General features: G+C 37.8%; 1 protein-coding gene across 1 annotated transcript; it reads left to right on the top strand.

Moving 5' to 3' along the window:
- The first annotated feature begins 32,898 nt into the window (after positions 1-32,898).
- On the top strand, positions 32,899-39,561 carry LOC114652765 (transmembrane protease serine 11D-like). Its single transcript, XM_051928540.1, has 6 exons — positions 32,899-32,998; positions 33,147-33,218; positions 34,006-34,177; positions 35,328-35,590; positions 37,024-37,160; positions 39,285-39,561. Exons 1-6 carry the CDS (start codon positions 32,899-32,901, stop codon positions 39,447-39,449), a joined length of 909 nt encoding a protein of 302 aa, XP_051784500.1. The 3' UTR covers positions 39,450-39,561.
- Positions 39,562-72,089: the final 32,528 nt, after the last annotated feature.

Here is a 72,089-nt window from a genome sequence, read left to right as displayed (position 1 = left end):
TTAGCATCCTTCTCCCAATATACCCAGCATCTCTCCTCTGCACATGTCCAAACCAACACAATCTTGCCTCTCTGACTTTGTCTCCCAACCGTCCAACTTGACCTGACTCTCTAATTTCCTCATTTCTAATCCTATCCATCTTTGTCACACCCAGTGCAAAGCACCTGTTCTTTAATGTTTAAAAAACAGAAACAGAATCTTTAAAACTTATAAAATAAATCCATTTCTGAGCCAGCAATGTTGTCTAATATTGATTGGTGTCTTTAAAATATTGTAAAAACAACTTATCCATATTGTTTTCAGAAAAAAAACAACCATAAATGAGGTTCTGTCATTCTAAACAAAGTCTGGCTGTGCTCTTTGTTTTGCTGAATGTTTCCCTCTGTGAGAATTGTTCACCTTCAGGAGTTAAGTGTTCCATATCTCATTTTCTGAGTGCCCAGTTGCTGTTGTTGCTTCAAGAACAATATGAGCACTTAGGGAAAGGTTCTTCATAGGATTTAGACATGTAAGCTCTTATTTTATACCAATGCTACATCCAAGTATACTGTAAAAGCAGACTGTGGTTATTGTGCTGTTCTAATTGTTCATTCGCATGTGAGTAGTGTGTGTCAGAGGGCAATGCTAAAGAAACTGGAAATCATCTCAACTGATGACAGACATCCATTACATGTAGAACTAAACTTCAGTAAATCAGGAAGGATAGTTGCTTTGAAAACCCACACAAATCGCTCCAGAAACTCCTTTCTTCCTAGTGCCATACGACTTTTCAATAAAAATATCGGAGATAATGTTTAAGGTTTTGATATATATCCTGTTACCTTTTTTTTTTTTTGGTATAAATATGTTTTATCTAACTGCCTTACCTTAACCTTTCTTATTTCTATTTGTCTGTTTTATTTCATTCTGTCTGTTACCTGTTATTAGATGCAACTGAGAAGGCAAATTTCATGTTTTCCTGTGTAAACATGACTAAATAAAGAAACCTAACCTAACACTGGTCAACAAGAATTTTGCTACTGGGATTATTTTACCTGTACTTTAACAAATTTCACTTGCTGACTCCAAATATGAAAACAATTTTCGTCCTGCACGTCCCATTTTTTAATTATGATGTTCCTGGTCTTGGACAACTAGGATGACTGGACAGTAAAGGCGATGCATTTCAGCATTTAAGAAATAAGATTGGTCTCGAGAAAAGTGAAGCCAAAATTAAGGAAGGTGTTTTTGTTGGCCCTGAAATCCGTGAACTGATGCTTGACGATGAGTTCAAAAAGAAACTGAAGCCAACTGAATCGGCACCCTCATTCATGCAGGTTGTCCTTGACAGATACAGAGCAGAGAATTATGCTGAGCTTGTGGAGAATATGCTGAAAGTATATTAGCTTACGGGAGCCAGAATATCACTGAAGACGCCTTTTTTACATTTTCATCTCGACTTTTTTCCACCAAATCTAAGCGATGTCAGAGATGAGCATGGGGAAAGATTTCATCAAGATATAAAGGTGATGGAAAACTGATATCGGGGAAAATTCACTCCGAGCATGATGGGTGACTACTGTTGGTTCTTGCAAAGAGAGACGGATGTGCAGTACAAGAGCAAAAGCGAGTGCCTCAGACAATTTTGAGCCCACTGACCTCGCTTTTATACTGAGGTAAGTTGACATAAACATGTTTTAAAGTGTCTCTGGTATCGTCTTCTGGTTTGTTTTCAGAGTAAACATCAAAACAATTTTGGTGGGACAGAGTTCAAATTGCAGATATTGTGTTGATATATTATATTGATATTCAAAAGTGTCAAAATATCAGTGATGTGTATCTCAAAAATCTGATGTGCTAGCTTAATTCTGATTTCATATATGAAAGACCTGTCATTTATATTTCATATATGAAATCAGTTTGTAAAAAACTTAATAGAGACTTGCTCTGAAGTAAAAAATATTTTTTTGTAGACCAGTGTAATCATTATAATGATTGTGAACAGATGAGTGAACAGGAATATATCCTGACCTCAGGAAAAGTTGTGCCAGGAATGTGTAATAAAATGTATTGTTTCTAGTTTCATTTGGTAGTCAAAATCATATTGCAGAAAAGCGGAAAGCATGTTTTCTGAACCCAAAACCATTGCCCCTACAAACTGAGATTTCAAAGTTTTCAAAGTTTTAAGGCTTTTATTTATATATTTGATCCTGTGCCCCGCACACCCTAATTTAAACTGTAACAACAGGTAAAGATTTTCTTTTTTTTTTTTTTTTGGTAGACGAAAAAATGGTCTTGAATATAATGTTACAAAAACACCTGCTTAAGTGCAAAAATTGGAGATGCAATGAAGAAGAACAATTCCATCTCTGAAGAAGAAATGGTGGACCTAGAAACAAACTGGCCTTTTGAGATGGTAATCTTGTAAACTTGTTATTGTAAATGAAGAATAAAAGAAATATACTGCTGTATAAAATGTGCTATATAAAAAGTGTTATCTTTAAACATATTTTTATTTTTGAGTAACGTGAGTAATTTGGAATACCTTTGAGGATTATGTGTGGATGACAGACTTTCGTGACTTTCCCCTTCTTATTGTTACACTGTACAGTACGTCACATTGTACAATCTGTAACAAGTTTACAGGAGTCTGGGGGTATTATTTGACACACTTTTAAATATTAGCAAATAAAGATGAGATTGATTAGCACACTGAGTCAAGAACATAATTTTCATAAATCAGTATAATACTTCTAACGCACAAACATATATTTACTTGTATTAATATGTGTGATACTTTTTTGTTTAAAGAGAAATTTACATTATTTTTGTAATGCATTCAGTAATTGTACTCTATTTTTTTTTCTCAATTTTATGCCTCTGGTATGAAGCTCCTTGATATAAGTAACCATTTTGAACCTATAGGCAATATTCTTTAGGACTGGTGTATTTCTTCTTCGGTTTTCCTCATTGGTGGTTGGCCACTGGTGTAGGAATGGAGAGATTTACTTGATTAATTATCATTTTTGCCTTTGCCAGTGCCGGTAATTAATTTAATAGTCCGGTAAGGCTCCTACATTATTTTTCTTACCTTTCTCTGTAGGATGGGGTTTCTGGCCTTTAAATTTGTATCAAGTTAACTGAAGCACACTTGTTTTAAGAAATAGAATAATACAATTTATTGAGAAACACAAGAATTATAGATAATATAACTGCATATATATATTGATTTATAAGGTAGGACACAGACAGGCTAGACAGGTAAACATACAATGTGGAGAGCCTGGCCATTTACTGGTAATTTAGAGGTCTAATTATCTTGGTATAGATACATAGTTTTAGATACCAAGTCTTTAAAAATGATGTCCGATGTGGTGTGGGTTTGTTGCTTTGTTGTTGCTCAGGGTTCAAGTGGAGGATTCTCTTTATGGCACACTGCATTCTTTCTCTTTGCTGCAGGTCCCTTTGTCTGTGGTGTTCGGTGCTTTTCTCAGTTTGCTGTGATGTCTACAACTTCATAAGGGAAGGCATTACTCTTTCTGGCACAGGAGTTTAGATACTGAAATTGTCTTCTTGAAGTAATCCCTACTTCTCAGACTGTGTCTTGCTTGGGCTTGGCAGGCTGGCATTCCGGTCCACGAAAAGAATTTAACTTTCACCTCCCAAAAGTGAGAGTGGTTCGTCAGCTTTTTTGGTTTCAGTGGCTGGTCATTTTGGAGAATATGAGAGCAGAATAGTCCCTGGAGAGTTTCCTCAGAGTGCCCTCACAATTCCCTTGAGGGTTTAGTGAGTGTTTCAGAGTGAGTGCTCCAGAGATATGGGGTGCAGTTAGTTTTTGAATGAATGTGTAACTTCACATGATTGGATTAAAGTCAATTCAAGTTTACAAAATCAGGAAGTAGGTTTGTATTTTTGTCCATCACAGCTCTCATTGTGTTGACTTATGGCTCTTTGTTCTTGGGTGTCTATTTCACACCTTCTAGCCTGAAAGAGTCTCTGCAAAGATGGCAGCTCAACTTTGATCTACACCTTTGTTATCAGATGAAGTACAGGCTGGTCCTGGTAGGAAGAGATCAGTCCCTTACTTTGGAATATAAATGGTGGAAAACATAGTTGGGTGTCTGCACATTTGTTAAATCTGCTTCTGTAGCACTAAAGCCTAGCAGAATGGGCAATGCCCACTTAGTCCTACACTGGTTTCCAATGCTTTTGTAACATGTGAATTTTCTGGAGCCTGTGCAACTTTAAGTAAATAATAGAATGTTAAGTTCAGTCGTGCCTCACATGCAGTGTGCAAGTTTGATTTCTGTACCTTCTGCAGGTAAAGGCCTCCTAAACACTTCTGTACATCACCATCATTATCTCTATCATCTCTAGTTTAACTGCCATTACACAGGTTTATGCAGGTTAGCTAGTTGACCCCAAATCTTTTCCTCAACTCTCGGTGGTCTTGGGCATTTTTGTTTTTCTAAGACCAGTTCTTTTTATATAAAATTACAGCACCTATAACCATATTTTCTTCAGTCTCCCTCTTAACCAACTCCCCTAAACCTCCATCTATGTGCACCTCTTTACCCACTCATCCTCTGCCTTTTTCCCTACTGGCCCAACCCACCTTAATCTGTTTCTCTAAAGTACAACACTTATCGCCTGCATATCAAACTTTCTTTTTAACTTGACATTAATCTTACTCTCACTCCATGACACTCCACACATCATCTGATTATTCTCATCTCCATTCTTTCCAGCTGTGTCTCATGCTTCACATTCATTGGCCATACCTCTTTGCCAACAACAACTTTCATTTCTATATAACATAGCATGTAGCTCAAAGTTCTACAAAGATGGTAGAAAATCATTACAAAAAAAGAAAAACAAATTAAATTAGGTAAGATTATAATGAATAGGCAGTCAGTCATTGTCCAACCCGCTATATCCTAACTACAGGGTCACGGGGGTCTGCTGGAGCCAATCCCAGCCAATACAGGGCGCGAGGCAGGAACAAATCCAGAGGCAGGGTGCCAGCCCACTGCAGGGCACACACACCCACACAGTAGGGACAATTTAGGATCGCCAATGCACCTAACCTTCATGTCTTTGTACTGTGGGAGGAAACCCAAGCAGACATGGGGAGAACATGTAAACTCCATGCAGGGAGGACCCAGGAAGTGAACCCAGGTCTCCTTACTGCGAGGCAACAACGCTTCCACTGCGCCACCATGCTGCCCTTATAATGGATAAATAACAAAAAATAAATCAACACGGACTTACATAAAACAGATATATAATGTCACGGATGCACGTTGGAGGACCACATCGCAGGCTCAGTTGAGGTATGTAATAACCCACCAAGGTGAGAGGGGGCGCTGCCACTAATGCTGTCATCTTCTTTCCCCACAGTGCCAAGAAGCCACCTAGTCAAGGCATTTAAACCTGCCCCTTGCAGTCTAGCTTCCATAAAATCCTGAGAGTCCCAGAAGGAGGCATCATTACTGGCCAGAGCATTCCACTTCTACTCTTGTTCTGAATCCCTGCTTACGGGACGCACACTTACGAACTTTATTTTTGTTTGTTCCATTTTGATTTTGCTGTCTATGGACAGTCAAAGGGATGACCCGGTTGGCACCACAAAATTTTCTCAGTGCATCCATACCTTTCATTCTCGCACCTGGCTACAATAATTAGTATAAAGGAAGAGTTCTTATATATAGTAATTTTTTAAGTGTCTAAAGATGACTGCGAATACTGTATAAAGTCAGATGGCCAAAAAGGACACAAAAAAATCTGCAGCGGTTCCAAGGACAAAAGGTTGTCCACCCCTTGCTGGTTAGCCTCCATAAAATAAATGTTGTCAAGTCATTCCTTATGGGTTTTTTAGGCTTTATCTCACTGGATTTGATGCAGTGGGTCTCGTGGGCAACTAGGGCATCTGCCCTCTCTTGAGCATCACTTCACATCAGCACAGCAAAAATGGAAAAGAAAACAGAGAAAAACATCTAACTGCCATATGCAGTAAAATCCTAAACCCATCTTCATTCCTATATTCACCCCAGGATGGTAAAACTATTCTAGTACATTTGAAAGTCTATTGATATTACATTTCCCCCTTACAAAATATAATGTCACCTCTCCTCATAGACCGTTCCCATTGTTAGAAAATCCTTTAGTATGCAAGTTGGCAGAGGCACTATGACTTATCAGAACAGTGCCTAAATGACAAAAAAAACCTAATCATATCCTTTTGAGTTAATTTGCCAGAAGCTATATTGGAAAAAGGATAGGTTAAGAAAATCGGTAACTGAATGAAAGTGAACCATCTTTTCACGTGTGTATCCCATACCTAATGTTCAATTCAAAATCTTCATGCATTTTACTATGAGTCACAATGGAATACTTATATTTCTTAGTTATTCTACTAGGTATTATCTTAAGAAATTGATAGCGTTTGAAACAAAAGTAAATTGTCACTTGCCTGAAGATATTCCTTTAAACTCCACAAAGTTGTAATGGATGCCAAGCTTATGCAACAAGTGGCTCACATGACTGCAGAACAGGAAATTGATTGAGATCATTTTATTTGCGGAAACAGAATTAGGTGATTTAATTTCTGGGAAATTATACGGACATTCCTTAAAGTGATTTCATATGGTGAAACTACAGTGCATTCGGAAAGTATTCACAGCGCATCACTTTTTCCACATTGTGTTATGTTACAGCTTTATTCCAAAATAGATTAAATTAATTTTTTTCCTCAGAATTCCACACACAACACCCCATAATGACAACGTGAAAAAAGTTTACTTGAGGTTTTTGCAAATTTATTAAAAATAAAAAAAACTGAGAAATCACATGTACATAAGTATTCACAGCCTTTGCTCAATACTTTGTTGATGCACCTTTGGCAGCAATTACAGCCTTAAGTCTTTTTGAATATGATGCCACAAGCTTGGCACACGTATCCTTGGCCAGTTTCGCCCATTCCTCTTTACAGCACCTCTCAAGCTCCATCAGGTTGGATGGGAAGCGTCGGTGCACAGCCATTTTAAGATCTCTCCAGAGATATTCGATCGGATTCAAGTCTGGGCTCTGGCTGGGCCACTCAAGGACATTCACAGAGTTGTCCTGAAGCCACTCCTTTGATATCTTGGCTGTGTGCTTAGGGTTGTTGTCCTGCTGAAATATGACCTGTCACCCCAGTCTGAGGTCAAGAGCGCTCTGGAGCAGGTTTTCATCCAGGATGTCTCTGTACATTGCTGCAGTCATCTTTCCCTTTATCCTGACTAGTCTCCCAGTCCCTGCTGCTGAAAAACATCCCCACAGCATGATGCTGCCACCACCATGCTTCACTGTAGGGATGGTATTGGCCTGGTGATGAGCAGTGCCTGGTTTCCTCCAAACATGACGCCTGGCATTCACACCAAAGAGTTCAATCTTTGTCTCATCAGACCAGAAAATTTTTTTTCTCATGGTCTGAAAGTCCTTCAGGTGCCTTTTGGCAAACTCCAGGCGGGCTGCCATGTGCCTTTTACTAAGGAGTGGCTTCCGTCTGGCCACTCTACCATACAGGCCTGATTGGTGGATTGCGGCAGAGATGGTTGTCCTTCTGGAAGGTTCTCCTCTCTCCACAGAGGACCTCTGGAGCTCTGACAGAGTGACCATCGGGTTCTTGGTCACCTCCCTGACTAAGACCCTTCTCCCCCGATCGCTCAGTTTAGATGGCCGGCCAGCTCTAGGAAGAGTCCTGGTGGTTTCGAACTTCTTGCACTTACGGATGATGGAGGCCACTGTGCTCATTGGGACCGTCAAAGCAGCAGAAAATTTTCTGTAACCTTCCCCAGATCTGTGCCTCGAGACAATCCTGTCTCAGAGGTCTACAGACAATTCCTTTGACTTCATGCTTGGTTTGTGCTCTGACATGAACTGTCAACTGTAGGACCTTATATAGACAGGTGTGTGCCTTTCCAAATCATGTCCAATCAACTGAATTCACCACAGGTGGACTCCAATTAAGCTGCAGAAACATCTCAAGGATGATCAGGGGAAACAGGATGCACCTGATCTCAATTTTGAGCTTCATGGCAAAGGTTGTGAATACTTATGTACATGTGCTTTCTCAATTTTTTTTTATTTTTAATAAATTTGCAAAAATCTCAAGTAAACTTTTTTCACGTTGTCATTATGGGGTGATGTGTATAGAATTCTGAGGGAAAAAAATGAATTTAATCCATTTTGGAATAAGAGCTGTAACATAACAAAATGTGGAAAAAGTGATGCACTGTGAATACTTTCCAGATGCACTGTATCTAATAACACAGTCAGAATCCCTAATGCTAAATTTAGAGCTGGCAGCTTTCTAACAAGACCAGTTAAAGCAACATAGTAGTCAGAATGTGATTTCCTGTTATCCTACCTGGCATGCAAATAACAGGGAGGAGACCTTGACCTCAATTAATACCTATAAAGACATTGCAGGTATTTTTTGTTGCTTGTATATTGGGTTACAATTATATTCCTCAATTTCATTGTGTCAAAATGGTTGTGTAGGCTTTATCAAGCATTCAGTCATCCTTGTGTAGAAAGAGAGTGGGAGGAGGAGAAGTCCATACTGGTCGAGTCTTTCTGAATAAGAGTGAGGGAAGACAAGGGGTGGTTGGCAATGTTAGTACTGTGGATGCTTAAATAGTAAATTCTATAAGGCCACTTAGTGAAGACAGACAGACAGACAGAGAGAGAGAGAGAGAAACAAGGAGAGAGACACTTTGACCTTGGTGGTCTGGCAGGTCATTCACTACTTCAGGTTACAATTGCATCTTTATCACCAAAACATTGACAAGGTACCACAGAGGTTTTCTTACAGACCTGGCACTTCATTATATACTCGGTGTTGTAGAAGTACAAGTGATCTAACCTGGTGACCCTTCAGAGTCATAGACATACCCGGGACCCTGGACAATGCCCAGGTCTTGGATCAGAACTGCTTTTGGAAACACACAAAAAAATTTTAGACTTGAGAGATCAGTTAATTAAAAACTCATTGCGAGGTGGAAAAAAATCCAGAATATAAAATGAGAGAGATGGAAGGTGAGATAGGAGAGTGCTTCTTTGTTACCTGGAAGGTGGGGAAGTCACCTCATCAACAATGACTTGCGTAGAAGGGTCCACTTGAGCTGAAAGCGTCCTCACATAGTGTTCTGTCTTAATTCATCTCCATTTTGTGGTTTTTGGCGAATAAACACAATACTTTGTGATGTCTTATTGGCATATTTTCTATATTTGATGAGAGTTGGTCTATATGTTCAAAGTTTATTGTCATGTGCACAGTATGGAAACATGTTTCCCTGTACAATGAAATTCTTTCTTTGCTGTCCAGACCAAATGACAAAACGAACGTATAAAGATAAACAAATAATAAGTAGCAGATAGATAATAAGTAACAGAGGCAGCATAAAGTATAAAAACAGAATTATAAAGTGTAATGTGCAGGTAGGTGTGTGATGGACAAGTCAAATACAGTTGTGTGAGGTAGATAGAATGAGATGAACCGTGGTTATAAACGCCAGTCAGTTATTTAGGAGTATATGTATAGTATAGTGTAATCTTAAAAAAAATCAGCAAAACATAACAATGAAAATATTTAATCACTAATGGAGAGATTCTTTGGGAAATCACGAATAATGAATCGCGCTTTTAAGGTACAGTTTGTTCCACTACATTTATACCATTATTGCCAGCAAAGGTTTATATGAGGCATACCTACCTCATTTATTTTCATATATTTACATTTATTACTGCTGTTTAACTCTTCAAAATACTAATTTGAAATCTGAGAAAAAGTCAGTTTTGTTTAGAGTTATTGTTTAAGGCTATTTTATTTATTGGGTAGTTCCGCCCATCTTAACCCCCTTAATCAACTTCAGGGTGGCAGCAAGCCAGAGTTAGATAGGATATCAGTCCGTTACAGTCAAATGTAATGTATTAAATTCATATCTTAAAGTTCTTAACGCTTTTACAAAATGCATTCTATAGCTACCATGTCTTCCACTCTTGTAAGTTGAGACATAAGCAGCTACAGTATCTATTCAGTAAACTGTGAATTATCACTCAAGCACAATACCATCCAGTTTTGCCATCCTGCTGTTTTCTCCTCCGTATCTAATGCTGTCTGTAAATACACATGAACAATTTGCTTCTCATATTTGGTGGATAAGTCCAGTTATGTGATTTTCATGTTTGACTAATACTTGATTATAAGTGGGGGAAGAAATGGCATTTTGAAAACAACGTTTAATTGAAAAAAACCTTCTAAGTAGCTTACAGGTAAATAAATGCAAAGTTGTTTGTACCTACTATAGAAGGGAGCTTAGTTATCACCAAAATGTTTAACTACATGCTTAACTTTCTAATAATTCCATGGAGGGTGCAAGACCTGGAAGACTTCATCAGTATGGAATATCTGTCAAGTATCCTGTCATTTTCTAAGCCTCTTAATCCAGACCAGGGTCGTGGGGAGGGCTGGAGTCTATCCCAGCTAGTATAGATGCAAGGCAGGAACAAACGCTGGACAGGGTGCCAGTCCATTGCAGGGCGAACACCCACACACCAAACACACATCACAGGCAATTCCCCTAACTTGCTGGTCTTTGGACAATGGGAGGAAACCAGAGCACCCAAAGAAAACCCACGCAGATGCGGAAGGACATACAAATTCCATGTAAGTACCTGGGACGTGAACTGTGGTCTCCTTACTGTAAGGCAGCCGCACTGCCATATCTGTCAAATGCTTTTTAAAATTCCTAATTGTTTACTTAACTTTAATTCTGTTTTATTTCCACAAGAAGACTTACAGCTGGAGTACAAAATAATGACCCCATCTGTTTGCTCCACTGAAGGATTAACTTCATGTTCTCAAAAGAAAGAACACTCACTGTATATTACCAACTGTGACATATTTTATTTTAAATGTTGTTGATTTATATTTGATATTTGTTATGTCTCATGTTTCCTCATTAATTTCTCTTTTACTTTTTATTATTACTTAAGTGATGTCATCTTATCACCATTTTCTTCTAATTGCTGCCTAAAAGGCAAACCTAAATGCAGACACAACCAGACAACATAAACCAGAAATAGTACTTTTTAAATGGTGGCTGGGGTGAAAAACAGGAAACCCATGTGGTATAGCGGGTCCACAGCTCATGTCAAAGGCCACTTTTTAAATAAATAATCACCACACTCGCAGCTTAGAAAGGGGGCGTGGTAGTGTGACGGAATCAGTTCCCGGGGGAGTGCGTGATGCGGGCAGTCCTTGCTTAAGTGCACAGGTGAGGAGTCGTCCGCATCCGCAATTGTTCCCAGGAGCTGCTGATGTGCCATAGCTGATCCACTTCCCCTTAATATTAAATAGAAGTGCGAGGCGGCTAGCAGGGGGAAGAAAAAGAAGAGAGAGATCAGGAAATAACGGGAGGTTCCAGGAGAAAGCCGGTGCAGTAGAGCGAGCGCGCGCGCGCGCATGCATCTGAGCAGGGAGCCTGGGTGTTTGGGCAGCACCCGAGGAGCAGTTAATTGTGGTCGCTCCCGCTGAACATTTAGTGAAGAGTGGGAGTGACCAGAAGAAGGATGGCTGGCTGCGTAAGGCTGAGAAGGCAGCGGGAGTTGGGACTTGGGACGTGGATTCCCCAGCATGCGCGCCCTAGTCGCTGGGGATCCCAAGACGCTGTGAGGCAAACCGACCAGCAGAAACAGGCAGAGCAGGTCAGCTGCAGCTAGGGTGACTCCTCTGGTGTATTACCTGGATAGAAGAAACAGGGGAGTCGCCAGTCATCAGTAGGAATACACCTGGCTTTATTTTTAAAGGACAGCTTCCAGCCATTGTTTTAACCTTGTTGTTTTTAAAGGATTTTTCATGGTGTTTTTAACCTCCACCTTTTCCTCGTTTTTATGGAATATTTATTTAATGATTGAAGTGATTTTGATGCGCTGCACTTTATTTAATTTGGACTTTGTTTTGTTGGTTTTGTTTTTAAATAAAAGTACTTTGCACTTTTTGCACCATCCTCTTGTTTTATTGTTATGCCTCACTGCCAAGCTTATCGGTGACATTACCAACAGTGTCGGGTTCAGGGCTCCCGGAAGGACGATGAGAGCGTGGAGAAAACCCGCATTCTCACAACCCAATAATCACACAAGCACAACCAAAAGACATGAAAAGTAGAAATGCTGAAGGAGCCATTTCATCAGCTGTTTCTCTTTAAATAGCAATGGCAGGGGGGTCCTCAGCTACTGTATTAGATAGTTCCACCCTCCCTTGGTTCAACATACAAGGCACCATAAAGCTAACGGTATTCATAAACACAGAATTATTAATAAACAAAATAATATTAATAGATAGAATGAACAGGGATGAAACCCTAGCTGAACCATGACAAAAAGAAGAGTTCTTAGTTTTAATTCTTATTTTGTCAACTAGCTCCCAGTTGACAATGAAATGCAAATGACATAGCAGCTAAACTGTGCCCATTTAAACCCATGTGTGTCTATCTTTAAATATTTCTTTTATAAAATATTTGGAAAGAAATAGAAGAGAAAAAAAGTGAGTTTTCTGAAAGTATCACAGTGCTAAGAACATTGCAATGTCTCTCTTAAGACCAATCATTTTTTTTGCAAGAGTTTCCCATAATCCATTGTAACTGAATTAGCATGTTAAGTCCTTCATAATCAATGTGCTTCCCAACCTACTCATCAATCGGTTAAGTCTACTCTTTCACCATTCTTAATAACAGGGCGTATTTACAGTGTTACATTCATTTTAAGACAATTCTCCATAAATTTACAATAACAGGATTTATAGTACAGTAATCCCTCGCTATATCGCACTTCGACTTTCGTGGCTTCACTCTATTGCAGATTGCTTTTCTCTCTCTCTCTCTCTCTTGCTCTGACATTCTCAGCTCCTGACACACACTCCTTTGAAGTGGAAGATATGTTTGCATTCTTTTAATTGTGAGACGGAACTGTCATCTCTGTCTTGTCATGGAGCACAGTTTAAAGTTTTGAAAAAGAAACAAATGTTTGTTTGCAGTGTTTGAATAACGTTCCTGTCTCTCTACAACCTCCTGTGTTTCTGCGCAAATCTGTGACCCAAGCATGACAATCTAAAAATAACCATATAAACATATGGTTTCTACTTCTGGGATTTTCACCTTTCGTGGGGGGTTCTGGAACGCAACCCCCGCGATCGAGGAGGGATCACTGTATACTGACTAGATGAGACCTACTGACCTCTATGTACTGACACCAGTTATCCAGTTTTCCACAAACATCAGCCAGATAAAACACAATGCAGTACATTGGAAAGCCTGCAGCATGATGAAATAAAATATAGGTATATCTTCAAAAAAGGCTGCTCTTCACACTGCCAAGACACGATCTAGGCACTTGTCCCAGGTGTGCCTCTGAAAGGCCATCAAACCAATGCTGCCGTACATACTAAAAATATACACCATCAGCCAATGGTAGTTCTCTCTGTCTGTTGCCCATCATAGTAGGACTTTGATACAGGAAAAAGGCTTAGGTATATGGATTGAAGGGAAGGGAGAGCCTGTGCAAAGGAGTTGTTGATATTGGTGGTAGGGAGTGTGCGCAATCCTCAATCACACTGTTTCACTTCCTATCAGAACTCCAGCTGGCAAGCCGTGTGCAGGGCGATGAGAGACGGCAGGGAGTTTCGCCACTTTGGATGGACTCTGGCGGGACAGGGGGGAGAGGTTGAGTCAGTTTTATTCAGGACCTCACTTCTGAGATTGCCGCCAGTGGTGGTCCTATCAGGAATACATGACTCCCTGACTCAAGGGAATATTAACTACATTACAGACCAGTCAGTCAGTCAGTCATTGTCCAACCCGCTATATCCTAACATAAGGTCATGGGGGTCTGCTAGAGCCAATCCCAGCCAGCACATGGCGCAAGGCAGAAACAAACCCCGAGCAGGGCACCAGCATACCACAGACATTACAAACCATTCTGCCAGAATATACATATACAGAAAATATAAATTTCCACAGTCTTCATAAGTAATCAGATGGAATAAAATTTTCATTTATCAGGGGTACTGCTACTCAATGAAGACAAAGAAGAGATGGAAGTAGGCAAATGTCAAAATATCTGAACACAGAGTATAGGCTGTATGCCGGGCTGGTGTGGAAGCTCAGCAAGCCTTATTTAATACTTCTTTTCTATAATTCAAAGACTTTTGATTGCATTTCATTGCAATGGAGCTATTCCCCGTATTCCTCTTTGGGGGGTGATTTTGTCTGTGTCACTCCAGTGCTGCTCCTTTCTCTTTATCTTTCTCTTTAATTCCTTGTCTCTTCTTTTCTTGAAAGGTTTGCCCATATTTTGGCACATCAGTATCTGATGTAGGTTGTATGGTGCAGGCATTTATTCTCCTCTCTCTCATCCTAATTTTGTTTTTTGTTGCTGTTGGAAAAGCTGCCATGTGCCTAAATAAATAACAACACTGTTGCTTTCAATCTCACCTAAATGAAGAACAAGCTCTTCTTTAGAACATTGTGTTTTTCTTATATTACTTTTCTACAGAGTTTCTTTGTCTTTGTGCTTATTTATAAACTTTTCACTTAACTGGTTATTACCTTACTAGACAAAGAGCCTGTTTTGACAACATAAGATGAAACGGGCACGAGTTTGTGTCAGCTGTGTATGAAGAACAAATGATAAGTAACGAAGAAGTTGTTTTGTAATGATTTACTCATTACTGTACAGGCTTGTACTGTTAGTTGATGAATTTTCCAGGCCTATAATATAATATTGAATGATGAATGTTCCAGTACAATATGGAATAGTAATAAGTATAAGCACCACAAACCTGATATAGGTGTATTGAATGAATGCGTAATTGATTCAGAATGCGTAATTAGGCCTCAAGCTGTAGTCGAAATCGCCTTTCAGGCCTCTAGAGCTTTAATCGAAGTCGCCTTTCTCTTTGAATTTTTGCGGCCGTAAATCCTCCGCCTGCCGCGATGTTGGAGTTGGATGTCGGTCTCATAAGGTTTTTCGGGCAGCTGCGCAGAAGGCGACTGCACATTCAGCTTCGGACGTGCGCAGAAGGTGACTGCGCATTCAGCTTCAGACGGACGTGAGTGAGTGAGTGAGGAGGCAGGCGAATTATGTATTAAGATGATGTCGTGCTTTTTGTGTTACATTTTGCAACTTTGAGTCATTCCATGAAGGACCAAAAACCATATACAGTGGAACCTCGGTTTGTGAGCATAATTAGTTCTGGAAACGTGCTCGTAGTCCAAAGCACTCGTGTATCAAAGTGAATTTCCCCATAAGAAATAATGGAAACTCAGATGATTTGTTCCACAACCCAAAACTATTCATATAAAAATGATTAATACAAAATGTAAAGTAAAAATACATAAAACAAATTAACCTACACTTTACCTTTGAAAAGAATCATGGCTGGTGTGAGTGAGTTTCTAAACTCTTGTGGGATTGCACCCAACGGGACGACACACGGAAGAGCGTCCCAAAGCAATCGCAGTCTCCCAGCATTGTAGCAGTTCGCCATAAAACCAAATCCGAAAAGATCGCAGACATGCTATAAGCGCCTGCCGTCGATGGGTGGTGATACAAGGAACAAGAAACATTATAAATGCACAGGGCCCTGCCTGACTGCTGTGTCTGTGTATAGGAGAGCGGCAGATCCCGCTACAATAAATAACCGTGCTGTTGCTGTTTCAAGCTGAATAAAGCTGGTGTTGCTAAAGTACTGAGACTCAGTTTCGTGTTTTAGGGTGCAAGACGGGGGACTCGCACGTCACAGCACACATGCGCGCATGAGCACACACACACACGCGCGTGCGCACACGGTCACAATGCTAATGCTGCAGTAAACAGTATACGCTCGTACGGATGTTGACTATATAACTGAGGCACGCCGACTCAGACGGAGAATAGGAGACGATTGCCCACAACCCCGCAGCGAGAGAGAGAGAGAAGAACCATCAGCTCAGTTGTGATCACATGACGCTCAGCAGACACTACTCGTACTGCAAGACCTCGCTTAACAACGGAGTTCTTTGGCCAAAATTATGAGTGGGTTTTGGGAAACACTCAAAGTATTAATTAAAGAATTAATTATTTACATTTATATAGCGCTTTTCTAACCTATTCATACCACTTTACATCAACAGAGTGGAAACACTTCAAACACCACCAATGTGTACCATCCACTTGTGACACCCTGTGTAGTGGGAAATAAAAACACCAGCCTACACTCTGAATGTCTAGTAAATGGGACCGAGCGTGACCAGGATGATAATGGCAGACAGGGAGACACGGACACAAAAAGGGTTGGGTTTTTAAAAATAAAGTGAAGTTTTATTTACAGGTGCACTCAACAAAAATAATGTCCTGCGGAATTTATATATTAAAACACAGTTCAATACCGCAAAACACACACAAAAACAGTAAATAAATGATGTTCAAAAATAGTGACTATATACAAAAATAAACAGTGCACCATAACCCAAATAAATACCTCCACCAAAAAGTATTCCAGAGATATTTTCAAGAACAAATATTTACAAAAAAACAAAGCACAAGCCGTAATGTTTGGTAAATCCAAGCTGTACTACCGAGTACCTTTCTCCAGAAAGATCTAATCAGAAAGGGACCAACCTCCAGGGGCCACGAGTCCTTTTTATATTCGGCGCCCCTGTGCCGACCAATTAAGCTGTCCTAAGTCATCTCTATAACCGCGCGATGACGAGAACTCGTCGGCGCGAAGTGGCGTCTCTTGCCCCGCAAAAACACTATAATAGTTCAAGCAGCCGGCGCGCGGGCGCATAGCTGTGCCGGCTTTTGAGACGCAACTGCGCTTCTGCTTTAAGTTACTGTAAGCACTTTTAAATTTTCACGTCCTTCCCCTGAGCTACTGCCCAGACAACTACAGTACACACATGGGACCCCTTTTCTAAACCGCGGTAAACTAATATTACGATGCTTCACACTATCTTTTACTCCTTTAGTGTTATAGTGTCGTGGGAGGCACACACAGTAGTGGACGACCGACAATGCCATCCCGGCCGGTTAATGGCAAGGCTGTCTCTCCATACTATATTAGACCTACCGCGACACTCTCCAAAAGGCGCTAATGAGGTCAGTGAAGATGTCCATCTGCATTATATACAAAAGGAAAAAAGGCAAGTTTCCTTTCTTTATACTTTGATTTTTTTCCCCAAACAAATGCCTCTCAACACTGCAGAGGACACTTGACAAATTTTAATTCTAGGTAATGCCATTAAGGCACATTACCACACCACTTGGATGATGCAATGGCAGCCATCCATGCACAAGTATCCCCACCAGCCATTACCTATTAGGTAGTGAAGTGGTGACACACATTTAGCCAATAAAGGACAGGGAATGATTAGGAAGCAGAATGACAAGGCTGTGGTGGAAAATTTAGCCAGAACATTGGGAAACACCGTACTCTTTGTGAAAAATGCTTAGGGATATTTAATGACTACAGAGAGTCAGGACCATGGTTTTACATCACATCCATTTTGTAAGCACACTGTCCTGGCACTGGCACTGCAGTGGGGCATTGGGATCCACACACAAACTTCAGGGCGAGCGCCCATTGATGGTCTCACCAACACCTCCTGCAGCAGCAAGAAAAGCTTTTCTTAGAACAGGGCTATTCAATTATAAATTCAGTTGGACCAGATTTTCAAACCAAGAAATGTAGCTGGGCCAGACATTTTCAGCATCCGGTAAACAGGCAGGTAATAAGAAATCTGAAACCAACACAAATGAATGTATTGAAAAACAAGTAATGTTTATTCATTGTTACCCTTTTAAATTTGGTCGCATCTGACACTGTCACATTAAAAAGTGCATAAAAATACAATAAAAAAAAGCGATAATTGTGCAGAATCTGTGGTAGCAGCAATATTTTTTTCCACTTTTGAAATAAAAAAATAAGCATTTTGGTCATATGTGATCTAGGCACATCTCAAAGTGCATAAAAAACAAAACAGTCCACAGTATTGGCAATAACATTTGTTTCCCTTTTGAAATAAAATAAATATTTTGGTCATATATGACCCAGGCTTATCACAGAGTGCGTTTAGCAGAATTAAAAAGAAACCATCAATGCTATCAAAGCTCTCAGTGCACAAACCCATAACAAGTGATAACGATAGCTAACACACATGAATATATCGACTACTGCACACTGAGGGCCCACAGTTTCATTTTAAATGACCACATGTATGATTTGCACTGCTGTCTTCGTAAAGATAAAGGTGGCAGTGTGCATACATTGCGTTTGGATCAAGTTTGAGGTACTGTAAAGGTATACTGTATACTGTATAGATGCAGAAAGTCCCAGGGCTACATGTTGTGTTTATTTGGTGAAAAAACATAACACTTAAACATTTTTAATGGACAAATCATCATGTATAATAATTTTTCACTTTGCAATGCACTTTAGTGCTATATAAAACTCCACAAAGTGAGGACCCGGGAAGCAAACACAGTCGCTTTATCGCAAGGCAGCAACATTTCCATTACGACACCTGCAGATTACTACATAATATTGTGTTTGATCGTTTAAAATTACAAGCACAGAATTTCCAAAGATTAAGAAAATTAACAGCAGGTTAAGAACGAGCTCTGCATTCTACAAAAAAGTTGTTATGTAGTCTCGCAAAGCAATCAGTGCTTAATTTGATTGAGTTTTAACGTAATTTCCAAACTTTTTTGCATGTATCTTTCTAATTCTTTCTCTGTTTGTCAATGGCTGATCATCGTCCTCGTAACAGCCATGAATCCTCAGGACTGAAGTGTGTGAGTGGAGGTTCCGACCAATCGTATGAAGAGAAGGGCGGAGACAGTGCTTGTCAGTAACGAGGCTTTCATTGGAGTAACAATCTGCAAAAACCTACATTCGCACACGCTTGATGACATTGAAATGCACCTAAGACTCAGTGTTGAAGCAGATTAGCAGCAGGGACGTCCTCAGCCTTAATGAAGACACTTGGAGACTTCAGAACAGACAGTAGAGTTAAGCTTTAATGTATGGCACGCACACAGGCTCATCTCGGATGGAACAATGAGCTAACAACTAAAAGCAACTCTTAAATTTAATACAATTCTTATCACACAAGTCATTATTCATCCTCATATGACACCACAATATTTCACTGCTCAAGTTCTGCCCCTAATTAATCTACCATTATCTCTCAGCTGGCTGGGTGTCAAACTCTTAGCTGTCCATCATACAGTATCAGTCTGACAAACCTACCTGCACCTTCTTTCCCAGTGCTCACCAATTATTTAAATCCCAAGAGTTTACATTCCCCTTCTTATCAAAGGGCCCATCTCTTCTCAACTCTCCTGCAAGTCCAGACTTTAACTTGAGAGATAATGGTGGTCTGTGGCTTATACAAGGTAATAAAAATATATAAGCATGAGCTTTTTAACTCCTAACTCTTACATCTTAATACTTAATAAAATATAGTGTCTACTTTTCTCATGTGCTTTTAATACTTTTTCTAATACGTAGAGATTACCAATTATGAGAATACAATTTTCTATATCAGCAGTACACAATTGATCATTTAGTGTGTAGTTGATGCAACGACCAGCTGGCTGGACCATCACATCATAGACTACTTCTGCCACTTCCAGATTCACGACGAGCTGCATTGTGAGTTGAATGTTGACAGGCTACACAGAGTGATGCATTCATGGCTTGTAGTACTATAAGAAATTATGTAGGAATTTCTGAAGGCTTGCAAAATGTTTTTTTCTGAGTTTCAGGCTGGACAACTCAGAGGTTGATTCTGGGCCGCATGTGACCTATGGGCCAACATTTGAATATGTCAGTCCTAGATGGTTCCCCCATGCAAGTAGTTGCTGGGCACAAAGATACTTAGCTTCAGGTGGTTTATCTGTTCTGAAATAAAGAAGTTATGGCTGCTGGGTAAAGTAGCACATATGTGCACTGTAAAGTTGCTCATTAATTTCTGAGATTCATCACTGTCAGGGAACTCGCCTCTGCTCAGGACAGAAATTATAGTCTTGGAAAAAAAATACAATATAAGAATAACCTGATGTGATAGAATAAAATACATAAAACTAATCAGCTTATTCTGTTACTAGCAAGGATTGACTTCCAGGTAAACATTTGGCTTGGAATAAAAATATGTAGCCAGTGTGTCCCTCCTAGGCCAAACTTTAGAGCATCGCTAACATCCCTGACTGTTCTTTTGAAAATCCCTATAAAAACATCATGTTGAACACATTGTCCTTTATGATAGATAGATAGATAGATAGATAGATAGATAGATAGATAGATAGATAGATAGATAGATAGATAGATAGATAGATAGATAGATAGATAGATAGATAGATAGATAGATAGATAGATAGATGTACTGTTTTTTTTTCATTTGAAGGTGTTAACATTTGAATAAAGCAGGTCCAGCTTCTTATGTCCAAAATAGGAACACGGCGATAGACGCTGGTTCAGAATTACTTACCATTCTGTTACAGAGATTAAAAATAAACATCAGCATCATCCACAATTCTTGAATAGTTGCAATGCATTCTGAACTTTAGTTTAAAACTATTTTTGTTTTGTTTTTTTTAAGACAATTCCAGCTGTTAACGAAAAGTGCATTTCTTCCATGTTTCATCTAGCCACATCGCAAATTTCAAGCTGTATGCTGCGCAAGTGCCAAGGTGGATCCTTGCTTGGCCAGGAAGTCATAACAGAAGGACAAAATGAGATGAGGTACATAACCCAGCTAGGATGGGGCTTGATTATTAACACAGTTGAGATGAAAGATTAATGGATGGACTGGGAAAGGTTGTTTGTCAAAAGATACTGTGAATTTAAGACTTGTGTTGACAGTGAAAGAGCTATATAAATGTAATGAATTATTATTATTATTATTATTTGTGAATAAAAAAAAACATTTATTTGCACCTGGGACTGTCTTGGTTTGGTTGTGCCTAGGGTTTGAGGGCTTGGTGACACTCCCTGAAGGTCACAACTGTTTATATTAATATATTTCAAAATAAAAACATTTACATTTTTATTAAATGGAATGCATCATGGCTCCCTCAATCCAGAATCACAGGTTCAAGTGAGGCCCAGGTAAACATTTATAACATAAATATTCATATTGTCCCCTCCTTTAACCGTCACCTTATCGTGGTGGAGGGGTTTGCGTGTCCCAATGATCCTAGGAGCTCTGTTGTCCGGGGCTTTATGCCCCTGGTAGGGCCACCCAAGGCAAACTGGTCCTAGGTGAGGGATGAGAGAAAGAGTGGTTAAACAAACCTTCTATGATGAATGAAAACTTTGGACGGTGTTTTCACTTGCCCGGACGCAGGTCACTGGGGCCCCCCTCTGGAGCCAGGCCTGGAGGTGGGGCTCGATGGCGAGCGCCTGGTGGCCGGGCCTGCACCCATGGGGCTCGGCCGGGCACAGCCCGAAGAGGCAACGTGGGTCCCCCTTCCCATGGGCTCACCACCTATGGGAGGGGCCAAGGAGGTCGGGTGCAGTGTGAGTTGGGTGGTGGCCGAAGGCGGGGACCTTGGCGGTCCGATCCTCGGCTACAGAAACTGGCTCTTGGGACGTGTAATGTCACCTCTCTGAAGGGGAAGGAGCCTGAGCTAGTGCGCGAAGTTGAGAGGTTCCGGCTAGATATAGTCGGACTCACCTCGACGCACAGCTTGGACTCTGGAACCAATCTCCTTGAGAGGGGCTGGACTCTGTACCACTCTGGAGTTGCCCCCGGTGAGAGGCGCCGAGCAGGTGTGGGTATACTTATTGCCCCCCAACTTGGAGCCTGTACATTGGGGTTTACCCCGGTGGACGAGAGGGTAGCCTCCCTTCGCCTTCGGGTGGGGGGACGGGTCCTAACTGTTGTTTGTGCGTATGCACCGAACAGCAGTTCAGAGTACCCACCCTCTTTGGAGTCCCTGGAGGGGGTGCTAGAGGGCATACCTTCTGGGGACTCCCTCGTTCCGCTGGGAGACTTCAATGCTCACGTGGGCAATGACAGTGAGACCTGGAAGGGCGTGATTGGGAGGAATGGCCCCCCCGATCAGAACCCGAGTGGTGTTTTGTTATTGGACTTCTGTGCTCGTCACGGATTGTCCATAACGAACACCATGTTCAAGCATAGGGGTGTTCATATGTGCACTTGGCACCAGGACACCCTAGGCCTCAGTTCGATGATCGACTTTGTGCTCGTGTCGTCGGACTTGCGGCCACATGTCTTGGACACTCGGGTGAAGAGAGGGACGGAGCTGTCAACTGATCACCACCTGGTGGTGAGTTGGCTTCGATGGTGGGGGAGGATGCCGGTCAGGCGTGGTAGGCCCAAACGTGTTGTGAGGGTCTGCTGGGAACGTCTGGCAGAGCCCCCTGTCAGAAGTAGCTTCAACTCCCACCTCCGGCAGAACTTCGACCACATCCCGAGGGAGGTGGGGGACATTGAGTCCGAATGGGCCATGTTCCGTGCCTCTATTGTTGAGGCAGCTGACCGGAGCTGTGGCCGTAAGGTGGTCGGTGCCTGTCGTGGCGGCAATCCCCGAACCCGTTGGTGGACACCGGCGGTGAAGGATGCCGTCAAGCTGAAGAAGGAGTCCTACAGGACCCTTTTGTCCTGTGGGACCCCGGAGGCAGCTGATAGGTACCGGCAGGCCAAGCGGAATGCGGCTTTGGTGGTTGCTGAGGCAAAAACTCGGGCGTGGGAGGAGTTTGGGGAGGCCATGGAGAACGACTTTCGGACGGCTTCGAGGAGATTCTGGTCCACCATCCGGCGTCTCGGGAAGGGGAAGCAGTGCAGTGTCAACACTGTATATGGTGGGGATGGTGCGCTGCTGACCTCGACTCGGGACGTTGTGGGTCGGTGGGGGGAATACTTCGAAGACCTCCTCAATCCCATTAACATGCCTTCCAATGAGGAAGCAGAGCCTGGGGACTCAGAGGTGGGCTCCCCCATCTCTGGGACTGAGGTCACCGAGGTGGTCAAAAAACTCCTTGGTGGCAGGGCCCCAGGGGTGGATGAGATACGCCCGGAGTTCCTCAAGGCTCTGGATGTTGTAGGACTGTCTTGGCTGACACGCCTCTGCAACATCGCATGGACATCAGGGACAGTGCCTCTGGATTGGCAGACCGGGGTGGTGGTCCCCCTCTTTAAGAAGGGGGATCGGAGGGTGTGTTCCAACTACAGAGGGATCACACTCCTCAGCCTCCCTGGAAAAGTCTATTCAGGGGTCCTGGAGAGGAGGGTCCGTCGGATAGTCGAGCCTCGGATTCAGGAGGAACAGTGTGGTTTTCGTCCTGGTCGCGGAACAGTGGACCAGCTCTATACCCTTAGCAGGGTCCTGGAGGGTGCATGGGAGTTTGTCCAACCAGTCTACATGTGTTTTGTGGACTTGGAAAAGGCATTCGACCGTGTCCCTCGGGGAATCCTGTGGGGGGTACTCCGAGAGTATGGGGTACCGGCCCCCCTGATAAGGGCTGTTCAGTCCCTGTACGATCGGTGCCAGAGCTTGGTCCGCATTGCCGGCAGTAAGTCGAACCCATTTCCAGTGAGAGTTGGACTCCGCCAGGGCTGCCCTTTGTCACCGATTCTGTTCATAACTTTTATGGACAGAATTTCTAGGCGCAGCCAGGGCGTTGAGAGGGTCCGGTTTGGTGGGCTCAGGATTGGGTCACTGCTTTTTGCAGATGATGTTGTCCTGTTTGCTTCATCAGGCCGTGATCTTCAGCTCTCTCTGGATCGGTTCGCAGCCGAGTGTGAAGCGGCTGGGATGAGAATCAGCACCTCCAAATCCGAGACCATGGTCCTCAGCCGGAAAAGGGTGGAGTGCCCTCTCAGGGTTGGTAGCGAGATCCTGCCCCAAGTGGAGGAGTTCAAGTATCTCGGGGTCTTGTTCACGAGTGAGGGAAGAATGGAGCGTGAGATCGACAGGCGGATCGGTGCAGCATCCGCAGTAATGCGGGCGCTGCATCGGTCTGTCGTGGTGAAAAAGGAGCTGAGCCGCAAGGCGAAGCTCTCAATTTACCAGTCGATCTATGTTCCTACCCTCACCTATGGTCATGAGCTATGGGTAGTGACCGAAAGAACGAGATCGCGAATACAAGCGGCTGAAATGAGTTTCCTCCGCAGGGTGTCTGGGCTTTCCCTTAAAGATAGGGTGAAAAGCTCAGTCATCCGGGAGGGGCTCAGAGTAGAGCCGCTGCTCCTCCGAATCGAGAGGAGTCAGATGAGGTGGCTCGGGCATCTGATCAGGATGCCTCCTGGACGCCTCCCTGGTGAGGTGTTCCGGGCACGTCCAACCGGGAGGAGGCCCCGGGGAAGACCCAGGACACGCTGGAGGGACTATGTCTCTCGACTGGCCTGGGAACGCCTTGGGATTCTCCCGGAAGAGCTAGAAGAAGTGGCCGGGGAGAGGGAAGTCTGGGCATCTCTGCTCAAGCTGCTGCCCCCGCGACCCGACCTCGGATAAGCGGGAGACAATGGATGGATGGATGGATATTCATATTGTTTATCAGCAACAGTGACGATTGTTCTGATTGGCTGGTATGAATTATTTTCCATTCCTTTGCTTTCTGGGTATTCTTTGTTGGTTTACACAATTATTGCCACTTAATAGTCTCTTTCCCTGTCTGTATACAGTATATTGAATATATATATATATACATACTGTACATATGTGAATATAGTAACAGAAGGAGCATTCATTGTAGCCCTATACAACCAGAACAACACATAAGAGGCAAGGAGGAGGTTAGGAGCAGGCGCTGATACAGTGCATTGCCTCACACCCAATTCACGACAAACCAACTCAGGATCCCAGATTAGGACCCGAGCGCAGCCATGCGACAGGTGACACCTCAGCACCACACTAGTTCAGATGGAGTGGAACAGTGTGAGGTTTTTTACAGTGGCTGGAGTGATAAGAGGCAAAACAGTTAAAAAAAAAAACAAGTCGCCTTTATCAAACAAAATTGAAGTCATGGTGGAATACACAAATGAGAGTAAATGAAAGTACAAATAATAGAAAATAAGACAACAAACCCTGCTGCCCCACTGGGCCTATCCTAATGGAATTATGAACTGCCTGACTTTGTGGCAGCACATACTGTATTCTGTACTTCTTGTCTGTGTGCAGGCTGCTGAGATCACTGGACTAAAACACTGTCTAGTCCACAGGCTGCAACTTTGTTTTGCTTTTTTTTTTAATGAAAAATGACAAATAGATGAGTTTATTCTTACATAGCATCATTTACTGAAGACTGATTGCATAAATCAATAATAGAAAAGTAAAAATCCATGCAATACTAGTAAGGATTTGTAAGAGTTGGGGCAGCCACCTGTATATTAAAACTGGTTGCCGCTAAGTAATTGTACAGGAATTTTAAAAGTTTTTTTCCCTTTAAAAGGTTTTTTTTTTACCTGCACAAGAGCAATAATTAGGAAGACTGAAGCACAGGTTTGTGTTGAGAATTTTGATTAAGGATCAATATGTTTTATTATTATTTTCAGTGCTTTTAGCTTTGAAAAGCCTAGGCCTGGAGCAACTTTAAAAAGACACCATTTATTTTGTTAGAGAGGCCGGTTGCCCTTTTCACTTGCTTTGTTTTTAGTTTTTGTGAATCAAGCTGGGAGACAAGATCATCGTGTTTTCTAAGGACGCAAGCAGGCATATTTTGTTTTGAGGTTGCAAGTGCTGATAGAATACTAAAAACAAACTGAGTGTAGGGCCTTTGATTGTGTGAGTAGAGGGCAATCTCTTAGGCTAGCGCATAAAACATATAAGTACTCAAATGGCAGTAGTAGTGTTTGGGCTCTTCAATACCTTAGGTAATAAGATTAAAATTCCATATATTATGATATTAGTTAGTTTGAGCACTATATGGACTTAAGAGTTGATTGTCGAAAATTAAGGACGTTTTCCTGAACATGTGCCTGTGACATAAGCGGTGGCTTGGCCTCTTCTGTCAGACCACTTTGCAGCTGCATGCCATGACTTAAAAGTGCTGGGCTTTTATATTATCCATCCATCCATTCATCCATCCATTTTCCAACCCGCTGAATCTGAACACAGGGTCACGGGGGGCTTTTATATTAGCATTCACATTTATGTTTAATTCAGCCAGCATTTAAGTTTCTATGCCTTGTTATTGGTTTTAGAACTAATGATTATTAAAAGGAGTTGCTTGACAGCTTTTTAAGTGGCTTAGTGAGACAGTATTAATTACAGACCGTTGCTTTTGTTTTTAATATGGCCTGTTTGCTTGCTTTTTACTTGCCTTGTTTTTTAAAAACCAAGGACGCTGTGTTTTTGAGGGAACTGAAGAAACAAGTTTTTGCTTGGGGACATGGCGACTATGCTGGGCCTTTTGACTAACCAGAGTCTAAATAAGAATTTTGGAAAGACCTCTAATGCCTCAAACTTAAAGCAAGCTAAGTAAACTGACATGCTAGCACATAGACACTTTAAACATCTAGGGGCAATTGGAAGGTTGCCGGTTCGAATCCTATAAAAATGCCAAAAGGGACTCTGCTCTGTTGGGCCCTTGAGCAAGTCCCTTAACCTGCAATTGCTAAGCGCTTTGAGTAGTGAGAAAAGCGCTATATAAATGGAAAGAATTATTAAATATTATATTATTATTTTAGCATTTAAATTTATATATAAAAGCTTATGAACATTTCAGATAATCAGATTAAAAGTAAGCTGTATTGTATTAGTTTGGTTGAATCATATAGAAGCTTTAAGAATTGATTATCAAGGTTAGCCCCTGTATTGGTAAGTCAGATCGTATGTGGCTGCGCGTCACTGGCTGATGACGCAGCTATCTTTGCTCTCAGGCTGTAACATTGGCCTGTATACATATATTCTAGATAGCATTTAAGTTCCTATGTCAATACTTCCTCATGAATCAATATTGTAACTAATCAAGGGAAACAACATGTAATGTATTAGCTGGCTTTGAGCAATATAAAAATGTAAGCATTCATTACTAAAGGCTTTAACACTGTGCTTGCTAACTTAAGGTGTCTTCTTGCTTGCTTTTAACTGCAGCAGCTTAGCTCTCATCAGTAAAGCTGCGTGCTGCCTTTACCAGCACTGCTGCCTATGATGTTAGTCTTACTGGATGCTGGTGCAACAAGCAAGTATTAATCAAATAGTTCCGTTTTTTTATATGTGGGACATTTTGGTTCCAAATTAATCATGAGGGCTGATTAATTAAAATGCCACCAGTTTTTATTAGCTCAAGATTTGGAATGTGAGGAATGTAAAACATGATCAGATGATGGTCATCTCCGGGCCAGGCAGCAAATACGACCTTCGAGTCCTAATGATTGTTATGAAAAGACTGATTATTATTAGGAGAAAGAAGTTTACATTGTGAGGTGATTGTTATGAAAACAGGTACAGCATGAGGTCATTATTACAAAGATAACATAAGTGACAAGTGATAAGATAAGTGGATGATGAGAATTACTGTATGTATGAAATGGGGATGTTTTTGTGATTAGAATGGAAAGAAAAATGAACCACACCCAAACCACCTGGCTCACTTCATGAACTGAGACAGGCTTTATGTGCTCTGCAATTGTTTTCTATGCTATGCAATAAAATCTTAAATTTCTGAAGACTCTGCTTGTTTTTTCTGAAGATTTCTCCACAACATTTGCTCCAGAGAAAGAGAGTCTCACATGATGTGTTACCTCCAGGGTGCACAGGTGGGGGACCTCCCTGGAAGGGTGGATCCAGTTGTCATTGTCCATGTTGGAACAAATGACATACATAAGGGTAGTCTATCAGTTCTGCGTTCCAAATTCAAAGAGGTAGGTGCCAGGCTGAGGAGCAGAACTGACAAAATAGTCTTCTCTGAAGTTCTGCCTGTGCCACACGCAAGTCCAGGTAAGATTGAGGAGATTAGATGGCTTAACAGGTGACTCAAATCTTGGTGCAGAGTAGAAGGGTATAGGTTTATAGGGCATTGGGACTTCTTTTGGAACAGATGGGACCTGTTCTGCCGTGACAGGTTACGTCTGACCCGGAAAGGCACCAATGTATTGGGGAGGCGTATGAGTAGGCTTTTCGAGGATTGTTTAAACTCGGCAATGGAAGGGGCAGGGAGTTTAGGACAAGCCAGATTTAGATCTAAACATGGAGGAACAAACAACGGTGTAGAAATAAAAATGCGTAGTAATGTATATTCTAACCCAACATTTAAATGTAGAAGGAGTAACACATTAAAAATAGCTTGCCTTAATGCAAGAAATATCAAAAATAAGGTGAATTGGAGCTTTATGTAGCAGAGCATAATTATGATATTATAGCAAAAATGGAAACCTGGCTAAATAACAAAGATGAGGATGAGTGTATCATGAAGGGATACACATTTTTAGGGAGGATAGACAGAACAGAAAAGGAGGTGGGGTTGCTGTTTATTTCAAAAACAGAATTTAAATTTAAGTCCTCTTCAGTTGGACGATGAGTCTCATCTTGTGGCTTTACCTGGAAAATATTAGTGAAAGAGGTCTTATTTTAAGAGTGTGTTATAGATCACCCAATTCAGACAGTAATGTCAACACACATCTTTTTAGTAATATCTGATCCAAGCAACTATAGGGCAGTAAGCTTATCATGCTTCACAGGATAATTAATGGAAGGAATTATTAAGGATAACATTGAGCAACACCTGGCAACAAGAGGAGTTATTCAGAACAGGATGGGCTCAGAAGAGGGAGGTCATGTTTTACTAACATGCTGGAATTCTATGAGGAGACAACAAAAGGATATGATCAAAGTGAAGCATATGATATTATTTATCTTGACTTTCAGAAAGCATTTGATGCAATGTCACATGAGAGGTTGGGCATCAAACTAAAAGAAGTGGGAGTTCAATGTGATGTTTTTAGATGGGTGCAGAATTGGCTCAGAGTCACAAGGCAGAGGGTGACGGTATGAGGAACCTGTTCAGAACTGGCTGATGTTAAGAGTGGTGTTCCACAGGGGTCAGTGCTAGGGCCGCTGCTATTTGTAATATATATATAAATGATTTAGAAATATAAGTAACAAGCTGGTTAAGTTTTCAGATGATACCAATATAGGTGGATTAGCAGATAATTTGGAATCCGTTAAATCATTACAGAAGGACTTGAATAGCATACAGGCTTGGGCAGATTTGTGGCAGATGAAATTTAATGTGAGTAAATGTAAAATATTATGCATAGGAAGTAAAAATGTTAGGTTTGAATACACAATGGTCGGTCAGAAAATCAAAAGTACACCTTATGAGAATGATTTAGGAGTCATAGTGGACTCTAAGCTATCGACTTCCAGACAGTATTCAGAAGCCATTCAGAAGGCTTACAGAATGTTAGGTTATATAGCATGATGTGTGGAGTACAAGTCCAAGGAGGTTATGCATAACCTGTATAATGCACTGTTGAGACCTCATCTGGAATACTATGTGCAGGTTTGGTCTCCAGACAAATAATGATAGACACTTGGAATAAACTACCAAGTAGTGTGGTAGACAATAAGACTTTAGGGACTTTCAAAGCTCAACTTGATGTTTTTTTGGAAGAATTAAGTGGATAGGACTGGTGAGCTTTGTTCTCGTCTAGAGTGTTCTAATGTTATAATGAGCCATAACTGATGCTCCGTCACAATCCAGGTAATGTGTCTTATTCAGGATTCCATGAGCAACTACTAATTCGACACAAAGTCAAACAACCAGTACCCAAGGATTCTACAAAGAGACACAGTACCAAAGGAGTCCAGTCTTTGTCTCAGGTCACTTGATGGTGTCCATCTCTCATAGCCATATAGCAAAACGGGAAGCACCAGAGCTTTAAAGACTTGCACACATATTGGGAGCACCACACACCCCTTTTCAGTGACCTCATGAACACCAGTGCTGTCCCAGTCTATCTACTGACTTCATAGGAAGAGTGGAAAAACCTCACAATGTGGTTGACACTTTCTCTGTCTGAGAAAGTCTAGAGGAGACCACTCCTGATTTTTCAAAATAAAACGGCATTGATCAAGAGATGAACGGTCATCATACAAGATCAGCGTATTGTTGCTGACCAATCACTTTTGCTTTAAAAGTGTTGTTTAACAACAAAGCGATACAAACCTTGTAAAATTCCTGAGTTGGCAATGTCTCTACTGAACTACAGGTAGGTAGGCAAAGAGAGTCTGCCAAGTGATGAAAAGCTAAACATACTAATGTGTTTTTGTATTTATGCTATATTTATTAATTTATCTTTTTTAGTTCATATTCACATCTCAAAATACCTAATATTGTGAAAATAATCCAGTAGCAGAATTATGTGTTAAAATATCTGTCCCCATTTTTTCAATTTCAGTCTCTCTCTAAATAGATAGTTGAAATATCATATTCTTTTTTTTCTTAACATCAGTCATATCATATATATTGCATACCATGGATTTCTCCTGCCTTACATCCAAACCTGCTGGGGTAGGCTCCAGGTTCCTGCAATCCTGTTCTTGATAAACAGGTTTAGATAATGTATATATTGTTCCTAATCTCAGATGCTGTCTCTGTTATTTTGTGCCTGTCCATATTCCTATTACCTGCTCTTGCTCTGCTCATTAAGGGTTTACTGTTCTTATGGTGGGCTATTCAGGTGTCACTGCCACTAACCTTCACACTACATGCTTGTTTTTCTTTGTTCCCCTCAATACAGCTAGGTGGGGTCTGCACACTGATTCAAGCCTAAGAACCCTATTCTTCCTAAGCCCCCATGATTTTCATGGTCACACCTGTCAGAACACAGTAGAATCTCTTTTTGTTTTTTTTTATATCTTTTCAGGCCTGCAGGTGGCAAAATTCTGTCTATAAATTGTTTGTGCCTGAGATGGAATCAGAGATCAGTATAGCTGGTAGAAAATAACAAAGCCCAGTATTTGAGATTTTTTAATGCAATATTGAAGGCATTCATTATAAGCACATTGTCGGTGGAGCAGGATATGTTGTGGTGTGCTGTAGACATTTAGAGTAAAAAACCCTCACACCTTAAAATTCACCTAAATTTCATTACAAATTGGATCAGTCTGGGCAATAAAAGAAAAAGGAAAAAAGTGCCAACAGACAGCACAGACTTGTTCAGCACAAATGACAGAAAATATTTTAAAAATGATAAAATTGTGTAAAATTGTTCATATTCAGTACCTAGTTTTGATTATGCTTGTGTTTATCAGACAAAAACAAAACCAAATAGTAAACTGTGTCGTGTAGTGTAGTAAGCTTCCACTAACATTAAACTCATATTATATCCAAACCCGTTAAGTGTACAGTTCTGTCTCATTGTGGCACAAAAACTAAACTCCATAGTAGCTCTTTAACCATACCATAATTACTAAAACTTAAACTGAAACTAATATATATAAAAATAAAATAGATATGTCTTTGTAAAATAAAAACTAAATTAAAACTAAAAATACACGACGAAGGAAAACTAAAACTAACTTAAATTTCCAAGTAAGGTCAGAAAAAATATAGAAATAAAAATTTATATAAAAAGGCAAAACTATAATAACATTGATACTAAATACCTAAGTATCCATTAATCTAATTTCAGTATTTTTTTGGTAACAGGTCTGAAAAGTCTATATAGATGAATATGCATGCCAACTGGTCGATCCTTTAGCCAAAATCAGAAACTGAAAGGCAGATTTCCATACTTACATGCCAATTTGTTATTACATGCAGGATTTTGTATGTTACTGGGAAAGTGATGACTGCCCCCCTGTCCAGGCTTAATTCCAACCTTTTGCTGGATGGTAACTGGTTTAATTCACTAGGCCTAAAATGTTATGTTAGTTGTGTGGTGGAAAAATAATGGTACAATGAAACTCTTTTACTCACTTAATTTGGACTTCAGATCAAGTCCTGTTTTGCCAACAATGTTACATCCCATTAAGTGGAGACTCTTTCTTCTATGCAACAATATAGCCAAAGGGTTATTTATTTGTCTAAGCAGTCTGTTTGTCCAGTCTTAGCTGCTGCAGCATATGAAAACCATGTGATGTACTGTAATTATGATCAATATAAATGACCATAAGCTTGTGTTTGAGAAAAGAATTTATAGACAAAGATCTGCTCACTTATGAAGAATTTTAATTTTATGTGTCGCTTTAGGTAGGTGGAAATAGATATAAATAACACAACCTTAATTAGAACCTTTTCTATCAATTGTACATTTTCTTAGTTTTATTTTCTACAAATCTCCTTTTTATTTTTTTCATTAATGCAATTTCGTTGTTCCTTTGTAAAAGTGACAATGACAATAAAGATCTATCTATCTATCTATCTATCTATCTATCTATCTATCTATCTATCTATCTATCTATCTATCTATCTATCTATCTATCTATCTATCTATCTATCTATCTATCTATCTATCTATCTATCTATCTATAAATATTTCTACTTCAGACTTAGTTATCCAGCATACAGTTGTATTGTTTTTCTATGTCTGCTCATAATAAAAGCAGTGATATTAAAAAGTCCAGTGACCTATTAAAGATCAACTAAAAATTAAAAAGAATCAAATCAACAAATAACTATTTATCACTTTACATTAAAGTCACAAATGCAGATTTGAAAGAGGAAAGGCTGAAAAAAATCGAGAACAAAAGAAAGCAAGCCTGTATGATCTGTGACTTTCCAGAAGGCACTGCTGCTGGGAAGTGATGAAAAACAGGTTTATCAGAAGCTGAGAGGATATAAAAAGACAGAACGTGATCCTTGAAAATATGTGAAGGTGGTTTAGCGGAAGATACAGTCAGGTTTCAATACAGAAAAGCATAATGAAGCTGTTAGACACCAAACTTTTAAAAGTTCTTGCCTTTTGTGGAGTCTTTCTCCTGCTAGCAGCTGTTGGGGGAGTGATTGCACTGGTGGTATTATGTAAGTCTGTAATATCTATAAATATACAGTTTATCTATCTATCTATCTATCTATCTATCTATCTATCTATCTATCTATCTATCTATCTATCTATCTATCTATCTATCTATCATTTCTTTTTTATTTATTTATTTATTTTCTGTTTTAGCACTTCAGAGTAATAATGTCATATGTGCAGATAGTACAGGATGCAAAAATTCCACCAGTCTCCAAAATTGCGGTAAGTATATTTAATGGCCTTATTACATGTTAGTTTCTTAATTAAATGATGAAGACAGTTTTTTTAGGAGGAAATTAACTTGCTTTCTAGCAGAGATTGGGCCTTTCTCGGCTGGGGCATCTTTTACGATTCTTCATCCCAGTTTCTAAAATCTTATGCTGTAAAGATTGAAGACTTTCATTTTGTTTGTTGTGGATGCATTCTAAAATAGAAAGAGCTTTGCAAATAACAAAATTAAAGTTATTGCTTTAAATTAATTAATCTATCTGCTTTTCAACCCAAACACTAAAAATGCATTTGGTAAAAATGCATAAATATAATGAAATTATAATTAAAAACTTGCAAGCAAAGGTAAGTGGGGACTATGTAGTTTTAGGCTATTCATAACGTTAGTCTGTGAAAGTAAACACGAGTACCTGGAAATATATAATACATAGTATTTCAAATTAAGAACCAAGATATGAAATTCCATATCATGTGGTAAAATGTGCTAGGAAGTCAAACAGTATGTCAACAATTAACACAATATTACTTTTTTGTTTCTCAATTAATTTATAAACGTTGGTGGTTTAATAAAACCAGTACATAGTTTGCAAAATATTGTTCTAAACAGATAAAAAAAAGAAATTCAATATTTAATTTATGAAACATTTGCCCAGCACAAAACTGAAAGATGACATTTATTATTGTACATTTTCTTGGTTGTCGACATAATGAATTGCATTTTCTTCATTGTGGTTTTCATGGTTTTTAATTTGTGTTATTTTTTTTTTCCATTGTAATGTAGACTGTGGAATCTCAGCAGCTGCAACCAGTCGGATAATCGGAGGAAGTGATGTTACTACTGGGCAATTTCCATTTCAAGTTAGCCTGCAAACTAACAGCTCACATATATGTGGAGGGACGCTGGTTTCCTGCTCCTGGGTGCTCACTGCTCGACACTGTTTCAGTGGGTCCACGTAAGTTCATCCTAAATGTTATCAGATTTGAAAGAACAAATGCAGGTTTACAAATTCCTTTTTGTCTTTGTTTCCATTTTCCTTTTGTGCAGCCGTACTTTTCAAAGCAGAATAGGCAGGTATATCTTCTACATTTTTATACATGAATCTATTTATCTATCCATTCTCTTAACCTGCTTAACCAGGGCAGGAGCTATGAGTGCAGGCAGGAACAATGCCTGGACAAGGCCCCAGACCATCACAAGATGAACACCCAGCAGACTATTTTAGCAGCACCTAACCTGCATGTCTTTGGACTGTGGTGAGGAAACTTGAGTAACCATAAAAAGCCCACACGACAGGGTGGACATGCAGGGAGGACGTGAACTCTGGTCTCCTTACCAGAGAGACAGCAGCACTACCACTGTACCACCATAATCTTTAAATAGTATAGTTTCATGTTTGTAAATAAAGTCATACACTTGCTACATACACATACAAACAAATCTATACTAAAAGATGTACTTGGGATAGTCCACAATAAAATAGTTCAGCTTTAGTGAAGAAGCAATGGAGGTGTGGTAAAGTATATGAAACAAACACACTCTCTGCTTTATATTCAGTCCACACAAAGTTCATGTAAATCACCAACATATGGAGGCTTTTTTATATAAATTATATTTAATGGAAATGTGCACTCAGAATCAAACAGAACAGACCCCTTTGGTTACCCATATTGCTCTCCAGTGTAACTTCACAGAAATCATTTCTGCTCTGTTACACTGAATTTTGCACTATCAGGGTTGACATAGAATAAAATACATTTGGAAAAATATACAGTATGTTTTACAAGGTCATACTGTAATTTATGTTTAAAATTGCACTAAACTGTTTCATTGTGTTCTAGGTTTCCTCAGACTTAAAAATACTGTATATCTCATCACAGAGATTTGTGTTTAATTTTACACTTTGTAAGCTTTATTTTTTTACCTAGCTAGCTGGCTGATTGTAGAAGTCAACCAAAAGGTTATCAAACTGTAGATCCAGAACTCTTACAGAGGAGTTGTGACCTGTTGAGGTTGACTGTGGGGGGTAGCTTTTCAGAAACGTCTTTTCAAATCATGAACTTTGATCTGACCAATCTCTCTTCATCTCTCACTATTCATTTTAGAACTCCACAGGACTGGGTAGCTGTAGTTGGAACCCTGAATTTGAATGATGTGACTTCCCCTAATGTACAGAAAAGAGTTCTCAAGAATATCGTCTACTATAACACTTCAAGCAGTAATGATAATGATATTGCTCTTGTCGAGCTCCAAAGCCCTGTTGTATTTACTGAGTTTGTTCAGCCTGCATGTCTTCCTCTTGATACGACGATGCTGACTGTTGGACAGACGTGCACGATCCTTGGCTGGGGATTAACAAGTGAAGGAGGTAATATTTTACTTACTTATATTACAGTTTTAATCATTGATATACTGTACATACACAGCACCTAACTAGGACAATTTTTAGAAATCATTATATTAAGCCAGACTTTTGCAAGTTGGGATCCATGCAGCGTAAAAAATACAAATAATGTATTATCATTGAACTATTACTCCTAAGATTACAAGATTCACAAAAGAATACATTTGTTTTTTAAACTTTGCAGCAGGCTCCACGTACACATTGTGCCACACTCTTCAAATCTTTGGTTGTGCATTATAGATTGTGCCATACAGCACTTTGGAGGGATGTTTTGCATTAATTCATTTTAAAGTTATGGAAACATACACTCTCAAATAATATACTTTACGACACAATGTTTTGGTTTTCTCTGTCACTTAAACATGATAAATTTGTCTTGATTATTTTGAATGGGATGATTTATCAAGTACCAGAGTAACAACTTATCATGCACAGATCACAATAACTGGGTGCATTCTTTACTACTTTGAAAACAACTTTTGGGGACCAAAAAACGTACTATATGTTGCAGTTAAATAACTTTTGGTTTCTTAAGCCAATAGCTTAATGTGGATGTGGTTTAATTTATCAATGGCCGGACCACATGCTAGCACCACGGATTACTGAAATTAAAGAAGTGTATAGAATGATGCAAATACATGTAGCAATGCGAAACATAAGAAAAATGGAATAAGATTTGAATATTCTCAGTAGTGCAACTTCAGCTACATCTACGCTTACGGCTTTGCCCTTATTCCATTATACATTCCTGCAATCAACGTCAAGCTCAGCAGTCATCGGAGTTTGTTTTGTCTCATTAAGCTTACATTTTGTTTTGTCTTTTTATGTCGTGTTTGGCTTATTAGTTGCTCATTTATATATTCCGCAGTTGTAGGGTCACAGCTGGTGACAATTTGTTTAGCACCCATTGTGGACTCCTTGATATGCCAAAGTAACACAACTGGCACACTGACCCTATGCGGTCAAATAATATAGAGCCTTGTTAATATTTATTTATGTTTTAAAGATAGCAAAGAATAATAATAGAAAACACTCAAGAAGGGAAAGGAGTTCAGTGTCTTTTCCATAGATTCATATTAAAGCAAACTACAGAATGTCCATATTGTTGACTAATCAAAGGTAGTATGTCAAAAATGCATAAACAAAACATTTACAAGTTAACTATAATGTAGGATCAGGTATTGATCAATCTATCTTGTACTACTAAAAAAAAAATAACAATATAACCCAGGTACTATTTTTTTGAACATATCAACCAATCGTTTGGTCAATCTGTGCAATTTAAAATCTTCCAAAGATTAAAGGTAGAACTATTATAACAAATAAACTATTGGTATGTTCTTCCCATGCCTGGAAGTCGGAAAGTTAATATGTTTTTTTAATATATTCATTTTCAGGTTCACCAAGTTATAACCTTTTACAAGCACAAATAAACCTTTACAGCAACTCTGAATGCCAGAACCTGTTAAATACGCCCATAACTAACAGTATGATCTGTGCCGGGGTGCCAAATGGTGGAGCGGATACATGCCAGGTAAAAACTATAAATTTTCCTATTCAAACATTTAGACATGTTTCATTAAAGATCATGGCAGTTTACCTAAGTGACATATAAGACATTTCAGTATTTTAGCAAAAGCTTCTACCTTTTGACTAACAATTTCTACTGAATAGATGACTTTTAAAGTACATTTTTATTTTACTATATTATAGTACATACACCATTTTAGAATGTCTAACTTTAAATAGGTTGAATGCAGTTTCCATTTAATATACTGTGATTATGACTTTTGCAACAAACCATAAAAATTAAACTTGAAAAAGTCAGAAACTATATCTGCTCAGATAGGAGGTCATTTAAAGCCATTTTTTCATTAAATTTTTTATAATTTTCCAAAAAGACATATTTTTATTATTTATCACTTCACAACTAATGGCCAAATAAAAATTAATGGGCAAATTATTTAATAATAATTTAATAATATTAATAAATAATAATAATAACAAATAATTTTAAAATAAATTAATAATAAAGTTAATAGTCAAATAATAATTATTCTAATTATTCTGAAGAAATTCCTTCATTCAGGCTGGACACTTTGCTCTGATACTCTTCACCATTGACTCTCAGTGAAGTCTTCTAGTTCGCTGTAAAGAACATTTGTGACTTCATCTGGTGATAATCAAGGCCACAGGACACAATCCTGGTGGAAGACCGTAATAAAGTAAACTTTATCAAATAAGGTATAAAATAAAAATCGCAAAAATTGAATCTCTGACTAAAAAAAAAAAAAAAAAAAAGGAAATCCAAAAATACACGTGTAACAAATGCTTAATACTATACAAATGAATTTCTCACATATGATCTGTTCTTTGTTTTTGATAAGAGGCAACACATAAAGGCAACAAATAGTTAATTCATGGACCAACTGTTCAATTTAATTAAAAAAATGTTTTATTAATCTTATTTAGTGAATACTGCGGTGGGCTGGTGCCCTGCCCGGGGTTTGTTTCCTGCCTTGCGCCCTGTGTTGGCTGGGATTGGCTCCAGCAGACCCCTGTGACCCTGTAGTTAGGATATAGCGGGTTGGATAATGGATGGATGAATATTTTAATATCTGTAAGTATTCCTCATAAACTGAGTGTGTACTGCACAATAATATGTTTTAAAAATATTCAGTTTTAAAAATGAAAAAAAAAATTAGCAACAGCCAGCCCATTATATTCAGTTTTATTGATGTTCTCAGTCATTTTTATTTTTTATAGTGCCCTTTATGCCAAGCACCATCTCAAATGAGTACATATACAACATAACTCAATATTCAGAAATGTACACTTTTTGAGGTGAGATGGACAATCTGTGTGACTTTGTTGAGGAGCTACCATGCACTGGATTAAGATGTGAGGTGTAATTCCTGACTGACAAGACCACATTCTTTCCTGGATAATTTCAAGTTTTGTAAAATAATTACGCTTTGTTTGCTTTACTGTAATATAAATGTTGATTGTAAAAACATTTCTATTTCTGATGTCATTCTATTTAGATAATCGTGCTATTAGTAGAGTAGTTAGAACTACTGCCTCACAATTCCAGAGTCCTTTCTGGGGAGTTTACAAGTTCACCCTTTGTCTGCATGGGTTTTACTCAGGTTTAAACATTCAAAAGACATTTAGGTTAATTAGTTAGCTAGTTTAATAGATAGATAGATAGATAGATAGATAGATAGATAGATAGATAGATAGATAGATAGATAGATAGATAGATAGATAGATAGATAGATAGATAGATAGATAGATAGATAGATAGATAGATAGATAGATAGATAGATAGATAGATAGATAGATAGATAGATAGATAGAGAGAGCAGGCAGGCAGGCAGGCAGGCCTACCTTTATTTGTCCCTAGAGGGAAAATTATCTTTTTATAGAAGTTTATGGTAACTAGAGTGCCAATGGGTGTGGGTGCGTGAATGTGTGTATCAGTCAGTGTATATTGAGATGGACTGGCACCTCATCCAACTTTAGTTATCACCTTGAGCCTGATTTGGCTAGAATAGCCTGCACAATCCTGAAATTACATTAAGTGGTTTAAAAAAATAAATGGGTGGCACGGAAAATCATGTGCATATTATCCTAATAAATCTGATTTTTCTTCCAGGGAGATTCTGGAGGTCCTTTACTATGTGCAGACAATGAAACCAAAAAATGGATAGTAGCAGGCATCACATCATCTGGACATGGCTGTGGAAGACCCAATTCTCCAGGTGTCTACACACGAACAACTGATTTTAATTCTTGGATTAGAAGCTATGTGTTTTCATAACACAGCAGTGCAATTATAACTTGGGACAATGACTTGGACAGTCATGGTATTTGTATTTTTTGTAATTTTAAAGGCCATGAGTTCATTCTGCATTTCATTTTTGGAAGAAACTAGATCTAGACAGAATTCGACATGCTGTCTGGAGCACTGAAAGTGAAGATCTAAAGTACGTATTTCTATGTACATGCATTTAGCGTGTACTTTATTTTAGAGTTGTAAATCTATCTACATAAAAGTCTGTTTTTGTACATTTACTTAGTGTCAGACAACATGCAAGAATACGTTGACTGTCACAAGATGTATATGCTGGGCATGTGCTAAGTAGGTCAAAAATATTAATTATTTCACCAAGTGGATAATGCAAAATTTATGATCTACTCATCTACTCAATGTTTCACAGTGAAATTAGATTATGTTGGTGCCAATTGGCATAAAATGCACTGTGTCAGTGCTACATGGTATGAGAGATACAACACATTTTCAAAGATGCTGTTTGTTCTTAAATAGAAATAGAAAATGTAAAGTAGCCTTCCCCGTGTTCTTTGTTTGACTTATCCAAACATTTGGACAGATAAACATAGTCATTCAGTCATTTCGCATTAATATCTATTTGCAATCATGCATAATGTCAATGAAGTTTTCATGAATTTGCTTCAGTCATTACAGGTTTTCTTGAGTAAATAATAAAACATTTGTTTAGAAATACCACACTCTAGACAGGTGTACACTTTTCTCCTCCTGGTTTTTGTTTGTTTTTTTTCTTCTTCTTCATCGTATACACAACAGTGAGAAATTGCTAACTCTAGTTCAGATAATCAGATAGTCATTGCTAAAGTATTCAGGCCACACTGAAGACAAAACCTGAAAATTAAATTAAAAAAAAGAAAGACTTTTTCTCATAAGTCTCACTATAATTCAAAGTATAATACTTTGGGTAGACTTTAGTCACATTACCATTTTTATCATTTTGTCTCCAGTATTTAAAACAGTGTTTGAATTCATATGAATTTCTCATAAATGTAAACAATATTTGATGTAAAAAAGAGTTTCTGTAGACATTTGCTTATGTGTTTGAATGTATATGCATTTTACAGATAAATACTGTATTCTAAAACTGTAAAGGCTGTTATTGATCTTTTTGGATCAGATAGTGCTAGAGCCTTTTTGTAATTGTTTTTGTGTCATTGTTCTTCAATAAATATATATATATGTATCGAATGTGGTTGTCTAAACTGTTTAATGAAGTAATGTTTCATCTAATTATATGAAAAAGTCACCATAACATTTGATTGCATCCACCTATAAGGTTCTTTAAAGTTTTCACTGTCTAAAGTTTCATGCATTATATGCTGTATCTGATGATAAAGGCTGGCGTTGCCCTGATTAACAATCACAATAAAGGCAGAGTTTAATTCTGTTTGAATTAGTTATGGCCTATATCTGTGGATATCTGCCGATTCTTCCCTTTTCTGCTTGCTTTGTCTGCTTCCTTCCCAGATCCCAATGATATGTTGATTAGGTTCACTGTCAGCTTCACTCAGCGTTTGCTCAAATCTCATGATCAATGCTAATAGAGAAGGCTACATTCTCCAGCAACCTTGGAAGGAATTAACTGTGTTTAGATGATGAATGTTTGGACAATAAGGACTATTTTGTTTTGCAATCATTCACTCATTTTTCAAACTTACTTATTCCATAATAATAATTCTTTGCATTTATATAACGCGTTTCTCACTACTCAAAGCACTCAGCAATTGCAGGATAAGGCTCTTGCTCAAGGGCCCGACAGAGCAGGGTCTCTATTGGCATTTACAGGTTTTGAACCAGCAACCTTCCGATTGCCAGTGCAGATCCCTAGCCTCAGAGACACCACTCTGCCATGGTTTGTCTGCCATGTAATGGTTTTACAGAGAGATTTTAACTTCTCGATACAGCATTGGGAGCAAACCAGAAACCAACACTGAACAGGGCACTGCAGGGATTGCCAAAGCAATTTATAATTGTTTTTTTTTGTGTAAGAGTTTATAAACAGATTATGCTAACAACACCAGAAGAACTCTTCAAAATTCTTATACCTTTTGTGGGCTGTGAGAAGCAGTTGCATATCCTTGAAATAAATACCAAATCGATAACTTTTACCTTGGCACTTATTCAAGGGATATACTTCTGCCCACAGAATGCCAATTCTTTTTGGACACTGTCATGAAATACTACAACTTTAGGTGGCTAAAGATATTATTTAAACGTCTGAGCATTATACAACAGATTGGAACACTATGATTAACAGAAAACAATCTTTCTTCCAAAGTTGCTACTGATGCAAAGAATTTAGATTAAAACTGATTAAACTGCAAGAGATGTATAAATAAGTTTGGAAGAGTAAGCAGGTCAAAATAAACATTTCTGAATCAAATGGATTAGCATGAATGAAACCATTAGTTAAACATAATAAATCTGATATCTGGACAAACAAATGTATAAAATTAAACATATTGGTAATAGATTTACAAAAATTGTTGAGAAAATTAGAGCTAACTTTACCATTCAATATGTGTGCAAGTTTTGCCTCAGTTTTGTGTCAAATGTCATAAAATTTTGCAGTATAACGAATGTCTCCTAGAAAATATGAGATTACACTAAAAATACAAGAATGGTATAAAAAATAACCTTTATTAATGTACTTCTGTGTGTAACCTCTAGGATCAAACACATAGAAATAAATGTTGCCTGTCCATCCTCTAAACTCACACAATCCAAGTTTAGGTCATGGGAAGCTGGAGTCTATCCTGGCAGCACAGGTCGCAGCTGTTTGCTCTGCTAATATTCTTCTTTTAACCTTTTAGATTTTATAATATACAGTAGCTCAATAAACATCCTTCATATTGCATTCCTTGTTACTTTTCAAAGAAATTTTTTTTTTCCTCTTGTTTTGCATTGTGATATATTTTTGACCTGAAAGCCCGACAGCTGCAACCATAGTACTGACACTTTCTTTCATCTGATGCCCATGGCTGCCAAAGAGGAAATTAAAAGAGGCCATCTAATAAGTGCCAGGAAATCAGGGAGGAAAAGGTTTGCCCAGGGTGTGGTGATGAATAATTGCAGGTGACCTGAACAAGCAGATGGCAGGGAGAAGACGAGAACAGATTGCAAGTATTTTAGTTCCAGCCTGGCTCTGCTATTTTCCTTTGACATGGCAAAACAGACCACTAAAAATACCAGCTGTGATTCCTAAGAAATAAAAACAGTGACTTTCTTTGCTTAGCACTAGTGTCATGGACCTCAGATCTACAAGCTACATGCAGATCAACAATGACAATTAATGTCCCTTTCAAAATCTTATTTTAGATTATATTACCATTTTGAAGACTCACACTTTAAGTTAGAAACATCTATATTTCCATTGGGAATAGTCAAACCTAAAGGACTTATATACAGCTATTGATTTCCATACAGCTTTAAGTTGATAATGTATGGTATGGTGATGTATTTACATTGTGATTAGTCAAAATTCAAATTAATGCTAGTTTTATTTGTTTTTTCCATAGAAAATAAATAAAATTTATATTAATTATCAGACTGCGGTGGGTTGGCACCCTGCCCAGGATTGTTTCCTGCCTTGTGCCCTGTGTTGGCTGGGATTGGCTCCAGCGGACCCCCGTGACCCTGTGTTCGGATTCAGCGGGTTAGAAAATGGATGGATTAATTATCAGAGTATGTTCAAAGATATTTCATAGAATGTAGACAGTGCGGCTACCTCATAAATACACCATCCTGTGTTCGAACCCTAAAACCTGCCACTGTCTGTGGGAATTTTGCACTTCTCCCTAAAGGCTTTAATATTAGATTAAGTGACGACTGTGAACATGGAGGCATGAGAATGAGTATTCCCTATCATGGATTAGCACTCCATTTGGGCTTGCATTTGTGTTGAGTCTATTACATCTGACATACACTTTGGCCCCCGAGAGCCTTGAACTGATTATGTTGTCTTAACAACATCATGCATGTTTTATTATAATATAATCACATATATCTGTAATAAAAGTTGCCTCAGACCCAAACTGTGACTCAAGTCAATGTGTTAGTATGGATATCTCTAAATCTGCATGTTTGTAAAGCAAAAAGAAAGAGTTAACAAACCCATCACCGTATAGTTATATGGTTGCTAGACATGGACGCTATCCAGTGACCTGAAACAAAGACTGGACTCCTTCGGTACTGTGTGTCTTCGGGGAATCCTTGAGTACCGCTGGTTTGACTTTGCATTCAGTGAGCGGTTGCTCACAGAGTCCCGAATGAGGCACACTACCTGCATTATGAAGGAGTGTCAGTTACGGCACTACAGCCATGTTGCGTGGTTCCCAAAGTGTGATCCGGCTCGCAGGATCCTCATTGTTGAGGACCCAAGTGGCTGGACAAGGCCAAGGGGACGCCCCTGTAACACCTTGCTGCAGGAGATATGTGGTCATTTCTGGAGGGTGGGATTGGACTGCCATGCATTGCCAACCAGGATCCTGAGCTGTATTGTCAGTGGTGGGTGTGGCAACGCGTTGTACCAATGCATGCTCCCCAACCTGGCCTAACCTGATGCTAACCCATCATCAGATTAATTGATATCTAAATAATATGTACTGTACAAGCTAAAACAGCCTTCAGTGCTCTTGAACTGTTACGTAAATGTAATGAAGTATAAGAGACTGACTATAAAACCAATACAGGGTAGCTTCTCAGATTGCATTGAAAAACTCTAATCTTGATTATCTGCAAATGTATGGTTTTGCCTACATGGATTTCAAGTATGGCACAAGAATCATATGAGCAGACACGATTTTTGCAAATAGCAACAAGGATATGTGAGTAGGGGCGTGTGGCTGAGAAACCCAGTCTACACCTTTGTCATGTATCTACACATTTCAGTTGGTTGCATGCTTGTGAATCTACATCTTAGACATATATTGAGTTTGGGCACTTATTTAACTCCATATAATGCACCAAACATATCAACAGGGAAAAAAGGTACAAAAAACATGAAGATAACATGTTGGACCTTTGCTGAAACTGGTCTCAAAGCATAATTCATAGACAATGGGATTGACAAGGGTACATGTGCTAGTTTTAAGTTTTCAAGAGGGAGAATACATCTAAAAGATCCCAAGTCATGCATACTTAATTTTTGTACATGCCACCCTATGTATTTAGAAGTGCAATTTGTAAAATTTATCAGTAGTCTGAAAGGGGAAAATGGCTTAGCATGTTGGGTCCTATGGGGTAGCAGACATATTCTGCAATACAGTGGCACCACATGCAGTTAATGTGAACAACCTGTGGTGCATGTGTGAAAGTAAAAGCAACTCTTGTGCATTAAAGTCCATTCTGTGGGTATGACCGATGGCAGAATACCTATGCATGTTTATTGGCAAGATTTAAAGTGGCAGACAACCATCCTGGAGAGGGAAGCCAAAAATCTGGGTATAACAATAAGTGGCAAGTGGGGCTAAGGGAAATAGTTTTAAAGGCATGCGGCTACTTGACAGTTATGGTTCCATAAAGCATTAAATATAGCTAAGATGAAAGGCAGATATTCTGAGAGCAGAGCCAGACTGAGGTTGGGGGTATTTTGATTTTACCATACCCAAGAAAACTTGTCACTCTCACTTCATGTCAATCACAGTAAATTTAGGGATGGAAATTCAGAGAGTTGCCCCCATATTAATGTGTTTTTGAATTGTAGGACCCATTAACAGTAACTTTATTCCTTGTTTACACTTACAGATCTCAAAAGAGTAATCTAATGGAATCCAAAACAATCTTTATTCCTGTAGTTGCCTGAGGGCTTGTAACAGATCTGGAATTGTTTTGTCTCTACATTCAAAAGTGTAAAACTACATCCCTTACATGATTCTGCAGTCTTTAGTAAACAAGTATTTTTTTCCCTGTGCCATCCTTCATTGTCTTCATTCATTCTCTTCTTTAACAAACAACTGTCCTTTGTCGGCCTGACAGGAATCGTTCATGTGACTTGACAGAGATACTTCACTTACTGGAACACAAACTGTAAGTAGATATTGTTTGTTTAATTCAGGAGGAGCTGTGATGACTAAACGAGAGCCTGAAAAAAAACAAAAGACGCGTGAACAATGTAACTAATAGTTTTCATGTATGCAGCTTAACTTTAAAGCACAACATTTAATTCAACATCTTTAAGCAATTAACTGTGAGATTAAGTGATCCTCCATTATGTTGTAGGAAATACACTATTTAAGAGCGTAAAGTAAGCTGTATCATTTCAGACAAAAGTAATCTGCAACTTACCTGAACCTTCTGATTGAAATTCCACAAATCTTATAACAGAAGCCACGTTTATGCAACAAGTGGCTCACATAGCTAGGATAATTGTAAGCGAAAAGAGGAAAACCTGAAGAAAAGAATCAAAATATAAGAATCCATCCATCCATTTTCCAACCCGCTGAATCCAAACACAGGGTCACGGGAGTCTGCTGGAGCCAATCCCAGCCAACACAGGGCACAAGGCAGGAACCAATCCCAGGCAGGGTGCCAACTTACCGCAGGACACACACAAACACACCCACACCCACGGGCCAATTTAGAATCGCCAATCCACCTAACCTGCAAGTGTTTGGACTGTGGGAGGAAACCGGAGCACCCGGAGGAAACCCACGCTGACACAGGGAGAACATGCAAACTCCACGCAGGGAGGACCCGGGAAGCGAACCCAGGTCTCCTAACTGCGAGGCAGCAGTGCTACCACTGTGCCACCATGCCGCCCAAATATAAGAATACAATCAATAATTAACTAATTAAGAAAATAAACTAATCTATTAAACAATAGTAATTAAATAAAGAATAAATATGGGAAAATTCAAAAACACAAAAGAGGAGGGAAGTACTAAACAAAAGGACAAGACAGACCAAAACTAATGCAAATAAATTGGTAGTAATTACTGAATTAATTACACTATAACTTAGAATGAAAAAAAAAATCCTAAAACCTCAATCATGAAAACCATTCCAAAATCTCAATAATCCAAAGATCATTCTAAATAACATAACATTGATCAAATTCAGGATTAAAGGGGGGCTTTAGACTATCATGGCTCAGTGGGCAGTGCAGCTGTCACACAAAGGTAGTACTTGGATTTGTCTGCTTGCATGTTCTCTCCATCCATATATGTCTTCATAGGTTTTCAAATTTTATTAATCCTAGGAATTGAGCTACAAACTGAAAGCTATGTCTACTCTATGTCTAGTTATTAATTATCATTATTAGAATACAATGAAGACAGCACACTCCGCAGAAAGAAGAAGAATAGGGAATCAAAAAACAAGAGTTACAAAGATGGATCTATTGCAAAAACACAAATATTTCTATATTTCTTATGAAATCTCACACTAATTCTCAGTTCTAAATGCAGAATAAGGGAGAAATAAAGAGAACAATAGCAATGTAGTGAAATTAGTTAGTGGTAAAATGACTCACTGATTGTGAAAATTGCTGGAACAAAATGGTGTAGGCACAGGGGTCTCCAGCTCTGAGATTGGAAAATACAGACCTTACATCTCTTGGACTGATCTAGACAACCTGATTACAGATCCACATTGAATGGAAAGCCTCATCAAAAACTTCAAATGACTTTGTTGGACAGTTCTCTTATCAAAACATCTTGACTATACATTGTTCTCCTCTCTTGCTAAAGCAATCCTAGCCTTGAGAGCGTGTATTCATTTTTTACATTTAAGTTGACCGACTTAAAGGTTTTTCAATGCTGTCTCTGTCCTGGTGTCTATATAAGCACAGGGAATTCCAGTTTCTGTATTACATCTTGCCCGAGCTGCCTCTAAAGTTTGCAGATTGTAATCTTTCTAGTTCGCCAATTAAAGGTGTGATTTTGCTTAACTTCTCACTACATCCATAATGGCTAACACAGTACAACATCCTACCATGGAGATATTTATAATCATGATGTAAACCACTGCCATAAAGAAGACCTTAATCATGAACCAGGAAAACTTTTAGAAGGAGGAGGCCTTAGGCAGACTGAATCATTTAGAAATACAGTTGTATCTGCTTTTTTTTAATTCATATAAATATAGGTAAAATGATGTGCCCTAAATGCGCCAGTGGGTTCAACTTTTGGTACAGAGCTTCCACATTCTGCCTGTGCCCATATGATTTTTTTTTTCTGGATGTTTTTGCATCCCAAAAACATGCACCATAGGTTAATAGGTGCCCAAAAATATATTCAGTTTAAACAGGTGTCTGTCTGTGCTTGAATGTGTTGCAGTAGAATGGCACTCTGTTTCTTACCTTGTATTCCACGTTTCTTGAGCAGACGCCAGCCTCCCATGATATTCCTTTGGATTTTAGCAATTTTAATAATTTTAACAATTAATTAATGAACACTGGAAATAGAAAAAATACTTTTGGCCACTGAGAGATAGAGAGAGAGATTCTCTTAGGACTTTACCAGAAAAGAATTGCTTATATGACAGTAGCTCTCATCCTTTTTGGTTACTGTACCACCAACAATAATTGGTTTCTGGTGAAGTATTGACACACCATTTATATACTACTGGAAAGACAAAAAGGCTGAAATTATAGACCCCTGTTTCATTTATATTTTGATATTTTTTAATAGTATCAGTGGTCGCACTGAAAAAGAATATTGACTAGATCAGGTTAGGCAACAAGCCCATGTGTCCTGAACTATAAGGCATCATTACTAGCCAGTACAATAAAAATGAAGCTAAAAATCAGTTTATTTCTATTTATTTAAGTTACAAAATTATGAAGATTTATTTATGAAAATGAATACAGTATGTACAAATGTACCATTCTACTTTGCTTATCTTATGTATAAACGTCTATGCGTGGCAGTGTGTGTGTCTGTCTGTCCGGCCTGGAAGTGAGAGGTGGAGTTGGGGTAAGGGCTCCACCTCCGAGGAAACAGAAACTCGCTTAGCCGCTAATGCACATAGGCAAAACGGTATCCCTTTTACTTTTCCTCCCTCCGCTAATACACAAGTGAGGCGAGCACGTTGGCAAAACAAAACCTCCAAAGAAAGAGACAATCTCTTAGCCGCTAATGCACAAGCAAGTCGAGCACGTTGGAAAAAATGAAACCTCTTAGGAGAGAGATGCCCAGAGTAGTTCCTTAGTAGTAGTTCTCTACATTTCAACTTTTTTACTGACAATTTCAATAGTTTCTGGGACACCGGGCTTTTTACAGCACGGGCTTACACAGCTTGTATAATATATTTTGATATACTAGGTTGAGAATAATTCATTAATAATAATAATTCATTACATTTATATTGTGCTTTTCTCAGTACTCAAAGCGCTATCCACACAGGGAGGAACCAGGAAGCCAACCTGCAATCTTCCACAGTCTCCTTACTGCAAAGCAGCAGCACTACCACTGCGCCAGCTGTAAACTGAAAGCAATCAATGTTTGATTTTCCTATCGTTGCCTTGATAGCACACTCCAGTGAAAATCGTGAATATCATCAGTTGCAATATTCAGAATGGATGAACAGGGTACAAAAAATGAAGAAATCTTATGTGAGCTTTTTACGGCATCATTAAAAATTAGAGTTTCAAAATACAATGCTCAAAGAACATCACAGCAAGGAAAGGTGACATTTATTCTACTTATTTTCATTGTTCTATAAATATCAGTAGTTGATAAATTCCACTTTTCTGCCGTCATTAGAATGCAATTATTGGATGCAATTACCACCATGTCAAAATAGAAAGCTGTGTGAGAAAAATGGTAGGTGTAGCCAGCCTCCAGGCAATAATGACCAAGGTCTTTTCTTCTCATCTGTGTCATGATTTTTCTTTTCTCCTGTTATATAAAAAGCCACGTTTCACTATTTTGAAAATGGCTTGTGGTGGAACAGACATCTTGTGTTTGTTCCTGCCTTTATCCTGACGCTAGGAGAACAATCTCCAGATCCCTGCAGCCCTGAAATGAAGTGTAGAAACACTGAATGAGGGGTTCCTTAGCTTGTTGCTTTTATAATACTTTTGTACCTTTCCATATTCTATAGACAATGATGAGGACTCTAACCAGGAGGTGAAGTTTAATAAAACAGTCGCTTTCTTAAGTATTGTTCATTGCTTCAGTATCTACATGAATTTAACATATAAACACAATTAATGTTTCCTAAAGTCAGAAAAGAGTGTCTAATGCTGTAAAAATTCATTTTCTATGTACAGGGTGTCCACAAAGTCTCTTTACAATTTCAAAATTTTATTAAAAAACAAATGAATAGACAAACCTGTGGAAATTATTACAAAATGAGGAGTAGATATTGAAGTTTTTTTGCCTCATTTAATACACCTCTATATGGGCACCATTAGGCGCTCGATTTGTTGTCATGTTCTCTGTAGCATAGCGTCATCAATGGTGGCAATGGCATCAGTGATCTTTTGCTTCAGGTCATTAATGTCCTGTATCTTTGTTCGATACATGATATCACATGGGGGTTTTCTGAGCCCCAGATTTTCACATTATGTGTGTTCAGTTTCCCTGAAACATGGAAGATTGCCTCATCACTAAAACAAACTCGGGCGAGGAACGTTGCATCCTCAGACATTCGTTCCAGCATGTTAACTGCAAACTCTTTTCATCTTGGTTTATCATTTGGCTTGAGTGCCTGTAAGAGGTGCACTTCATAAGTGTACAATCGCAAGTTCATGTGTAGGAACTTGTGCACTTTGAACGTGGTAGCTATAACTGTCTGGCAGCAGTACGAATGGATTTTGTAGGAGAACGAGCAACGTTTTCCTCCAATATTCTTTGTCATCCACTCCTTTCTTTATCCAATATTGTCCCTGTCTCCATAAATTTCTTGTGCCATGCACAAATTGATGGACATGACGGTGGATGTTTTCCATACTAAGTCCTGTAGTTTCGCTGAATCTGCGTATCTGATTTTGTTTCAATAAACCACGATACACATTGTGCCTTTTCTTGAGGAACAGCCATTTTTTTAGGGGTTTATTCAACAGCCTCTCTTTATTCAACAGGGTACCTAAAATACCCAAATGCAATGTGATAATAAACTTTGATAATGACTGAGAACATAGGACAAATTTAATTAACATATCTCATCAATTGCTTTTTTAGTAATTTTTTGAAATTGTAAAAAATCAAAATTACAGGATTAGGTAGGTTTGAGAATTTTATTTCATTATATACATTGAATGGGAAGTTTTAGTAGGTCTATATTGTATTATTGTTATTCCTACTTAGAACAGCTAATGCCTGAGACTTAAAAGCATGAAGCATCACTAGAAAGTTAGATTTTACACTTTTCTTTTTCCTGCATTTGTTTATGCGCTAGTCTACTTTGACAAATGATATCTAATTATGAGCCTCTATTCAAATTAGCTAAATAAAGTTCATTTCATAGATTTCATTGACACAGGGTCTTAAAACTTAAAAGTAAGAAGTCAGTGTAAAGTGGCCACAGTTTGCCTTAAAATCTGTGCAGCATAGCAAAGGGTGCCAAACACAGAAGGATACCTTTCTGCAGAGCTCTCTTGCTAAATTTGCAGCTGGTTAGAATTGTTTCTTAAATGAGAGAAAACGCTCTTTTAGTATTTCAATAAATGAACTATAAGAAAGTACAAAAAACTTCTGGAAACAAGAGGTTGATGTGGTGTATTAATGAGACAATAACACATGTACTTTTTTCAGCCATCTTCTTTATAGTCTGCCCAAAACAAAATACTGTAGTTCCACTTTATCTTCAGTTCTCATATGTGCATCTGCAGAACACTTTGCCTATGGTAAGCTTTATAGTACAATATTTATATGACAAACACCATAATAAAATTCAACTAAGCATTGCATTACAATTAATATCTAAAAAAGGGCAATCCCTTGCAAACATTTATGAACTGCACTGTAATTTCTGCTCTGGCAAGCAAAATATCCCCCTCTCTCTCTAAAAGTTTAATGTCCCTTTTTTCTTGGTTAACTCAGGTCTGCCGGTTGCCCCCAGATAGTGGGGGGATCAGAACATGATTGCCCTTCCTGAAGCAAAATTCCTCCAGCAGCCTTTTATGGTATTCAAGAGAGATGGTGACCTTTCTAAACCCAAGTCACAGGGTAGAAGCAAGCAAGTGCCCGGAGGAAACCCACGCAGACACGGGGAGAACATGCAAACTCCACGCAGGGAGGACCCGGGAAGCGAACCCGGGTCCCCAGGTCACCCAACTGCGACCTAATTACTATGTAACATTTTAAATATAGAGAAACTTCATTTAACAATTGTTAAATACTATATATCATCATTATCTAACATGTAAATTATTGTTAAAATTACTTTTGTTCAATAATTACTGATGAAGCAGTTCAAAACTAATCAGCAAGGTTAATCAGGACTTGCAAGGCATTTTTCTGCTACTGTATACAAAATACAGAAGATACGTTATGTGCATATGCCAACATAGTCAAAAGTTAAAGATACACCAACGATTTATACAATTATTTCAATTACCTGCAGTTTAACTATAAAAATAAATTTTTTCACTCATTTTTAAAGCTTCACCATTTGCCTACTACGTATTCCCTTTCAGGTACATACACAGTGTATATTTATATATACAGTACATTATATATATATTTATTTATATTATACAGTATTGGGGCTTATCAGGTGTACACAATTTTGCATAAATATACTATATATATATATATATATATATATATATATATATATATATATATATATATATATATATATACAGTATATATATATATATATATATATATATATATATATATATATATACTGTATGTATATATATATATATATATATATATATATATATATATATATATATATATATATATATATATATATATATATGTACTACTTGCCAAAAGTTTTAGAACACCCATTTTTTTCCAGTTTTTCCTCAAATTTAATCAGTTGGAATGTAAGGAATGACCTAAAATTGTGAAAAGGTAAGCAGTAAACTGCCAGAGGTTTAACTTTAAACCTTAAATTTGCAAAAAAATGGAAAAAAGGAAATTTCAGAATATTACTAATGGGCCTTCTTCAGGGAACAACTAATAGATTACAACATACCGATGTTCTCTGGCCTTTAAAGTAAATTAAGCCTTGCAAGTTGAAGCAAACAATTTGCACAGGTGTCTCAACTTCTGTTGATTACTTAAAATCCCTCTGAAGTACTACTTGGACAACATTACACTGTAGAAAGTTGGAAATTCCAGTGATAGTGGCAAAAAATGACAATCAACAAATGAAATGAAACAGAGCATTATTAATTTTAGAATTGTAGGCCTTTCATTTAGAGAAATTGACAAAAATAAATAAATAAAATCAAAGGGTCAATGAGTATGGTGTCCTACACAATCCAAAGACAATTGGAAACTGGAAGAAATTCTGACAGGAAGAGATCTGGCAGACCCAAAGTCACAACCCAATAGTTTCTGTAACTCACCAGCTTACGTGATTGGTGCCTCACATCATAACAGCTTCAAGTAGCACAGGTTAACAGTGGTCAAAAAAAGCAAGTCTCAGTTTCTACTGTGAAGAGGAGACTTTGTCCAGTCTGCAATAGTCCACAGCCGGTTTTTCAAGGCCCTATTTTGTTCTTTAAGGAATGGCTTTCTTACTGCCACTCACCCTGTTAAGTCTCCTCTTTACAGTAGAAATGGAGAATTTGCTTTTTGACCACTGTTAAGCTGTGCTTGAAGCTGAGCAGAGCATCCTCCCTGTGGGAAAGTCAGCTCTCAGGTAAAATACTTTGCAAATTGTAAGGATTGTTCATTTTCATATTCGTTTTTTAAAAAAGACAGATTGTTAACTAAGTTGAAGTTGTTTGCCTCATTTTCTCTCACATAGCCCAAGCCAATTTCCCCTGAAATCATGTTAATTGTCATATTTTGTCAATTACAGTTCAAATTTCAAAAGGTAAGAATTACTTTTCTTTTTAATTACTTTTTTTTTTCTATTCATAAAACAATGCCATAAAGGTCGATTCGTGCTGCAAAGGCTACCCTCTGCATGCATGTGTGCATATTTGTTGCAAACATAAAGTATCGTGAACTGTTTAGCATCTAGTCAAAATAAATTAAATTTTTTTTACAGATATCATCATACATATTTACGTTATACTTAATCTTTAGGTGTAATTCATGTAGTACTTTAATTCATCTTGAGCTTTAATGTATTAGCTCCCTTTTTCTGAAGAAAGTAACAATTTATAAATTCATTGTGTTCCAAATAATATGATGTATCCTAGAACACATTGAAAACACCACAGAAAATGGAACAAATGATGCTCAACAACAGAAATTACATAAGTATCTGTCAAGTGTGGGCTGGTCTTTTCATGAGGTAGGACTGGATGCTGGAGTGGGAGAATTAGAGGTAATTATTTAGCTCTTTAGGTATGGAGAAAGTGACGTAACTATGCCTTGGGCATAACCTTTGCATTTTAAGGTGTTGACAGGCCCAATAATCTTTTAATTGTATGTAAGGCTAAATAATTTGTAAATGTTCACTGGCTTAAAAAGCATGTGTATTAATGTATTTCCTATAAAACATATCAGGTGTAAAAAAGCATAAAATAAAAATAGAAAAGATAGAGAAAGTGCCAACAGGAACAATTCATAAGAGAGCTCATGTATACATTCTGCACGCTATGCATATATTCCAAACATAACAAACAGTTCATTAGGATTCAAATTAATATGTCAAAGAATTAAAGCTCTCCTCGTCCCTACTTATGAGTTGTAAGAGCATGAAAATGCACAGACTGAAGCTAAAATGGAACACCAGTCTACCTGTAATCAAAATCTTGTCCCCTCTCCGCACACAGAGGTTTGCTTCCTGCAGCATAACTAATATATTACTTTAAGGAGATCTTTAAATAGTCCTAATGTCTTCAACCACACCCTTCACCCTGAAAAAAGAGACACATTTTTCAATTTTCAGTTAGTTATTGCCTGCTTCCAAGGTGGCATACATACTCTAAGACCATTTATTTGTATTGTCTTAGTCTTGCCCAGCCAAACCCATAGCTACAAAAATACACTCAGACCTCATCTGGGAGTATTTCCTCAAATCAGATCCTAATAATAAATAATAATAATAATAATAACAATAATAATAATAATATTTTTTTACATTTATATAGTGTTTTTCTCACTATTCAAAGTGTATTAGTGAGAGAGGAGCCACTTCAACCACCACTAATGTGTAGCATCCATCTGGGTGATACGACAGCAGCCATTTTTGTGCCAGTACGCTCACCACACATTAGCAGTTAGGTGGTGAAGTGGTGAGAGAGATAGGGGCTTTACTGAGCATCCACTATAAAAAAAATGTATGATATATGCAACACTAGACTTTGAATAAGTAAATGTGCAATACTGGATTCTGAAACAAGTAAATGTATCATGGTATCACCATAACATGACACAGATAAATGTTTTTATTATAGCATTACCATACCATGGGATTTTGAAACAAGTAGCAAGTAAATATGTTGTGCTTCCATCTAAACTTATAACATGGACCACTCTATAATACGGACTGTGGTAGACAAAGAATGGTTACCAGTTGCTTTTAGAACCTTTTCATTGGTTCTGTCTATATATTCTGTAAATGTTGCACATGGCGGCACGGTGGTGCAGTAGGTAGCGCTGCTGCCTCGCAGTTGGGAGACCTGGGGACCCGGGTTCGCTTCCCGGGTCCTCCCTGCGTGGAGTTTGCATGTTCTCCCCGTGTCTGCGTGGGTTTCCTCCGGGCGCTCCGGTTTCCTCCCACAGTCCAAAGACATGCAGGTTAGGTGGATTGGCGATTCTAAATTGGCCCTAGTGTGTGCTTGGTGTGTGGGTGTGTTTGTGTGTGTCCTGCGGTGGGTTGGCACCCTGCCCAGGATTGGTTCCCTGCCTTGTGCCCTGTGTTGGCTGGGATTGGCTCCAGCAGACCCCCGTGACCCTGTGTTCGGATTCAGCGGGTTGGAAAATGGATGGATGGATGTTACACATCTAGTAAATGTTGCACTAAGTTTCAAGAGAAGAGAGAAAAGCAAATCTTTCAAAAGAAAAAAAATACAGTATATTCAAAATAACCTTTCAATGAGATGTACAGTCAAAACCGTTTCAAAATTTTGTTTTACAAAGTTGTTTACATTTGTAATTTTAAAACATCTCTTATGTTGTACAGTACAGAATAGGTTATATCATTGGAAAAAAGTTTTTAATAAAAAAATACTAATGAAAAGTTATTTTCTACAGAAACGTATTGCACCTTTTATTAAAAATCATTAGGTGGTCATACAAATCTCATCATTTACTAGTCAAAACACTAGTAGTGGTATATTTCAGAATAGTTTCCTAGTGAGAAGTCAAGCAAAATGACACCTTTAATTTGCTACCTAAAAAGATTACAATATGCAAGCTTTTGAGGCAACTCAGGCCCCTTCTTCAGGCTGAAGAAGAGGTGTGAGTTGCCGCAAAAGCTTGCATATTGTAATCTGTTTAGTTAGTCAAAAAAAGGGGTCATTTTGCTTGACTTCTCACTACATTCATAATGGCTAACACAGTACAACACCCTAGTACTACAGGATAGTTTCCTGAAGTTCATACAAAGGAAAAGTAAACAAAAAATGGAAATAATAATTCAGAAATTAAAGTAGGTGACACGTTCCAGTGATACACCAAACATATGACTATTCCAACTGCTTACTCTGATTCATGCATGCCATTGTGTTGTGTCAGTGTGAGAATTCAGAAAGTCCCCTGGGAATGCAACAGGCAGATCTGTGAGAAAATGAAAGTGTACAGGCACTAAGCTGATTGGTGGAATATAGATTAATGAATAAAAGTTCCACATTTCAGGACTTATAATTAAAGTGATATCATTCTTTTAATTATATTTAATTATATTTTATTCTCAGGTCCTAATTTGGGATCCTGAGATGGTTCATCGTGTGGTGGGTTCCAGCAATGTGTTGTATCAGCGTATGCTCCCAACCTCTCTCTTTCTCTCTCTCTTTCAAAAAAGAATGGTATATGATTACAGATATGGATGTTAGAAAGCATGCAGCAGTGAGTCATCTAAGGCTGTTGATAAATAAAACATACTTTAGCAAATAAAAAGAACTAGAAATATACAGGTGGAAGATACTGAAAAAAATGGCCAGAAATAAAATATCAGTGATTCAAATCTTAGCAGTTTATGGTTATGTAGGTTATAATATGAAGCCATGAGCAAATACAAAAGAGCTGTGACCCCAGTATTGTAGAATTGTAGAACACATTACTGTGAACCGACATAATATAGTTTTTTGTCTCATATTAAGTTATTTATTATAAATTTTATTGCAGTGCTTAGAAATTAATATATAGTGCCACATTCAGATAATTTTTCTTTATGTTCAACATCCAACAGTACTTTTAGAAGGTCTTGTTCCTGTGATCACCAGCTCCTACCACCTACCAAAGAATACTGAGCTCAGAATGCATCATCTTGCAGCCCATGGAGGATATCAATTGTGAATTAAATTTTGAGGGGCTGAAAGCTGAAAATAAATTAAGCAAGGACAATTACTTTTAACAAATAATATGTTGAGTATATATATATCTACAGCATAAAAGCTGCAATAGAAAAATAAAAAGACCCATCCAATAATATTTTTATCTCCGTATTCTTCCTTTCATGCGTACTTTCACTTGTGGTACTCATGTCACTGACCTCTTCACTGGTTGTGCTAGTTGGTGGTAAACAGCCACATAGGTGATCCTGGAAACTAGATGCTCCGATGAATGACTGTCCTTTCATTGTTGATACCAAAGACTCTTTGTCTAGTAATCTAGAAAAATTATAAGACATTTTTAAATTAATGTAATCTGCAATTCGACTACAGTCCAATAATGAAGATGTGATGAAGTTGTGTCTCGTGGAACACCAAGTTGTATTAATTACAGTATGAGCATTAGTACTAGGGTGTTGTACCGTGTTAGCCATTATGAATGTAGAGAAAAGCCAAGCAAAATGACACCTTTTATTGGCTAACTAGAAAGATTACAATATGCAAGCTTTCGAGGCAACTCAGGCCCCTTCTTCAGGCAAGATGTAATACAGAAACTGAAGTTTCCTATGTTTATATACACACTCTAGGACAAGAAACAACATTGGTAAATCTTTAAATGAGAGATTTTGTATGTAAAAAATTAATAGATTCATTCAGGCTAGGGTTAATTTAGCAAGAGAGAAAAGAACAATGTATTGTCAAGATCTCTGGATAAGATAACTGTCCAACAAAGTCTTTTGAAGTTTGTAATGAGTTTTTCAAAACAATGTGGGTCTGTAGACAGGTTGTCTGTCATTCTGAGAGATGTAAACAATCCTCATATCTGGCCATAAAACTCTTGTCTTTATTCAATCCATGTTGTAAAGTATTAAATTTTAGCATGAGTTTAACTTCCCATTCTTTTCTCTCTTGCTGTGTTTTGAAGTTGCCCATAAGCACTGTGACCTTAAAGTCCTTCTCACAGTGTCCATGGCTGTTGAAGTGGGCCGCCACAGGAACATCTGTGTTGCCATGTTTAATGTGGAACCTGTGTAAGTTCATTCTCTGGCGGAGTGTTTGTCCAGTTTCTCCCACATAGAGTGCAGTGTCAGGACATTTCATGCAGAAAATTAGGTAGACTACATTAGATGATCTGCAGGAAAATGATCCCTTGATGTGATGTTCAAGTCGGCAGTGTGGTATAACTATACGGTCTGTATCATAGATGTGGGCACATGTTTTGCATCTTTTCTGTAGGCATGGAGATGTGCCATTTTCTGTTGGTTCACTTAGGGAGCCTCGGACAATTAATTGTTGAAGGTTTGGTGGTTGTCTGTATGCCAGGAGGGGAGGTTCAGGAAATACATTTTTCAGTGTTTGGTCATTGTTTAGTATTGGCTGAAGTTCTTTTATAATTTTTCGAAGTGTTTCAAGATGTGGGTTGTAGGTGACAACAAGGGGGATGCGATCCTTGTTGTCTTTGTTTTTATATTCTAGAAGGTTGTCTCTGGGTATGGCAGTAGCTCTTCTTATTTGAGTGTCTGTTGTTTTCGGGGTGTAACCTTGTTTGATGAAATCTTGTCTGAGCTCCTGCAGTTGTTGATCCCGGTCTGTTGGGTCTGAGCAAATACGATTGTACCGTATTGCTTGGCTGAAAATAATGGAGCGCCTTATATGCTTGGGGTGGAAGCTATCATTTTTCAGGTAGGTCCGTCTGTCTGTCGGTTTGTGAAAAATAGAAGTTACAAGGGTGTTGTCTTTCAGTTGAACGGTGGTGTCAAGAAAGCTGACTTCTGTTTTTGAGTAATTCAGCTTCAGCTTTATGTTGGGGTGAAAACAATTATATTCATTATGAAAATGGAGGAGGTATGAGCATTATACATTTTTATTATACATTGTTCCACAGCAGCTGTCGTGACACATTTTTATTTCACCTGTATTACTTTAGTTTTCCTTTGATGGTAAACCTCGGTTAGCTTAAGAGACTGAAGGAAAAAATACCCAAAGAGCCATTAAACTCTAACAGAACTTATTATAAGATAAAACCTCTGCAAGACAGGAAGTCACCAGTCCCAAGCGGCACCCTTATTAGACTCCTAAAAAGTATGTAAAATATATTTAATTTTTGAAAACAGAAATTGGCAACAGACAGGTGGTCATGATAATAGTTGACATCTGCATTAATTTGCTAGTATACTACAAAGAGTTAATCATGATAAGAAGCAGAAAATAAGTGATGTTCAAATGTACTAACAATCAGTTGGCACAACAAGCCATTGCCAGACTGACTGTACACAAGATAACATCTGTGTTTAAATCATCAGTGGAGGTGACTGCTGGTTAAAGGCCTAACAGTGTCATCCACACAATAGCTCACATCATACAGCTTCATGGCAAGCTGGACAGAAATAGTTTCTTCTTCTTTTCATCCCTGCCCACCTGTTCCAGTCAATTAATATTAATAAAGATATGCTAAGTGACCTGCTATTATAGTACAGCCAGGCTTACTTCCCTGGCTCAGGGTTATGCCTTGTTTATTTCATCTTTTTGTTGAGTTGATACTAATACTGTTTTTTTATTCTGTCATTTAATTCTGTTTTTGTTTTTATTCTGTACATATTTTATTTGTTTAATATGGCATAATTTGTATTATGTTGGGTTTCTATATTTTACTGTTCCTGGTTGTCTGCCCTGCTTAATGAATCCTGAAGAGGCAGTGCCACCTATTAAGCAGCAGGGGTTCTGACCAAATGTGTGTTTTAGCAGAAGATGAACAAAGTTCAACAGCTTTCACATTAGGTTTGTGATTTTGTTCCTGGTTAATGATCCTTTGATTCTTATTTGCATTTTCTGAATTGAAACTTCTGGTTAGCAATTTTCTAGAGTTATTTGCTTTTAGGTTTGCCTTTTAGCAAATTAATATTTGCTAGTTTTTTGCATCTTCCTGTAAATGTAAATATGTAAATATTAAAGAAACTTTTATTTGTTTTTGAGGCAGAGATTTTTTAATGGCCTTTCTTTTTCCTTTTGATCACTTTGATCTTTTCCTGAAGAGCCCCCTGTTTGGGCCTAGGCATGCCTGAAGACTGCATGTTGAGTTTGGAGCTTGGCTTCTAATGGTGAAGCCTACTCTGGGGAATGTTCTGGAAAATACAGGTACATAGTAAAAATAGAAGAATCTTGAGCCATCATTATATATAAACTCCAAACATGGATGTCCTTTATTTATACCTGCAGATAGAATCCCATAAGTTCTTGTTAATGCAGCTTGACAAACTGAAAAAATCTAACACAGCACTTCCTTTAATCGGCTTGGTTAATTTGCATATAACCACTACAATGCATTTCAAACACGTAAATTACCATATAGATAAATGGTATAGTCCAGAAATACACCTTTGAATTAAGTATAATGTAAAGTCCTAAAATACTTTATCGTTATGAGTATAATATAAATATGACTTCATGTGTAAAATGTTATCAGAGAACACAATATAAAGTTAAATGTTATATGTGATCACATTTTCTAATTTAAATGTACTGGTTCAAATGTCAGAATGTCCTATTAAAGAGAGAGGCAGGTTCAAGGACATTTTTCTCTTACAGGAGCCAGGCCAAGGTGAAGTTCTGGACTGGCTGGTGGTTTTGAGACCTGCAGCTTGTCTTTTGGTGCTTCAGGGTGAAAGGATTCGCTATACCTGCTAGCCCAAACCTGGGTAGAAATAATAGTGTGCAGTATTTGAAAATAAATAAATGAATAAATAGAAACACTGTGGTCTCAAAATGTTTAATTGTTATTATTGTAATGAGTACTAAGATAGAAAGACTTAACAGCTCAGCAAAGGAAGCATTTATTTAATAATATCCTTCTGTACCTAGTAGTAATTTCCTGCTACGACACAGGAAACATTAAATAAAATAACATACATGGGCTTGATACAATTACCCTTAGACTGTTCCCCTGTTGCATAACACAGTTGGAATGTCCAATCGTAAATCTGACTGTCACACTTTTCCTCTGCAATTCAGTAGCTGCTATCTTTTGCAAGGTGCTACTATTTATTCTTTCCACTGAAAGTCTGCTTATTAAATATTCCTGGGCGTGTATAAAGTAGCAGAAACTTTTATGAAACATTTGGAATGCAGTGCTCTGTGTCACTGGTGACAAGTTATTGTCAATTAGGTGTTTATCCCCTTCTGTCTTTAGGTCAATCTGCTAACCGATATGTTAACGTCAAAGCAATTTTCCCCTAAATTGAAGTAAATTAGCTATGCACATCATGGGTTTAACTTGATTTGTTCTCTGAAAAAATCACGTATTTGAATAGTTTCAGACTTAAGCAGAGAGGCATCCAGGTTTGAAATCATTTTTTTTTTTCAAGGTGAGGGCCCAACCTCCACTATTGCAGGGGGGGCCATGAATTTTGCACTATTCCATTTTTCTAGAATCTTATTTCCTTCACAGAAAATCTATCCCTCACCTTCTTCATTATTAACGTTGCTATGACTTTTGAACAGCTTCTCAGGTGTATTCAAAATGTGAGAATCGTTTGATAAATTTGGTAAATTTCTGTGAGATGGTGCCATAATTCATTTGGTGACTTAATGGCTAGCAAATGTCACTCTTCAAAGTAGGCCAAGGCAAATTTCAGCCTGCAGAGATGCATTGTTCATGTTCTACAGATGTTTGCAGATATAACTTTTTTTTTACCATATTTATCAAATGATCCTCGTATCTTTCAACCAACTTTCAACCCCCTCCACCTCCTCCTCTTCCTTCTCCTTCCTATCTGTTATACATGGTAAGGCTTTGATAGGTTACTGCAACTCACTTTTTAATGGTTTCCTTCTTGAAGTGATAACAGATTTCAATGCTTTCAAAATTCTGGTGCCAGGATTCTGACATCTCACTAAATCTCTACTGCTCTTTTATAAACATGTAAATTCAAACATTGTGGATTACCTGTCATCAATTTTCACCTTACAACATCCCACCAAATACCCAAGATCTTCTGAGGACAAACTCCTTGCAATACTAAAGCCTCCATTAATTCTCCTTTACCTTTGAAGCCTTTATTCTCTAAAATTTTTACCATAAACCTACCTGATGTGATTCTATTACTGTGATCTTTAAGTCAAGCCAGAGATGCTATCTCTTAAATTTTAGATTAACTCTGCCTGCCATGGGGCTGTTTATGAAATGTCATTTGGAAACTACCCAAGCCCAAATTAAAAAGAATGTTGATGTCCAGTATGTAAGTGTTTTTATTTCTGCTCAGTCTATTTTTGTGTAGTGTTTTACTATGTTTGTAGTATAATTTACTGTACTATATGATCTTGTAAATTTATACAGCAGTCTTGGAATTTAAATATAGTTTCATTGGAAAAGTAAATTGAATTACAGACTTTTTCCATGTTCATTTCCTTGTTATCACATACTTGAACTAGCTTGTGTTTTACTTTATTTCCTTGCTTTTTCAAATGTGTTTTTGTGGACTTCATTGCAAGGAATAGATTGTGAGCTGTGATGTTGTGAAATATAATAAACATAAAGTATATGCTGTGTAAAGTGATACTTGACCAATTGTAGGCTAAGTTCTTTTTTGACCTTGTATGTAATGGATTAACTAATGAGTGCAGGGCTCATTACTGGTCAATGAAAACTTGCATATTTCTCCTTCTGTTTACACTTTGGTATAGACAAAAATAATTGGAGTGGAGTTCATTTTAAGCAAATAAATTTTTATCTTCTTAAAAAGGGAAGATGAACAAAATGTGATAGCCAAAGGTCAGTGATTATCTACAAAGAGGAATTAAAAGCACAAGGAAGAATAAGTGAGAGGATCAAAAAGTGGAGTGAATGAGCAAATATTTTACTATAAAATAAGAAGAAACACAATCTGTCCATTTCTAGGAGAATAAATATTCCTTGCAGCAACAATTACAAGGCAAGGACCAACCATGAAAAAACAGACATTAGCCCACCCTTCATTTTATGCTTATTACTAGAGAAAGACAGAAAATCTACCAAAAAGGTAAATTTGTGTTTATATTATCCTTATTAACTAAAAACAATTGATTTCAATAGTGAATCACTGTCCTCATCAGATACACCCTTGTTTGATATCTGTTTATTCCAGTCAGATCAGGAATGCCAATAATATTTATGAATAAAACCTTGTGCAATTTCCTGATCTCTGATAGGTACAAAAATACATATCCTGTTGCACATTACATGATATTCTCATGAGCAAGATGTTTTGAAATAATTGTAAGGTGGCATAATTAGAGATGACATACATCACACAGAAACACTGGTCTTAAAGATAGCATTTGAATCAGCACAGAGCAGAACCTATGATACCATACATATGAATCAAAGAAATAAAAAAGAGTTGTTAATCATTTTGAAAGGCTACCCTAGCAGTGCAATTTTATTTGTTTATTAAGTATTTTATTTTTTTTGTTCTTACACCACTCACACGCATTTTGGTGTCAGGTTGATTGTCTTTAATGAGCCAGATGGCCAGTACCCCACTTTTGGCATATACAATACAATACAATACAATTTATTTTTGTATAGCCCCAAATCACACAAAAAGTGCAGCAATGGGCTTTAACAGGCCCTGCCTCTTGACAGCCCCCCAGCCTTGACTCTCTAAGAAGACAAGGAAAAACTCCAAAAAAAAAAAACCTTGTAGGGAAAAAATGGAAGAAACCTTGGGAAAGGCAGTTCAAAGAGAGACCCCTTTCCAGGTAGGTTGGGCGTGCAGTGGGTGTCAAAAAGAAGGGGGTCAATACAATACAATACAATACAATACAATACAATACAATACACAGAACAGAACAGAACAAATCCTCAATACAGTATAAAAATAAAAATTTTAGAAGTACGGAGCAGAATTTAACATTAGATGATATCACATAATATGATTTGGATTTGTTTAGCGTCCTGGAGACCTCATCCATCAAGCTGCCTCCCCCATTTGGCCATTCCACAGCTGAAACAGCACTGGGCCAGCCAATCTGATGAAAGGACCCCTCTTTCCCACGATTCCTGCGATCCTCCATCAGGGATGACTTTACCTTAGGCAGGCAAAACAACTTGGCAGGTGGGCTCCAAGTGCTACATTTGAGTACTGAGAAGAGAAACAGAATAGGTGAGGGTTAGTATCCAATTATAAATGTTATGTTACTTATGTTTTAGTGCTAATACCTAACAACAGAGATGCAGTCTGTACAGTTAATCAGCAGCTCTAGTCAGGATATGCTAAACTGAAGTAGTGAGTCTTCAGCCGGGATTTAAAAGCTGAGACGGAAGGGGCATCTCTTATAGTAGCAGACAGACCATTCCACAGTTTAGGGGCCCTGTAACTAAAAGCTCGACCTCCCACTGTTATTTTATTAATCCTTGGAATCATAAGCAGATCGGCATCTTGAGATCTTAATGTGTGCTCTGGTTTGTAAGTCGTGATAAGTTCAGACAAGTAAGCCGGACCGTGGCCATTTAATGATTTATATGTTAAAAGGAGGATTTTGAAATCTGCCCTAAACTTAACCGGGAGCTAGTGTAAGGATTTAAGAACTGGAGTTATGTGTTCATATTTTCTTGTTCTTGTAATAATTCTTGCAGCCACATTTTGGATTAACTGGAGGCTGTATAAAGAACAGTTTGAACATCCAGTGAACACCGCATTGCAGTAGTCAATCCTACTAGAAATAAATGCATGAATTAATTTCTCAGAATCCTGTTTATTTAGAAAGCGCCTTAATTTCCTAACATTTTTAAGAGGAAGAAACATGATTTGGACAACTTTGTAATATGCGCTTTAAATGACATGCTATAGTCAAAGATAACTCCTAGATTGCGGGCATTGTGCTCACTAAAACACACCAAAACCAAAACTTTTTTTTCCATTATTGTTTCCTTTATTTCTATCTATACTGAATTACTTTTTAAATAATCATAATTTTACCCAAAATGAAAAAGATAAATAAGATCACATGATAGACTCAGTCAAGGATGGGCCAGTATTTTTGGCATTTTGCTCCCTGTCATCTTGACAACTTAAGATCCTCAGGTAGGTCTGTGTTTCTAATTTAGGCCTCTTAAGCTCCTTGAGAGCGACTATTCTTGAGCCACTTCCAGTGTACCTAGAGGGACATCCTTTTAGTTTGTTCCTAAGGATAGGCAAGAATGGACCCTGAAAAGTATCATGTGAGATAAAGGGGAGAAACTTAAAATATATTAAAACTTCCCACAAGTACCAGTAAAATTTCTAAATAAAATGATCAGAGCCTTTATAATTCTTTTTGTTCTTTCTTATTGTTAAAGTGTACAAACAGTTTTCAGTTAATATAGAATGCTGTCAAAATACATCACAAAACAATAAACACCAATATGCTTCCTGTGACTTTCACTAGCAGGGAATGTGGAAAACTTCATCTAGGAAGCTTCTCTTCCCATTACCACTAATCTTTTTCCAGAAGTATCAATTCTTAGCTTAAACACATTGTCCTCTCTACCCCTACCAGACTCCTCTTGTCTAACATCACAAACCTAAATTTTCAATTAATTGAAATCCACAAAATAAGGCTTTTCATTTACTTGTTTACTCTTTATTATATTTGTAACATGCCAGTAACAAGTTAGAAGTTGTTGGTAGCAAAGCTGTTCAATTGCATTTTATCCTCATTTATCAAATACTTCCGTAGTATCTCCTCGCAGCCAAAAAAGCTTGAGGTTATGCTTCACGTGTTGGTTCTGTCAGTCCTAAAAGGCCTCTGTAGCTATATTTGTAGACTTTCCACCTCTAACTCAGAATCAGAACATAATTATGCTTTGAATGATGGCATTTTAATGTGTTAATTATACAGTAATTCTTTCTCGATGCTGTCATGGTTATGGGCGTGTTGTAAAGTGGTGTGACCTATCTGGTGATACTTGATTTTGTTTCTAAAGGACTTTTATATAGCCTGAATTAGTTTTTAGTCACTTATACATTAAATGCAAATAATTGTATTTCAGTGTAGGTGTGATTTCAACACAGATGCATCATCTCTGTCGATTTTTACAAATCATTTGACATAATTTTATAGTAACCTTCTCCAACACAGTACTATCCAACTGTTGTTTCTCAATGAAGCCACTGTTTTCACTGCCTGATGGATGATAAACACGCTGCTATAAACAGTACATAAAGAAAGATTTTATATCTTACCATGGATATGCTATAAGATAAAGCAATGAGACAACTGGGTCCTAGTTAATGCTAAGTGTTACTTAAGTGGGAACATAACCTTAAGTGAATGCCAACCAGCTATTAAGCTGTTTGTCATTCTTGTGACAGTTTAGAAAACTCAATCTGAACAGCTCTGGAAACATTCAATGCATCTTTTTGCCATAGTTAAATTGTTAAGCAACTGTACATGCTTAAAAAAATTTGGAAGCAACCACATCTATCACAAAAGCTATTTTTTTGCTGTCTGTATCATTTTCATAATCTGAGAATAATGGATACATTCACAGGAAAGTTGAGAATTGGGTAACTCATGGTTTGCAAAATACATGAGGACATACTCTTTATGTTTTCTCTGCTATTAATGATCAGACTGTGGAAATAAAGACGGTATCTGACAATATTTTCTGTATCATCCTGGAAATGTATTTTAATTGATTGTGAAGGGATGTTTTTGTAGAGACTCTTTTAGCATACTGAGCACCCTTTTCTATATAAATTCACCTCCTTCATATTCTCCTTCCCCATTCTCTGGAGTAATAAATAAAATGCATGAAGCAACAAGGGAAATGCAATGTCACTTTAACAAAACTCCAAAAATAATTACTCTTTTCAAGCCTTTAGTGTGGGTTATGAACCCAACCCAACTACCTCATCCCTTCCACAACGTTATCATTCTCATTATTTGTAAGAGACTTGGATTTGGTTTCTAAAGTAGTAAGAAAGCCCAAATTCATAGTAATTGGTACCTTCTCTGGCTCATTACATTAGGGCAAACACTTGACCCCCTTTCTCATCCCGTCAAGAGTTTTACTTTATGAGATTGTAGTTATTCACAATAAGGTGACACCTCTCTCCGTTATAGTAGATGTTATATCACTTCAACAAGGAATTGATTTAAGATGGTCTGAAGCTGAAGTCCACAACTCTTGAGGAGAAGTTCTCCTTTTCTAGGACTGGCAATGAAACTTCCACACCTATACAATGTCTATGCAGAAAAATAGAATTCTCAAATTGATGTCCAGTAGGATGAAGGCAGATCTCTCTACCTTTAATGTTAAAACTCACATTTTGACAAAGAAGATTAGACAATGAAAAGAAGTACTAGGGTGTTGTACCATGTTAGCCATTATAAAACCAATGTTGTATCTCCGTTACATAGATGACATCTTCATAATCTGGACTGCCAGTGAAAAGGACCTCCTCCATTTTCATAATAAATATAATTGTTTTCACCCCAACATAAAGCTGAAGCTGAATTACTCAAAAACAGAAGTCAGCTTCCTTGACACCACCGTTCAACTGAAAGACAACACCCTTGTAACTTCTATTTTTCACAAACCGACAGACAGACGGACCTACCTGAAAAATGATAGCTTCCACCCCAAGCATATAAGGCGCTCCATTATTTTCAGCCAAGCAATACGGTACAATCGTATTTGCTCAGACCCAACAGACCGGGATCAACAACTGCAGGAGCTCAGACAAGATTTCATCAAACAAGGTTACACCCCAAAAACAACAGACACTCAAATAAGAAGAGCTACTGCCATACCCAGAGACAACCTTCTGGAATATAAAAACAAAGACAACAAGGATCGCATCCCCCTTGTTGTCACCTACAACCCACATCTTGAAACACTTCGAAAAATTATAAAAGAACTTCAGCCAATACTAAACAATGACCAAACACTGAAAAATGTATTTCCTGAACCTCCCCTCCTGGCATACAGACAACCACCAAACCTTCAACAATTAATTGTCCGAGGCTCCCTAAGTGAACCAACAGAAAATGGCACATCTCCATGCCTACAGAAAAGATGCAAAACATGTGTCCACATCTATGATACAGACCGTATAGTTATACCACACTGCCGACTTGAACATCACATCAAGGGATCATTTTCCTGCAGATCATCTAATGTAGTCTACCTAATTTTCTGCATGAAATGTCCTGACACTATGTGGGAGGAACTAGACAAACACTCCGCCAGAGAATGAATTTACACAGGTTCCACATTAAACATGGCAACACAGATGTTCCTGTGGCGGCCCACTTCAACAGCCATGGACACTGTGAGAAGGACTTTAAAGTCACAGTGCTTATGGGCAACTTCAAAACACAGCAAGAGAAAAGCAAGAAAAGAATGGGAAGTTAAACTCATGCTAAAATTTAATACTTTACAACATGGATTGAATAAAGACAAGAGATTTATGGCCATATATGAGGATTGTTTACATCTCTCAGAATGACAGACAACCTGTCTACAGACCCACATTGTTTTGAAAAAACTCATTACAAACGTCAAAAGACTTTGTTGGACAGTTATCTTATCCAGAGATCTTGACAATACATTGTTCTTTTCTCTCTTGTTAAATTAACCCTAGCCTGAATGAATCTATTAATTTTTTATATTCAAAATTTCTCATTTAAATATTTACCAATGTTGTTTCTTGTCCTAGAGTGTGTATATAAACACAGGGAACTCCAGTTTCTGTATTACATCTTGCCTGAAGAAGGGGCCTGAGTTGCCTCGAAAGCTTGCATATTGAAATCTTTTTAGTTAGCCAATAAAAGGTGTCATTTTGCTTGGCTTTTCTCTACAATGAAAAGAAGAAAGTTAACAATGGATAACAAAGAAACCTCAAAACATCTGTTATCATTATGAGAATCTGCTACATATTGCACCTATTAAAACTGAATTGTGTTCTGATCAAAACTGATTTAAGAAGACATTGGAAAAACCATTTTTAAAGACTTTTACATTTATAAAGGTAGTGTACAAACAGAAAAAAAAACTAACTTTGATATTCTCCTCGGGAGTTCTGTCCATCAAAACCTGTTCAAGAACAAAGAACATAACACTCTGAAATATTTCTAAGAATTATAAAAAAAGGATCAGCATACCTCTTTTCTTTGGTTAATTTGAGTGTTCATGAGTCCACTTTAAGGAATGCTGTGAAAAATGTGTTGTGACTAGGAGAATATCAAGAAAGAAATGATTGTCTAGAATGAACATTTCCACCCATCTGATTCAAGGAATCGAAGACTATTAGAGTAATGTTCTGTGGACATTAACTTAGAATCCTAATCCCAAATGTAAAATGTGATGAGGGGTTGAGTTTGGGGTTGCTTCACACTTTACAATCATTGTTGCTCACATTCATTGAGGGGACAAAGAGTTCTATAAAAGAATGTTGCTATATCCATCATTTACCAGAATGTGGGTCATATACCATGGGAATGAACCCAAAAGGCAAGGAAATCTAAAAGAGAATGACAAAAGCAATGCAAAATTAACATTTAGAATGATTGAGTCAAAATTTTGACTTGAAACCTACAGAAATGTGCCATTGACTAAAACAGAGCCCAAAAATCATAAGGAGATGAATCAGCTGTCTAGTGAGGGAATGGACCAAATGTACCTCCAAGTGAATGTGCAAGTCTCATTAAATATACAAGAAATATTTGAAGCTTAGTTCAAGGTTTGCACCACTCATTGCTAAATAGACAGATAAATACTGTATTATGCCCTTTGTCCCCAAAGGGAAATTAAAATATGAGGGGTTTCATTGTTTTTCCAACATAGGCAGAGAATTTGGAATTATTGTGCTCAGTGAAAGCATGAAAATGTTTACCTTTATGGGTGTTGTTTATTTAATCAAAATATCACAATATTCTCCAACCTGGTTAATCCTATTTAGGGTCTTGAGTAGCTAAAGCCTATTCTGCTTCTGTAATTGGTAATTTAATAAAGTTCAAATCACATTTAAAGCAAAATAAATACCTTTTTTATTAAATACTAGTATTTTCTCATTTTCCATAAATCTATGAAATATTTTAACTTTATAAAAAGTCTTTGGAACATAATTATTAAAAAATAAATTTAGAAAAAAATTTAAGAAAAAGTAATTGTCAGTTTACACCAAATTCAAACAAATACATTTAAGTTTGATCTCTAATATTAATTAAATATTAACTGCTCAGGCATCATAAACTACAGCGCTAAAAAGTGATAAGTTAAATACACAGTATTTTGGCTTCTCAAATGCATTACATGTTTAGATTTTAAGTATTATGAACAAATAGATGATTAATGTATTTTTGTAGGATTTCAAGTCTTGGAGCACTTGGATTTCTTATGGATTTAAAGTACAGGTGACTTTCTGTAAAGAGGTAGCATGTTCTTCTTTTGTTTGCAAGGATTTTGTTTGAGAGTTCCAGTTCCTTGCTGCAATCTAAAGACATGTTTTCTAAGATGGTTAAAGATTCTCTCTGACTGCATGTGTACGAATGTGTGAGGGACTGTTTGATATACGGGGCTCTGGTCAACCTTCTTCCTTAAAACTCTTTGCTGTCAAGATTGGCTTTAGCTTCTTGTAAAGTAAAATATATGTGCTAAAAATGAATTAACAGATGGGTGAAATAAGTCAATTGTATATTTTCCAAACCAACTCACTTTTGTACAGGCTGGATATAATAATAATAATAATAATAATAATAATAATAATAATAATAATAATAATAATAATAGTAACCACTATCAACATTGTTGTCTTTGTATAATAGACAGGCACTTCACAACACTTTCTTTACTTACAATGATTTCTTTTGGTCTAAGACCTGGATTCCTGCAAGCCTATATTGAATAAACAGAACAGAAAATGGATGCATGGATAATAATAATAATAATAATAATAATAATAATAATAATAATAATAATAATAATAATAATAATGGCAAAAAGTGAATGAGTTTGCTCCCAAACATTTTGAAAATGGAAAAATATCTAGACACTTGCAACATCTTAACTTTGAACACTTTTTTGCTAAATGTACTGTTTAAAACTCATTCAGAATGCACATGAACACACATTCTTGCTATTCCAAGCGCAAGGAAATAACTTTGAAACATTGCAATTTCTTCTTATGTTGTAAAAAATTAAAACTTTACACTTTAGGTATAAAAAGGTGCCAATAGCAATCACTGGTTTGTTGCACAGTTTCCAATAAAATGTGACTTATCTTAGGACAAAATAAAGAAAATAAACTATTATTATTTTCACAATCTAACATGCTTAAAAGTAAATATAAGGTGAAATGTGGGGAAAAAAAGTATGAAGTTTTATATAGAGAAAAGATAAAAACACAAACAGCATACAATATTTAATATTTAGAACAAAAATTTGAACCTCCACACCAGGAAGTTAAGAAAGATAACAGCTCGCCCGAACTCTTTAAATAGCAAATCTCCAAGAATTCAAACCAAACCTAATTGATAACATTAACTCTGGAAAAGATGACAATGCTATAATATAATCAGTACTTCATATTCAAGACAATGGTTAGATCAAATTGAAAACCAAAGGATCAGAAACTGTTTAATTTATAGTATACTATGATTTCCATGCATGAAATATAGAGGTTCTGAAATATTTTGTCACTATGTATTTTCTACATAACCAGCACAATAAATCTTGTCACGGTTTCTCTATTGTTACAGTGCTGTAGAATGTGGAATCTCAAAAGATAAATCTAGCCCAATAGTGGATGGAAGTGATGTCAGTGATAGATAATGGCTTTTTCAAGTTAGTCTGGAAAGTGGAAACAAGCATACATGTGCAGGAACACTGGTGTCCTGTTCCTGGGTCCTAACGCTCAACATTGTTTCAGTAAGTTATTTCATTCCTAAATTTAATTAAGTTTGAAAAGACAATTGCAATCTTAAAGGATTTTTAATTACATTTACCCATATTTAGATTATCTGCATTGTGATGTGACGAAGCCCTAAACATTTTGTGGAGCATGTTATGT

This window comes from Erpetoichthys calabaricus, chromosome 5 (genome assembly GCF_900747795.2).
Source record: "Erpetoichthys calabaricus chromosome 5, fErpCal1.3, whole genome shotgun sequence".
Lineage (NCBI taxonomy): Eukaryota > Metazoa > Chordata > Cladistia > Polypteriformes > Polypteridae > Erpetoichthys > Erpetoichthys calabaricus.
Note: the sequence above shows the minus strand (reverse complement) of the source record. Positions and strands in the feature narration are given on the sequence as shown.

Bases quoted from the DNA above. Each gene is read 5' to 3' on its own strand.
- LOC114652765 (XM_051928540.1), top strand. From the start codon at position 32,899: ATGAAGCTGTTAGACACCAAACTTTTAAAAGTTCTTGCCTTTTGTGGA. The intron at 32,999-33,146 runs GTAAGTCTGTAA...TTTCTGTTTTAG, and splicing joins GATTGCACTGGTGGTATTAT to CACTTCAGAGTAATAATGTC. The intron at 35,591-37,023 runs GTAATATTTTAC...ATTCATTTTCAG, and splicing joins GGGATTAACAAGTGAAGGAG to GTTCACCAAGTTATAACCTT.